The 72,089-nt window shown below is 37.6% G+C and overlaps 3 protein-coding genes across 3 annotated transcripts; 1 reads left to right on the top strand and 2 right to left on the bottom strand.

Moving 5' to 3' along the window:
- Positions 1-14,188: 14,188 nt before the first annotated feature.
- On the bottom strand, positions 14,189-16,035 carry LOC128102844 (zinc finger protein 239-like). The gene has a single exon (XM_052726730.1). The coding sequence runs from the start codon at positions 15,586-15,588 to the stop codon at positions 14,725-14,727; it is 864 nt and encodes a 287-aa protein (XP_052582690.1). The 5' UTR covers positions 15,589-16,035; the 3' UTR covers positions 14,189-14,724.
- A 4,583-nt stretch (positions 16,036-20,618) lies between these two features.
- On the bottom strand, positions 20,619-25,820 carry LOC128102843 (zinc finger protein 679-like). Its single transcript, XM_052726729.1, has 4 exons — positions 25,812-25,820; positions 22,886-23,012; positions 21,374-21,469; positions 20,619-20,638 (listed from the first exon to the last, which is right to left on the bottom strand). Exons 1-4 carry the CDS (start codon positions 25,818-25,820, stop codon positions 20,619-20,621), a joined length of 252 nt encoding a protein of 83 aa, XP_052582689.1.
- Positions 25,821-44,733: 18,913 nt separating this feature from the next.
- Positions 44,734-67,427, top strand: LOC128102846 (zinc finger protein 120-like). The gene is made up of 4 exons (XM_052726733.1): positions 44,734-44,760; positions 65,486-65,612; positions 65,810-65,870; positions 66,777-67,427. The coding sequence occupies exons 1-4, from the start codon at positions 44,734-44,736 to the stop codon at positions 66,976-66,978; spliced, it is 417 nt and encodes a 138-aa protein (XP_052582693.1). The 3' UTR covers positions 66,979-67,427.
- Positions 67,428-72,089: the final 4,662 nt, after the last annotated feature.

Here is a 72,089-nt window from a genome sequence, read left to right as displayed (position 1 = left end):
TATTTGTTCCTGAAGAGTAAGGATTGTCTGAGCTACTTGTTGGAAATTCTGGATGAATTGTGAGAAAATATGATTGTAAATAGCTAGAGAAGTAATCAGTTCTGATATTCCAGTGGCTATACCTGCACTTATGCCCAGGGCTGCTAGAAAGACTATTATTTGGATGGCTTGTGTGTCATGCCTTGCTGCTATGAACTTGGTTTGACAAGGGTTCTTCACCAGGTACCATCCATAATTTAGGAAACAGGAATATCATGGTACAAGTTCCAGACTACCTAGCAGGTAAACAGTGATAAACCTAAGTATCACAGAGAATAGAGTCACTGTGAATGTTTGGACAAAGGGGCTTTTTAGTACCAAGGGTAATGGTAGTATTGTAGTCTTCAGAACCCAGAGTAACCACAAATTGAATTACTGAGGAGTTAAAGCAGTTTGTAATGCCAAAGAGAATATGAGAGAAATAAGGGGTAATGATGACATTTGGCTTGAAGTAATTAATAAATGGTAAGGTGAGAGAATCTAATAAGACAATGAAATGGGTGAGGCCACAAATGATGGATGAGCATTTGACTCTGGAAGGACACATAACCAGCATTCTCCAAAATTGTCAGCCTAAGCATCACTCAATAGCTGAATTGTGGTACTTAGTGTCTGAAACAAGAGATGGTGTGACAAGAATGAGGGATCAAAAAAAGGGGGTGACATTGAGGATGTACGAGCCTTTGAGGATCTTGGACTACTTCTACTCTATCCATTACTAGGGACTGAAAGAGCAGAATGTGCCCTCTATTATTTGAGCACATCTGGTGGGCAAATTTAATAGGTGCTATAGTAAAGTTTTCCAATGACTCCCATTTTTCAATTGCAATGCCTTGGGTCCTTAATCAGAAAGTAAAAGATTCTCCATTTTTTATAACATGCAGAGTTATTTCCTGCATAGGCATTATGTTTCCAGCAGTCTCCAGAGCCTACCATATGAGTGGTCTATTTGAACAGCTGGGCACATGTCTCTTAAATCTTAAATATTCAAATGTAGAGTTTAATAGCAATATGAGTGAGTGGGAAGAAGTAGAAGGAGAAGAGGTAGGGCATGGCCTGATAGGGTAGGGCATGATCCTTGAGAGGTTGATGAGGTCTCATTATTCTGAGACCAGGAGCAGGCTAGTGGTCTGTGAATAGTTTTGGGAGTTGTCTCTTTGCTATTTAACAAGCATGGGTTAGAACTATCAGTTCAGCCTGCTGATTTGTGGTATGGGCTGGAAGAGCTTGTGTTTAGACCACTATGGTATCTGAGACAATTGCATATCCTACTCCATATACTCCTTGTATATGAAGGTGCTGCCATCTGTATACCATGTGTAAGTGGCCAGAGGTAGTGCTCTTTCTTGCATATGTATCAGATAGCTTAGAAACTCTTTTAGAGTCTCAATGTATGAGTGTGATGGCAAGTATTCTAGGACTGGTTGCAAGAGAAGGTTTGAGATATTAAAAGGTGTCACATGCTGCTGTGGACTTCCCATCTGGATAAGAGGTGAATGCCTGGACTCAGCCTTGATCCCATCCCTGGGCACCAGCCATTCTGGGGAAGACCTGCCTAACTTGGCCCCAGGTTCTGGCCATCAGGCAGGATCCCTTCCACCACCACCAGGAAGGCTCCCCTCCTCCAAGACCCCCGGCAGACCCGGCAATCTCCACGCCTTCCCCGCACGCCCATCATCGCCTGAGACCCCAGCCACTTCCTGAGATTTAGAGACCAGGCCCCAGCTCCCATCCTACCCCAGACTTTCCATCTGGACAAGAGCTCCCACCCAGTCCTGGATCTCCCATCTGGACAAGAGAGAGAGACTTCCTGAATCTGTCAGCTCTGTCTGGAATGAGTGTACTGACAAGACCAAGAATGAAACCACAAGGAGATGGGCAGACATCAAGGCAGAAATACATACAGCAAAATAAAGAGCAATACAGCATCACCAGAACCTAGCCCTCCTCCAAAATCTAGACCTGAACAACCAAAATTGGAAAAAGCCTAAGAAAACAGCTTTATGAATAACATAATGAAGAAGGTAGAGGCTTATATAGAATTAATCACAAATGAAATTGAGGAAAAGACAAACAAAAAATGGGAAGAATGCTATAAAAACTAGAGAAAGGGACAAATAAAGCAGAAGAAAACAAGAAAGCACTGGAAGAAAACAATAAAGCCCTGAAAGAAAATCATGAAAGCAATGAAACAGATGAAGGAAACAGTCCAAGACCTGAAAAGGAAATAGAAAAAATGAAGAAGACACAAACAGAGGGAATGCTGGAAATAAAAAATCTGAGAAAAAAAAAGGGAACTTCAGATGCAAGTATAACCAACAGAATGTAAGAGATGGAAGAGAGGATCTCTGGCATTGAAGATACAGTAGAAGAAATAGATTCATCAGTCAAAGAAAATACTAAAGCCAACAAAGTCATGAACCAAAATGTCCAAGAAATTTGGGACACCATGAAAAGACCAAACCTATGAATAGTAGGGATAGAGGAAGGAGAAGAATACTAACTCAAAGGCACAGAAAATATATTCAACAAGATCATAGAAGAAAACGTTCCCAACTTAAAGAAGGAAATGCCTATGAAGATACAAGAAGTTTATAGAACACCAAACAAACTAGACCCCCCAAAAAAGTCCCCTTGCCACATAATAATTAAACAACTAAATGTACAGAATAAAGAAAGAATATTAAGAGTAGCAAAGGAAAAAGGCCAAGTGACTTAAAAAGGCAAACCCATTAGAATAACACCAGATTTCTCAGTGGAGACTTTGAAAGCCAGAAGGACATGGACAGATGTAATGCAGACACTAAGAGACCATGGATTCCAGCCTAGCCTAATATACCCAGCAAAACTTTCAATCATCATAGATGAAGTGAACAAGACATTCCAAGACAAAGCCAGATTTAAACAATACTTACCCACAAATCCAGCCCTACAGAAAGCACTAGACGGAAAATTCCAACCTAAGGAAGTCAGATACACCCTTGAAAACACAGGCAATAGATAAAGCCACAGCAGTAAACCCCAATGAAGAGAAGTACACACACACTACCACCAAAAAATAGCAGGAATGAACAATCACTGGTCATTAATGTCCCTTAATATCAATGGACTTAACTCACCTATAAAAAGACATAGGCTTACAGAATGGATACAAAAGCAGGACCTATCTTTGTGCTGCATACAAGAAACACACCTCAAATTCTAAGATAGACACTACCTAAGAATAAGAGGCTGGGAAAAGACTTTCCAATCAAACAGTCTAAAGAAACAAGTGGGTGTAACCATCCTGATACCCAGCAAAATAGACTTCAAACTAAAATCAATCAAAAGAGATCAAGAAAAGCATTACATGCTCATCACAGAAAAGATCCAAGAAGATGACGTTTCAATTCTAAACATTTATGCCCCAAACACAAGGGCACCCATATATGTAAAAGAAACATTACCAATTCTTAATGAAACCCCACACATTAATAGTGGGAGACCTCAATACCCCACTTTCACCACTGGACAGATCTCCCAAATTGAAACTTAACAGAGAAATAAAGGACTTAACTGATGTTATAACTCAAATGGACTTAATCAATAACTACAGAATATTCAATCCTAACAAAGAAGAATATACCTTCTTCTCAGCATCCCACAGAACCTTCTCTAAAATCGACCACATACTTGGCCACAAAGCAAATCTTAACAGATACAAAACAATTGGAATAACCTCCTGTGTTCTATTAGACCACCATGGTTTAACGTTAGATTTAAACAACAACAAAAACTACAGCTAACCTACAATCTCATGGAAACTGAATAATGCTCAACTGAATCACCAATGGGTTAAGGAAGAAATAAAGAAAGAAATTAAAGACTTCCTAGAGAACAACAAAAATGAAAACACCACATATCCAAACCTATGGGATACTATGAAAGCAGTACTAAAAGGGAAATTCATAGCACTAAATGCCCACATAAAGAAGTCGGAGAAATCTCGTACTAGTGACTTAACAGCACACCCGAAAACTCCAGAACAAGAAGCAAAGTCTCCCAGGAAGAATAGACACCAGGAAATTATCAAAGTGAGAGCTGAAATCAATAAAATGGAAACAAAGAGAACAATACAAAAAAATTAATGAAACAAAGAGTTGGTTCTTTGAGAAAATCAACAAGATAGACAAGCCCTTATCCAAACTAACCAAAAGACAGAGAGAGAGCATCCAAATCAAGAAAATCAGAAATGAAAAGGGGAACATAACAACAGACATTGAGGAAATCCAGAGAATCATCAGGTCATACTTCAAAAACCTCTACTCCACAAAACTGGAAAATCTAAAAGAAATGGATAATTTTCTGGATAAGTACCACATACCTAAGTTAAATCAAGACCAGATAAACTATTTAAATAGTCCAATAACCCCTAAGAAAATAGAAACAGTCATTAAAAGTCTCCCAAGCAAAAAAAAAAAAAAAAAAAAAAAAAGCCCAGGACCAGATGGTTTCAGCACAGAAATCTACCAGATCTTCAAAGAAGAGTTAATACCAATATTCTTTACATTGTTCTACACAATAGAAATAGAAGGAACATTACCAAACTCCTTCTATGAGGCTACAATTACCCTGATTCCTAAACCAAACAAGGATACAACAAAGAAAGACAACCACAGAACGATCTCCCTCATGAATACAAAATATGCAAACATACTCAATAAAATACTGGCAAACAGACTCCAAGATCACATCAAAACAATTATCCACCATGATCAAGTAGGCTTCATCCCAGGAATGCAAGGGTGGTTCAACATATGAAAGTCCGACAATGTAATACACCATATAAACAAACTCAAAGAAAAAAAAACCACATGATCATCTTACTAGATGCAGAAAAGGCATTTGACAAAATCCAACACCCCTTCATGGACTTCAAGGTCTTGGAGCGATCAGGAATACAGGGAACATACCGAAACTTAATAAAGGCAATTTACAGCAAGCCAAAGCCAACATCAAATTAAAAGGAGAGAAACTCAAAGTGATTCCACTAAAATCAGGAACAAGACAAGGCTGTCTGCTCTCCCCATACTTATTCAATATAGTACTTGAAGTTCTAGCCAGAGCAATAAGACAACATAAGGAGATTAAGGGGATACAAATTGGAAAGGATGAAATCAAGCTTTCCCTATTTGCAGATGACATGATAGTATACTTGAGTGACCCCAAAGATTCAACCAAGGAACTGATACAGCTTATAAACACCTTCAGCAATATAGCAGGATACAAGATCAACTCAAAAAAATCAGTAGCCCTCCTATATACAATTGACAAATAGACTGAGAAGAAATCAGTGATATATCACCCTTTACAATAGCCACAAATGATATAAAATACCTTGGGGTAATACTAACCAAGCAAGTTAAGGACATATATGACAAGAACTTTAAGTCCCTGAAAAAAGAAATTGAAGAAGATGTCAGAAAATGGAAAGATCTCCCATGCTCATGGATAGGCAGGATTAACATAGTAAAAATGGCAATCTTACCAAAAGCAATCTACAGATTCAATGAAATCCCCATCAAAATACCAACATAATTCTTCACAGACCTGGAAAGTATAATACTCAACTTCATATGCAAAAACAAAAACCCAGGATAGCCAAAGGAATCCTGTACAATAAAACAACCTCTGGAGGCATCACGATTCCTGACTTCAAGCTCTACTACAGAGCTACAGTAATAAAAAACAGTTTGGTACTGGCATAAAAACTGACATGTAAACCAATGGAATCGAATTGAAGACCCTGACATTAATCCGCACACCTATGAACATAGGATTTTTGACAAAGAAGCCAAAAGTGTACAATGGAAAACAGAAGGCATCTTCAACAAATGGTGCTGGCCTAACTGGATATCAATGTGTAGAAGGCTGCAAATAGATCCATATCTGTCACCATGCACAAAACTTAAGTCCAAGTGGATCAAAGACCTCAACATAAATCCAGTTACTCTGAACTGGCTAGAAAAGAAAGTAAGAAGTAGTCTTGAATGCATTGGCATAGGAGATCACTTCCTAAATATAACACCAGTAGCTCAGACACTGAGAGAAACAATCAATCAATGGGACCCCTTGAAACTGAGAAGCTTTTGTAGAGCAAAGGATATGGTCAACAAGGCAAAGCGACAGCCTACAGAGTGAGATAAGTTCTTCACCAACCCCACATCTGACAGAGGACTGATATCCAGAATATATAAGGAACTCAAGAAATTAGATATCAAAATGCCCAACAGTCCAATTAAGAAATGAGCTATAGAACTAAACAGAGAATTCTCAACAGAGGAAACTCAAATGGCTGAAAGACATTTAAGGAATTTCTCAACATCCCTAATTATCAGGGAAATGAAAATCAAAATGACTCTGAAATACCACCTTACGTCTATCAGAATGGCTAAGATCAAAAACACTGAAGACACCTTATGCTGGAGAAGATGTGGAGCTAGGGGAACTCTCCTCCACTGCTGGTGGGAATGCAAGCTTGTACAACCACTTTGGAAATCAATATGGCGCTTTCTTAGAAAACTGGGAATCAGTCTCCCACAAGATCCAGCTATACCACTCTTGGGCCTATACCCAAGGAATTCTCAATCACACCACAAGAGCACTTGCTCAGCTATGTTCATATCAGCATTGTTTGTACTAGCCAGAACATGGAAACAGTCTAGATGCCCTTCAACTGAAGAATGGATAAATAAAATGTGGTACATATACACAATGGAATACTACTCAGAAGAAAAAAAACAATTACATCATGAGGTTTGCAGGCAAATAGATAGAACTAGAAAAAAATCATCCTGAGTGAGGTAACCCAGACTCAGAAAGACAAACATGGTATGTACTCACTCATAAAAGGATAATAGCTTTTGCTCTTATATTTAGCCCATTTCTATTAATCTATACTTTGCCACGTGGCTAGTGGCTTATCGGTACCTTACATCTTCCTTGTCCTGGCGGTGGCTCCAGGCAATCTCTCCCTTCCCTTCCTGTTTCCTCAAATCTCCTCTCTGTTAGTCCCGTCTATCCTTCCTGTCTGGCTATTGGACAATCAGTGTTTATTTGTACAGAGTGATATCCACAGCACTTCTGTGCCAGATATTGGTGAAATTATTAAAGCCACTCCACATAGTTAAAAGGGAGATTTATTTAGTGGCATAACTTACAAATGAAGGGGTAGATAGGTCGTGGGATCTGGGAAAGATGTAGCACAATCCGGCAGTGTTCTCTGGAGAACTCTCCGAGGTCCACCTCTATCATCCAGCGTCCAAACAAAAAGAAAGAACGGCACATTCTGATCTCGGGTCTTCAAGGCCCTCCCTTGGCCCCACCTTGTAGGCGTGATAGTTACTGAAGACTCAATGGGGGTTGGAACTTCCAGACCAAAGCTAAAATAGCTGCCCACTACAGCAGGTAACTTGTGGTTTCCTTCCAGGATTCTCCTATGCTTCTGTTGTAGGAAGTTGTAAGAATAGCACAAGCTATTCCATGGTGAATGTAGGCTGTTGAGAGAACATCTGCTGAGTGGTCCTTTCTGCTGGGTTTTGGATGAACCATGAGGCAGACTGTGGATCTGTTAGTCCATTTGGGAGCTGGGAAATGGCCCTTCTCCTCTGAGCCTCCCTAGAGAAGGGGAGACTCTGCAGCCCTAGCATGGGAGGATATGATGCGTGGAATATCACTGTCCAGTGTGCACACACAGACAAACTTTTGATGTGGAGTGGGAAGACAGATTGGCAAACAGAATGTCTCATTTCCTAAAGTTCTGAGCATAGCATTCCACTTTCAGGTTTGTCTCTAAAGTTTTCAAATAGTTTAGAACTTGGTAGAAAGATGGTGATGTGGATTGTGTCAGCAATACATGATTAGAATACTTCTAACTTTCTGCTGTCACTGACCACAGTGGTCTTTTCCAGTGAAATTTTATTTCAAAGGACAAAAGGAGTTACTGAGCCACAGAGGGTTCTCAGGTGTGCATGGTGTTGAGCAGGTAGAGAGGCCAGAATTGACATCTTGTGCCATAATCCATTTGACAGGAAGCAGATTTTTAAGTTATTCTTCTATGTTGCTTTAGGATTGGGAATCAGTGGGGCTGAGTTTACCTGAAAACACAATGATGCATAAGATGCTGCACAGTCATAAGCAGGAGACCACATCCTTTTGCAGAGAGAGCTCTAGAGCATGGGGCTTCTGCGTTGGAAGAAATATCTGTAGCTAGAGGACCAGAAACAGCAATTTAAAGGTCACATTGAGTTAATTTTGTCTAAGTAGTGAGCTCTGTTTAATTTCTATATACATAGAATCATAGTTAGCTGGGTAACATTGGTCAAGACCATTACTTTTCCTGTATAAGTTTCCCTTTGATTAACAGTTGACCATATTTTCTTGTGTTTGTTCTTGGCTTTTTCTCTCTTTATTCTTTCAAAACTATTGTACACATTCTTGATTGTTCTAGCTTTGTAGTGGGTATAGAAGTCATATTTTGTTAATCTGTGCACTATTTTTTCATAATACCATTGATCATTCTGAGTGTTTCCACTGCAAATGTAGCTTTGTAATCAGCTTTCCTGTTATAAATTGTTGGGCACTGTGTTTTGATTATATTCACTTTATGGTGCAGATTTGTCATACAGAAAATCTTAATTTTGATGCATCATGTCCCCAAGGTTCATTTCTTAACTTCTTTATTTATTTAGGTTTTGTTGTTCTTGTTGCTGTTAAAGTATGAAAGACTTTGGATTTATTGGATAAAATGTCTAGGCAGGTGGCTCAGTACTTAATCACTTTGGGGATGAACCCAGTTCAGATAACAACACTCAAGTTGAGAGACTTATAACTATCTATACTTCTAGATCCCATATACATATGGAAAACATACTCTCATGCATTAACATATACAAAAATGGCAATAAACTTGTTTTCAGAAGTGCTTGTGGCTTATAAATCAGATAGAGCAAACCTAGTTGCTTTAGGTGTACACTGATTCTTTGCATTTCTTAGATTCATTATTCTAGACTGTTTCATCATGGAGTGAGACCCATGCATGGCACATGGTAGGCAGTTGCTCTACCACTGAGCTTCTCCTTTCCTTAATAACTCTAGTTTGATATGACAAATTATACCAAGAAAGTATTTTTTCTTGCTATAATTTCAGTAAATGGATTAAGGCATTTTTGTTTCATGTATCCTATCTTTCAACAAAGACTCAAGCTTTTATTGTAGATAGTATTGAGACTGCATGTAAGGAAGTGTCTTACTTTTCTTCACAAAGCCTAAAAATTGTTTTAGATAAGTTATTTTACCCTGTTTTTAAATTTGTTTTAATGTATTAATCAATGTATATGAGTCAGTTTCACTGGGTATTTTTCCCGGAATTCCTCTATGTAGTTCAGGCTGGTCTCACAATGGGGTAATCCTACTACATTTCAAGAGGTGGGATTACATGTGTGTATCCAGTAAAACATCATTTGTCTTCCAGTTATTTTTATTCATAATATATTTCTAAATTAATGATTGTGTATTGCAGCTAAAGTGAAATCTTCTAACAAATGTAGCTCTTGCTTACAGGTAGACAGTCATCAGTCTGGACATTTGTAGATGAATTTTTAAATGGTCTTATTAAATAAAAAGCATGGAGCCAAATATAGGTGTGAAAGCCTTAAGGAGATTAGGGAAATAGGAAAAGCCACCAGTCAACATTACCTCACCAACTCTGCAGCTTCCAAATGTGAGTTATTTCTTCTCTTACCCATGCCTATATTATCTTGCTGTTCTGCCCTCTCATTGGCTATCTTAGCCCAGCTACTTCACTTCCTTGTGCCTCACATTCTTGCCATTATCTGTCTGTCTGTACAGACCTCCATGACTTATGGTTTGTACTGGGATTAAAGGCATGTATCACCACATGTGGCTCTGTTCCTTAGAATGGCTTTGAACACCCAAAAACCCTGCCTGCTAAGTGATCAGATTAAGGGCATGTGCTACCACTGCCTGACTTTTGTGTTTACTATAGTGGCTGGATTTCCTGTGATCTCCAGGAAAGCTTTATTAAAGCACAAATTAAATATCACAACATTATTTCAACACAAATTAAAGATCACCACAGATGTTCCCTGTTCTTTATTTGGAAGTTAGGATTTTTGAGTTCAGATTACTTAAACTCAGAATACATTTTCAGCCCAATGGAGGAATGGAGACATTATATATGTTAACAGGAAGCTATTATTTCTCTTCTATAACAGTAACAATGTACCAGGAAGATCCAGATAAATACAAATTAAAGAATAAATTTCTTTGCAGTGCTGGAGTATGTTCTTCTAGGCCACTGAGAACAGGCTGTGCTCCTTGTAGGGACACCCAGTACCCTGCTTTGTCACAGCACTAGACCTGCTTAGCTAGCTTGGCTTCTATGAGCAGTTTGGGATTTGCTGTGAATGTAGGGGCCACAGATAAAAAGGAGGTGAGCAGGAGATGAAGGATAGCCAGATTTCTTGAATGGCCTAGTCTCTAATCAAGCTAGGTAAAACTACATATGCAATCTTGTTGTTTGTTTTTATTCTATTGCTTCTTTGTGTTTATAGCTTAAACCATTGTGTAACCACTTCCACCCCATCTTTTTCCTAGGAAATTTCTTACTAGAAGATAATAGCTTTTATTGCTTTCCTATGGTTGTACTTTGCCTACACATATGTTTATGTACTGCTATACTTTCTGGTACCTATAGAGGTCAGAAATGCGTGTCAGATTCGCTGCAACTGAAATTAAAGATGGTTGTGAGTTTCTATATGGATGCTAGAAACTAAGCCCAGGTCTCCAAGAAAAGTAATGAGTGCTCTTAATTGCTGAGCCTTTGCTCAGTTCCCTTACCTATTACCCCTATCATAAATCTGATTTATCTTTTCTGAATTTGATATTATTGCTATTGTTTGGTTAGTTTAGCTTTTTTTGTTTTTTGTTTTTGTTTTTTTTCAAGACAGAGTTTCTTTGTATAGCTTTGGAGCCTTCCTGGTACTCGCTCTGTAGACCAGGCTGGACTCAAACTCATAGAGATCTGCCTTCCTCTGCCTCCCAATTGCTGGGATTAAAGGCAAGTGCCACCACTATGGTAATACTTTATTTGTGCTGAAATGTGATTTTATTTGTATGCTAACAAATAAAGTTGCCTGGGGGTCAGAGCTAATAGCAAGGCATGTAACAGAAGTCTGACAGTGGTAGCACATGCCCTTAATCTGATCACATGTCAGGCAGATCTCTGTGTGTTCAAGGATACAGCCAGCTTGGAGGTGCATGCCTTTAATCCAAGTATCAACCATAGAGACCTGGAAGTCTGTATAGACAGGCAGTGATGAGGAGGTCAAGTGGTTGAGTTTAGAACCAATGAGAAGGCAGAGCAGAAAGTCAATAAAAATACAGACACACAGGAAGTCGGTCTCTTTTCTCAGGGCAAGGATGGCAGCAGCTGGTAAGCTAAAGGCTATTCACTAGTGCTCTGACCTTTTGGGCTTTTAACTCTTTATTTGGCTCTGTGTTTCTTATTTAATAAGACTGTTTAGAATTGCATCTACACACCAACGCCTGGCTTAGTTTAGTTTTTTAAGACAGGATCTGCTATATCCCAGAATGACCTTGACCTCATTTGAATCCTTGAACCTCTGATCCTTCTATGTCTCATGAAGTACTGGGATTATAAGTGTGTCAGTTTTCACTAGCCAATAAGGGCCTCCAGTCTGACCTGCCAGTCAGAATTGGTGGAGGGCTCTTGCTGCGGCCAGGATGCAGGCTTGACTTTGTAGCAGAATGGGCTTCAGTGCTTTTGTGTGCCATTCTGTGAGTGCTGCTGCAAGGAGCTGAGAGGGGAGCATGAGCAATCTTGAATGACATGGTTACCAAGGGGCTGTTGTCTCCAGATGGGAAAAGTGGATGATGACCCTCTGGAGCTGGTGTGGCTCTGCTCTCTAGGGTTTAGTGGGAGTGAGCAGACAGATTTGGTGTCTTGTGAGGTCCCATGTGTTTCTTGTAACTCCCTGGACCCAGGTGCCTCTCTCTGAATAACTTTACTCCATGAACTTCCTCTGTGCACAGCATTGGGAGCAGGGAGCTATGTGAGGAAACATTTTTGTAGTCCAAATCAACAGGCTTTTGGTACATCCAGGGAAGCAGGTTGCCAAATTCATAGAGGCCTAGTTTTTCTAGTATCTTCTAGACATTCTGCACCTCACATTTACCATTCAGGTGAAAGATTCATTTGTATTTAATTTTGTGCAAGTTATAAATGATATTTCTTATTTTGGGTAGCACTCCACTTCCTGTTATGTAGAAGAAAGGAATTGTTGGTTTAAGGGGTTTTCTCAATGCTCAGGAGATGGTAAGTCACAGAAAAAAATTAGCTAAAGGATGACTACCTCTAAAATACCTCAAAGACAAGTATATACCTGTTACAGCTTAGGATGCTAGCATACACATTTCTTCACCAAGATTGTCCAGATATATGGCTCCAAAGAAAGGAGACACTCCTAATTTACAACCAGACACTAGACCCATCCCCATATCAAAGAACAGGACTCTAACCAGCTGCTCAAGGAGGCATTACAGGATCACAACCAACATTCAGGCCTGGTGTGCCATAAAGGTTCAGTTTTCTTCTTATGAAAAGCATAGTATTGAAAGACAGGCAATGAGACACAAGGTGACCTGCCAGTCAGAAGTGGTGCAGGTCCTTCCAGTCACCAGCTTCAGGCTTGGCTTTGAAGAGGAGCTGGTGCCAGTAGATTTGTGTGGTGTGCTGTCTGTGCTGCCTCGCCTCTCCTGTCTCTTCCTGTCTATCTTCCTTGTTTCAATAGAGATTATTGGCTATTGCTTTCCTGTCCAGTCTGACTCTAGTGACACATCTAAGTGGATTGGTGTGAGAATGAAGAAAAGGCAGGCAGATATAACAATGGGACCCAAAGAAAAGCTGGGAATAGATGCTCTCTGTTCTCTGGGATGAAACCACAACACCTGAGAAGCTTTGCCATCAGTAATACCTACGTTTGAATAGAGTTAAAGATTTACTGCATGGTGATAAAAGAAAGGCAGGGTTACTATCTAGACCTATGCACATACTCATGCTTGGCACATCTCAGTACTTTCAGTCACTTTAGCCTTGAATTGTTAAGGCCTGAACTTCTGAAAAGAGAAAATTATGCTGGAGAGATTTTGCCCAAACTATTAAAATTTTCATGAGATCAAAGGAGGATTTTTCATGTTCCAAGCCTCAAGCGATGAAGGGAAGTTTGTTTGCCTTTTTGTGTGTGCCTGTGTCTATGGTCCTTGATCTAGCTCTGCCCATGTAAACAGCTCTAGTTCACTTACAGACCTAATCAGACCTTATGTTGTTCACCATATATGCTTCCAATGATTGAATCTTTTATAATTTTCCTAAAACAATCTACTTTGTCTTTTTATGATATGCTTTTTGGACATTTTCTGTAATGCAGTAACTGGCATTAATTACACAATATCAGTATAAAATGAATTTCCAACATTCCAAAGCAGCAGAAATTGAACACAATTTTTATTATATTTATTGATAATTGAGAAAAATAAATGGCTGATTTGATGTTCAAACCATTGATATTATATTCCATAAAATCTCAAATATTAGCAACACAAAATATTTATATAAAAGCCATAGCAGTCTCAGATCAATATCCTGTACCATAAAATATACAGAAAATTGTGCGGAGACTTTGACTTGATATAGTTATCCATAAAATTATCCTGGCATAAGTCTTCACATTTCAAATTATTATTTCTTTCATATCTTGTCAAATTAATCCTATGTCATTTTAATATATGACTACTGTGTAATTCTGATTGACACATTGCTGTCTATGTAGATTGTTTTCCAAGGGACTTTTGTGAACATAAATTTTATTTCTTGGTAAAATGTTTCTAAAATCACAGCAAGCATAAGGCTTCTTGATGTTACTCTTCTGACACTGAGTAAGGTTTTAACATTTGCTGAAGTTTTCCTTCCACTACCCATATTATAGAGAATCCTTTCATTGCATGAGTTCTGGAGTAATAATTACCAATTGAGTTTGTTTCTTTCATAAAGTTTCTTACATGTTCTAAGTTTTGAGCTCCTTGTAAAGTTTTTTTTTAATTCTGAACATGTGTTAAGTTTCTTCCCATTAGTGATACTCCGTTAGGCTTGAATATTTGAGGACTCTGTAACACTTGCCAAATTCTTGATATTGTATGGGTTCTCTCTAATATGGATTATGTGAGGATCTTCAAGATTTAAAAACCTAAATAAGGGTTACCCACATGCTTTGTATTTGTAAGCTTTCTCCAATGTATGGTTTTAGTGAGTTTATCCATAGGAAAAGAATATAACACATAGCACATTCATTACAATTTTACGGGTTCTGCCTTCAATGGGTCTTTAGTAGCCTTGAATATGTGAATCATGGTCAAAGGATTTGTCACTATAGGTATATTTTTAATTTTCTTCTCCATTTTGGATTCTTTGAAGGACTTGAAGTGTTGAGGCCCATTAAAGTACTTGCCACATTCTTTACATCTGTAATGTTTTCCTCCTGTGTGGAGTTTGGGATGTCTTTGTAGATGTGAGATCTGCCCAATGAACTTGTCACATTCTTTACATCTCTAAGGTTTTACTCCTGTATGTATTCTTTGATGAATATAAAAACTTGACCTATGAGTGAAGTACTTTCCACAATCTAAACATTTGTAAGGTTTTTCTCCCGTGTGTATTCTTTGATGAACATGAAGTGTTGACCTCTGAGAAAAGGACTTGCCACAATCTGAACAGTTATAAGGTTTCTCTCCAGTGTGTATTCTTTGATGAACATGAAGTGTTGACCTCCTAGTAAAGGAGTTGCCACAATCTGAACATTTATAAGGTTTCTCTCCAGTGTGTATTCTTTGATGAACATGTAGTGTTGACCTCCGAGTAAAGGACTTGCCACAATCTGAACATTTATAAGGTTTCTCTCCAGTGTGTATTCTTCGATGAACATGAAATATTGACCTCTGAGTAAAGGACTTGCCACAATCTGAACATTTATAAGATTTCTCTCCCGTGTGTGTTCTTTGATGAACATGAAGATTTGAATACTGAGTAAAGGACTTTCCACAATCTGAACATTTGTAAGGTTTTTCTCCCGTGTGTATTCTTTGATGAACATGAAGTGTTGACCACCAAGTAAAGGACTTGCCACAATCTGAACATTTATAAGGTTTCTCTCCAGTGTGTATTCTTTGATGAAAATGAAGTGTTGACCTCCTAGTAAAGGACTTGCCACAATCTGAACATTTATAGGGTTTCTCTCCAGTGTGTATTCTTTGATGAACATGAAGATTTGAATACTGAGTAAAGGACTTTCCACAATCTGAACATTTGTAAGGTTTTTCTCCAGTGTGTATTCTTTGATGAACTTTAAGTTTTGACCCTAGAATAAAAGACATTCCACATTCTTTACATTGGTAAGGTTTCTCTCGAGTGTGCATTCTTTGATGAATTTGAAGTGGTGAACTATGAGTAAAGGACTTGCCACAATCTGAACATTTGTATGGTTTTTCTCCAGTGTGTATTCTTTGATGAACTTTAAGTTTTGGGACTACAATAAAGGACTTTCCACATACAGTGCATTTATGAGGTTTTTCTCCAGTGTGTAATCTTTGATGAACTTTAAGTGTTGAGCTATGAGTAAAGGACTTTCCACATACCTTACATTTGTAAGGCTTCAATCCAGTATGTATTCTTTTATGATTTTGAACTGTTGAGCTCTGTGTAAATGACTTGTCACATATATGACATTTGTAAAGTTTCTCTCCAATGTGGCTCCTCTGATGAATTTTAAAATTCGAGGCCTTGTTAAATGACTTGCCACATTCCTTACATCTATAAGATTTCTCTCCAGTGTGGCTCCTCTGATGAATATGAAGTGTTGAACTCTGAGTAAAAGACTTGCCACATGCTTCACATATGAAAGGTTTTTCTCCTGAATCACTTCTCTGAGGAAGATGAAGAGAAAACCCATGGGCAAACGACTTGGCATACTCTGTACAATTAAAAGCATTCTCTTCAGTGTGGATTTTACAATGAGTTCTATATTTTGATTCATGGGAATGGAACCTGTCATGCTCTGGACATTTGTATGATTCTTTTGTCATGTGGATTTTATGATGCTCCTCAAGTACTGAAAATGTAGAAAACAACTTTCCACATTTTTTACATTTGTAAATTTTTTCTCTAGTATGAACCATGTTAATTCTAAAGAGGTCTGGGCATCTCCTGTAACTCCTCCCAAATTTCTTATGATTTTGTCCAACACTGAATCTTGAATTCTCCTCAAATTTTAAAGGGTGGGTGAAATATTGTCTATATGCTTTGAATATTGGTTGTTTCCCTTCAGTGTGGCTTGAGGCATTTTGAATAGTTGAATGGAAATTGCAGCTTCTGAATGGAAATGATGCAGAGTGAGCTTTGTTAGGACAAGGTGGAACTTCATCTATACTGTCAGGAATGTCAGTTATGGGTACTACAAAAAGATCATTTCCATCAGCACATGATTCGTGCTTTTCATTGTCAGATCTACATGTCGAGAACTCCCTTATGTGTAATTCACCGAGGCTATTACTTTCAAGCTGACCTGATATTTCTCTTTGGTAAGAATCCTGGGTACACTCTTTTGTGAATGACTCCTGAATGGGATAACAAAAGAGAGTTGGAAGAAATGAAAGGCAATAATTATCTAACTGTGTAGAATTAGACAATAATAATATAGAAACTTTTTTATAAAATGACACCAATATGAGGTTAGTAGCAAAAAGATTACACAAAAATCTTCAGTACTTCTTCCATAAGGAATTAATGTCCAAACATGATGAACATGGAGAAGGCCATTTCATGAACTTGTATTTTATAATATGTAAAATTTGAAAAGGTCTTCTTTAATCATGTCATGTAACCAACAATTGTGAATACAATTGTTAGAATACAAAATGAAACTATTAGCCATTATTAAAAATATTCTGTTTATTTGGAAATTGCATTATCAATTTAAATCAAAATATCCTTTCTAAGCAGATAAATGATAAAGTAATAGTAATAAAAATTTCATATATAGATTTTATGTATTAATTATTTAATACATGTTAATATGTTACTCAGGGACAGTAATTATTGAAAAGAAAAGAATAAAATGATCATGAAAAAAATATGCCTGTCAGATCCACAGAGCTTTATGTATATGAGGAGAGAAAGTTTCAAAATCCCCACAATTACATTGATAATTCTATAGGTCTTTCAAATTTTCAGATGCCTAAGAATATCTTAAACTGATAAAAGACTGGCCTTTCATCTCAGCATTTGGAAGGCAGAGGCAGAGGCAGAGGCAGGTGATTATCTATGGTTATGAGGCTGTCCTGATCTACCTATTCATTTCCTGGCCAACCAGGGCTACATGGTTACAGATCCTGTCTCAAAAAAGGAAAGGTAAGAAAAGTAAATTATATGTTCAAGCAATAATAAAAGCCAATAGAGTCAATTAGGCAAAGTTGCCCTGGGCAACATTAAGATGGATGGGTTTCTCCCTTGTAAAAGTACTTGTCAGCAAAGCAAACCTTGATCTTGGCCTCAGTATTTCCTGTCCTAGTGTAACTAACTGATAGAACCACCCCATATGGCCCTTCAATGTGAATCACAGTCTGACTTTTTCTTAAAGTGTTCTTCACTGACTTGAATGCCGACTTTGAATGGTGGCCAGAGTACATTACAATCTGTTTTTCCAAAGTCTTAGATCTCTAATATGTTTGGATTCAAAAACACAAAAAAGCAAGCTGGACAGTGGTGGCACATGCCCCTAGTCCCAGCACTCAGGAGACAGAAGCTTTAATCTCAGAACTCTGGAGGCCGAGGCATGCAAATCTCTTTGAATACAAGGCCAGCCTGGACTAAAGAGCAAATTTCAGGACACCCAGGACAGTTACACAGAGAAATATTGTCCCAAAAGAACATAAAAAACAGCAAAAACAAGTTGATAAATGACCAAATGAATAAAATTTAGAGTTTCAAAGTTGACTGAAATGTAAAATCCTATTTCAAAGTAAAATATCATAACTCAGAGTTTACATGTGAAATTAACAATTTTTAAATGTAAATTTAATTTAAATATATCATTTCATTTCAGACTTATCCCTGCTTCTTTCCTTTCAACTCTTTCCATATCCCCAAATAAATAATATAAACTCCATTTGATAATTGTTACTCATATGTATTTATGTGTATATTTTAAAAAAGCAAACATATAGTATAATATATATATATCAATTACCTATAATTACAAAATATTATTCCAGATTTATTCTTAATGATTATATCATTTCAGGTCTATCCATTTTGCATTAGACAAGCAATAATGAGGATAATCCATAACAGAGGATAATTCTCCTTGTTACACCATTCATTAGATTTCCATAGTTCCTTGGTTAAGGATTTGAGATACAGGGACACTACAAATTGGTGAAAAAAAATTCTGGATGGTTCTTCAGTTATAATGGAAAACATGTCTGTGGAAATGGTGAAAGAGGATTGAGAGACAAATAACACAAAGGTTGTCTGATAATTCCTCAAGAAAATATATTATTCTGTATTTTCCTGCAATTCTGCATCACATAAATGTGAGACATAAGGGAAGTAATGACTTCCAGGCTGACAATACCACACAAAAGAACCAGAGAGTAGCATCAACCTTAGCACAAAAGCATAAGAATCAAAGTTTTTGGTATAAAATAAATGTTATGTGTAATGAGGATATTATGACTTTATTCTTTCCTATCTGTATCCCCTTGAACTTCACATAATCTTAGACTGACACTTAAGAATTTAATCAGAACATAAAACAGGTATGGACAGAGTGAGTATTCTTTATTTTCCCAATTTTAGAAGAATTGTTTTGAGTTTTCTCCATTTAGAATGATTATATTGGTAATTACCCTGTAATAAACATATTCTATTATATGGAGATATGTTCCTCCCACTACTGAATTTTTATAATGAAGGGATGATGTACTTTGTCAAAATCATTTTCTGCATTTAGTGAAGAGAATAATTGATCACTTTCATATAGTCAGTTTTCCAAATGTATTCTGTGTATTGGTTTACTCATGTTGATTCCCATTAGCATCTCTTGGATGAAGCCACCTTGATCCTAGTACATAATTATTTAGAGGTATTCTTGAAATGGAAATATTCCATTTTGTCATATAATTAGAAATGTATTGGTGTTAGTGCTTCTCTGATGGTCTGGTGGGATTCTGTTCTGAATCCATTTGGCTTTCTTTAGCTAAATCCATTTGACTTTCTTTAGTTGAGAGATTTTTATTATTCCTTCTATTTAACTTCATAACATGTGATATGATAAATTATTTAGGTCACTTGATTTATCTCTGTTAGGGTACATGCTAAGTAATTCATTCATTTGTTTTTGATATTATACATATTGTGGGTAAACAGATGGAACCAAGAAGAATTATCCTAAGTAACTTAACCCAGAAAGACAAATACTGCATATTTTCTCAAATTTGTGGATGCTAGCTTTCAAGGTTTTGGTCCCTATGTTTTCTACAGAGTTTAGGTTGTTGGTATGGGGCCAATGGGGATATAGGTTTTTTCCACAGAATGGATAATTAAAAACAGTACTGTTTAAAAAACAGAGAAATTAAAACAGTATTACATCATGAAAATTATGATAGAGTAGTGTAGAAAAGCAAACACAAAGTGGAATAACAAAGATTATAGTCCTTTCCATGATAATCTTAGAAATATATTTATATATTTATTGACTGTATATATGTGGGCATATATATGATTAGATGGTAGTTTTAATAAACCTCTTTTCACTGTCTGTGTCTTGGTTATTGAACTTTGATCATCAGATTTGAAGGAAAGCATCTTTATCTTTATGAACCACATTAGAAATCTTTTGAAGAAACATAGGGAATCATACTTCTGTAGAAGCTTGATAAAACATGTACATGACTAAAAACTATTTAAGTGTCATTACTGTACAATGGTGTAGTAAATACCCAAACTTTAGATCAAATCCAACAAATAAAGTCTCCTATATAAATAATGGGTTGCATTGTTTTTTTGTGTGACAACAAAACATAGCATGTATTGCCTTTGTGATTAGTTACCACCCAGAACCCAATGATAAGGCTCACATATTTAAAACATTGCCATAAAGCCCATTCCATTGTTGGAACATGTACCATAAGGTTAATGTAGCCAAAAACTGAGACCAAATTGGTCATGAATCCAACGTAAGAAAACTATGAATATTCTGCTTAGTGAACATGGCATTAAACTAATGCTATATTCTTATACCTATAGATTTGTACATCACTCATCCTTCACTAGAGAAGTGTAATATGCAGATTTTTTAGAAATGAGCCCTGTCTTCGATTCCTTTATCTTAACCCTTGCATCAGGGTTCAGACACTTATGAAGAAATGGATGCAGAGAGAATGTAAAGTCAAGAAATTGTAAATGACTCTAGGGAAGAAAAAGTTTACAAAAATCTTAGGACCAATGGCCATACAATCACCAAGTATATGACAGTAAGGTCAAAACCCATAAAAAGTCAAAACAGACAAAATCTCAACTTATACAATGGAAAGTAGGCCCAAAGACAAAACTTTTGGACAAGAATGTTTGTATTGTCCCTGGCTTCCAGAAGTAAGAAAATCTGGTTTTCAATTGAGTAAAACCAGGGTATATCAATCATACTCAAAGTCTTGTGTTCAGAACCAGTTGGCCAGCACAAATATTCCTTGATTTTTTTTAATGTATTTTCTCTTCTTTGATAGAGAGAATGAGATGGGGTGCAGGAATCATGACATTGGGTTGGTGTGGTAAAGGGATAGTATGCAAAGAGGTAAAAGAAATAAAATTAAATTGATCCAGATATAGTGTGATAATTTTCACAAAAATACAGAAAAAAACTAGGATCACTATCATACAGGAGAAAAATTCAGACATTTATTAAAACACAAAATAAATCCCCACATACATTGTCAAATTGCTATTGACATACTAAATTTCATCTAATCACCATTATCATGAAATGAGAGAAGATAATGTAAAATTCTCTGTGTGCTAGATCCTAGTACACAATTCTAAATGAAATTCTCAGTCATTGCTTGTAGTGAGGACCTAGGCTAATCCCACTACAGTTATGGTTTTTCTTTAGTTTGTACTCTACATATAAACTGTTTCCTTCCACCTTACCTGGTTCTGTGTCTTCTGCTAGCTCTATATTCACAATCCAAGGTTCTTTGTTCTGTTCAAGACAGGTGACTAGCTCCGGTTTTGATACAGAGAGGCCTGTGAATTAGAAGAGACACCATAATTTCTTTGCATGATGTGGAAAAGAGTTGGGTTCTAACACAGGCTTATACTCAGTAGATATGTAGTTACATAAGAAAAGACTCATAATTGAACTCTTATTAGTGCATAGGTGACAGGTGTTGTAGACTTTTAAGAAATCTATAATTTTAATTTTGTATACATTCAACTTTTGTGGTGAGCCACAAGAATATGAAATAGGGAGTCCAGCTCTACATAATAAGCTATACCTTGACTGACCAAGGTTGTCCTTCAAGAGAAAAGCCATTTATTATGGCTTTCTGCCTCTGAGATCCCTGCTCTCTTTTTAGTATTTGAATTGGGTATCTGCCTTCTGCAAATCTCCCCTTTAGCTATGATCACCCCAAACAAAGAACTGAAGGATTAGCAGGGAACAGGAATTAGCTCAGACTATTCCTTGTCTTCAGGCCTAGTAGCATTCCAGAGCAATTGACTGAGAATACAGGAGGTTTTTGTACATCCAGATGAAGTGATAGGTGGTACAGCATTCCTGTCTGACACACATCCATGTTGCTAGAGAGAAGAGAAGAAGACAGAGATTCTGTAGAGGGTAAGGCCGATTTCTTGAAGAATTTTCTGAGAGTCAGTAGTAAGGAGCTAGAAAGGAGAGATGAAGGACAAAGGAACAGAGGATGAAGATGAGGTCAAAAGCATAAGGGCTTAGTAATTCCTGGGGCTTCTCAGGACAGACAAAGTAGATACAAAGAGGAACCAAGACTCAGGATGGAACGGAAGCTATATATATAGAATTTTGTCCTAGAGGAAAAAAGTAAATCGACAAGGAGTAAGGTATATGTATATTTCTTTTTCCTCAGATACCCTACACTAGATGGAGCATCTTGCACACGATTCTGGGAGGAATTTTCTCAGGGCTGGCCTTGGGAACATTCCATTAAACTTTCCATACATTTCCCCATTTTAAAAATAAAACTGCCGGGCGGTGGTGGCGCACGCCTTTAATCCTAGCACTCGGGAGGCAGAGCCAGGCGGATCTCTGTGAGTTCGAGGCCAGCCTGGTCTCCAAAGTGAGTTCCAGGAAAGGCGAAAGCTACACAGAGAAACCCTGTCTCGAAAAACCAAATAAATAAATAAATAAATAAATAAATAAATAAATAAAACTGTTGGAATCAAACTGCATTCACACATTATTGCTACCAAGTGACTGCAAATAAACAACATATGGGATTAAAGGGAGTATTTGGCTTAATTAAAAGACCATTTAGAATAAGAAAAATTTCAGTGTATATTACACTTATCAATATATAGGAATATTTCGAAGCTGGAATTCATTGATAGAAAACAATTCAAAGTGCTAACACAAGCTGTTACATATTCCTAGGGCTAAGCAGCAGTCATGAAAGAATTTATTCTCACCTACAGAAACCAGGTTGCTGTAGTTCTCCAACATGACCTCTCTGTATAAATTTCTCTGAGCTGTGTCCAGACATTCCCATTCTTCCTTGGAGAAACTGATGGCCACATCCTTGAAAGTCAATGGATTCTGAAGTGAAAATTCAATTTTTCTTTGTTATGTTGGTTTGAGTCCTTATTTGCCCCAGGAAACAGTATTTAACTAAAGAACTCTCTGTGCTATCAGTAATCAATCTGCAATTTTCAAATGTTATACATTAAGTGGGAGGATGTTGTGACATTTTCATGAGATCAAAGTGCCCAACATCTAAACATTTCATGAAATAAATGACTTTTCTCAGTGATAAGTAATGTTGGAAGTTGCCCTCTGTATCAATTGAGTTTCAATATTCATCTCTAATATTAGAAAATCTGTCAATATTTCAGGTCATGAACTGATGTAGATAAGTCATACTGGGAAATAAAAAAGGCAGGAAAGAGGGGAAAGCAGGATATAGAACAGAAAACAGTGATAATACAGAATTTATTTCAAAAATATAACAAAATATAAAAATATTATTTTCTTACAATGAGGAACTATCATGAGGGTTGAGAGCTCTGCAAATGAAGCATTTATATGTGAAATGTCAACCTGTCCCATCCTTGTGCAAACATTTACCTGAGACCATGCCATCTGTTTGTCCCATCTTTTGGGTATTGTCAGGAAGTTTATCTTAAAGTTTCACCTGTCTGATACTATTCTGTGAGAAAATGTAGCAGCACCTGCATTCAATGCTACCACACTCAGAGACCAGAAAGCAGGTAAAAATATCCACAATCTGTGACTTAGGATACAGCAGGGATGCAGAAACCATGAACTTTTACAGATAGATCAAAACTTAGCTTCTCCTCTCTTGCATTGGGATGTCCACTATTCCAGCAGATTGTGGAAATCTCAACAACCTGGGTATGTGGCTTCAGTGCTCTGCTCTATACTGTGCACAGACATTTTAAATTTGCTCTGAATACAGCTGTAAGAAGTTGTAGTGACTCCTTCCTCATATTGCATTTCCCTGAGTTCTTTAATTAAAACCTGACTGACACCCGTATTTGAAATAGTGGATGAAGCCTGAGGAAGAGTCCCAGCTGAAAACATTTCTCACACTGGGTAAGTAATACACTTGCCTACAGCCAAGGCCCAGCAGGAAACTGATGCCTCATTAATGTCTCCCCATAGGCATTCTTTTTATTTCCATGTTCCATTCTGAAATTCCACTATTTTACAGTTTTGCAGTGAGACAAATGATTAGATTCTCCCTTAAGTTTATTTTAAACAGTGAATATGCTTCCTTTGGATTCTCATGCAAATGCTGTAACTAAATAATCCCATCCCTGCATGCAGATTAGTACTTTTGGTTATTACTGAAGACACTTCAACTCCAATCACTTTAATTTTCCATGTTGAAACTTTTTGATTGTTTGTGAAATCCACATAAATATAAATACATTTTGCCAACCAGTTCTCCATTAGTTCCTTTGATCAAAAAATGTACTATAACCATAGGATATAATATTGCATCAGCTCCCAGGGGAGTGATTGTTAGCAGATGTCAGCACAATGGAAGGGCATTGCAAGTTCACTGTAAGGTTAGTAACTAGCAAAGATAAACAATGGAATAGCCTCTTTGAATCTAGTCACAAAACAGAATAATAAACAGAAGAAAATTTTCCTAATAGGATAATTTTGTACCACCTTACGACTGGAAAATTTCATTTGGAAGTTTGTATTACATTTGAACACTTCAGCATAGTATATAACACATTATAATTTCATAGAAATACTACTCTAAACATTATCCATTGTCAGGAAGACATACCATCCTTTTTCACAGTGCCTCTTTCTTGGAATAGTCTATATTGAGCAGATACCTGGCAAAAGGATCATGGAACATGGTTTCTTTTTAATTTTTATGGGATGATTCGATTCCATCTTCAGCAGGACATGGCTATGCACGTAATTTTGTATATCAAATGGTTATACTATACATTAATGCAGAGAATTTATTTTGAAAAAATAAAGTGAGAAAGTAGTGGAAAGAAGCATACACTCATGTGACATTCATTCAAAAAACTTTACCTTGACTGAATCAGAAAAAGAAGAATAAAGCCTTGTAAAAACTGAGAGGTAATGTAAAGGTTTGGAATCACTGCAAAAGAAGCATTTGTAGGAGAACAGGCAACAAATCTCACCTCCATACATTCATTTACCTGAGAAAAAGCCATCTCTCTTTTCCCTTCCATCTGAATCCTCTCAGGAAACTTTATCTCAAAATTTTACCTTCCTGATAATATTTTGGTCTCAAAGCAAGAAAAGCCTCAAATTCTTCTACCATACTAGGAGACTGGAAGGGAAGATCAAAAAGCTCGCTCTCTGTACTTTATTGGAGCAGAGATGTAGAAAAACATGAGCTCCCAGAGGCAGACAAGCTGTAGGTTCTACTTTCATGCATTCAGGTAGTCTGTTTGGCCAGCATGAATGACTTTAGTACAGACCTGGCAACATGGTTAAATTGACTTGCTAGAGATAGCAGAATCAGGTGGGCATTTCAAATTGATGCTGAGTACAGCTGACAATGAGAAGCATTAAGGAGTTTCACATTCTGTTACTCTGAGGTGGTTGATTAAAGCAAAATGAGGCTTCCATGGAGGATAACAGACTGTATCTGTGGGGTATCTCAGATGAAAGTAATCCTTGAATTGAGTAAAAAAAAATCCAGTTGCTTTTGTCCAAAAAGCATGAGTGAAGTGTATTCCCCTCTAAAGTCTCCATTGACTTTTCCCATTAGATACCATAACACAATTTATAGTACTATGATTCTGCAATTATATGACTTTGCAGTGAGATGCATGGTTAAAACTTTTCATAAATTTATTTTCACAGTGACATTACCTCACCCATGGTCACTGTTAAGTAATTATGTGAAAAAAAATGAGGAGAAACAGGTAGTATTCTTTACTATATGTGAGATCCCATGAACTCTCTGATACATTAAGGTGTTAGTAAAGAAGACTGAATTCCATTCTCTAACACCATTGTTTTTGTTGGCAATTTAACTCATATTGATGGCGATAAAATGACCTCATATTTAAGGCTGCTTTGCAAAACTGGACTTCATTAATTTAAATATAAGAGGAATTAACTGAACAATCCCTGAAATGGCATTCACTGCATAGAAATCTGAACACATACTCAGTTTATCTTTGTTTTCTACATGAATTGTATAGTAATTACTCAAACACCTAGTTATTTCCAAAAATAATTGGAAGTAACTAGGCAAAATTTTATTTTTTTCTCTTACTAATGTTAGGTATCTACTAGAATCAGCACAGTATGACACACATGTCTCTGTGAATAAATGAAGAATGCACAGGAAATCCATGGTGTTATTTAAATTTCAATAACCAGTTTTTATTTACTATAACCTATGTGTATTTGTTCAATAGGATTCTAATGAACACCACTTCCTCTTGCTAGATAGAAAGTCAATTTTAAAAGGCCCCAAACAGGATTAAAAAGAACCTACTCCTAAACTGCTGAAGATGCAATGACCTTGTTTGGATATAGAATTCTGCAGCAAAACTTCCTCCTTCATAAATGAATAAACCTCTCACCACAATCCAGATATGTATGTCAAGACTCTACACAAAGAAAACAGACAGGAACCCAGAGTAGGGGGAAGGAAATAAAACTGGGGATAGATTTAAATGTAATAAATTTAGAGAAATAAAGAGAAGCATAATGATGACAAATAACATCAGCCATGTACTTCTCTTTACTCACAGTGGGCATAAGAAATTACAACTATGTAATTTGCCTGTATTTTCCCAGATATTTATTTGGTAACTGCATGTGAACTAATAGCTTCCTGCAGGAGTATCTGGTATCTGAATTGCATGGTTATTTTATGCATAGTATCATTTAGTCTCTGACTCTACTGTATCAATTCCACAACTGCAGAAGGAACATGAGACTCACTGAGATTAGGTGCAGAATCTGCCTGGCAGTGAAAAGATACCTTCTTTAACCATGCTTTTACCATGAGGTTCTATACCAAAGATTTTTTAATTTAAGATAAAGGAGAATATATGTCTGGCACAGTTTGAGTGGCTGTGTTGTCCTGAAACAGACACATTTCCATTTATGGACGTAAGTCAGGGAAACACTCTGAGAGCATGACAAACATATGCTCCATGAGGCTTGAGTTAAATGCTGCCTCTTTTCTCCTAATAAGCTGGGATCTACACCATGGTCAAACTGTAATTAGAAGTCATTTCGAAGACAGAAATATGCTATTCCTCATAAATCCTTCCTTCATTTTTCTTTAAGTTTCTCTTTATTGATGGTTTCAAATATTACAATTCTGAGGAAAGGAAAAAAGTCATTTGAACTAATTTGTGGTACATTGGAAATGGGAAGTACTATGGACTCTACCTGAAATTTTAATAAAAAGGAACAATATGCCTCCATACCTACACAAACAAATTTGCACATGATTAAAATCAGACACATGATCAAGCAGGTATGCAGTGAGGAGAATCTTACATTATTCAATCTTGTACTTCAGCAAAGAGACCTACCAATTACTTGCACCTTAGTATTCAACTATTCCAATTATTTGACACAATTAAGAGAAGACACTGTATGATTGATAAAACTTGTTCCATAATAGAACTTCTCCTTTACATGTGACAAAGTCATTTGTTATACAGAATCAATGTTTTCTGAGGACAGAGCTAATTCCCTTCACACTGTGGTAAGGAGCTATACACAGAAGCACACACACATATAGCACAAACATGTGCATACACAACATTAATAAAACAGAAGCCACATACACTAGTAGAATAACCTGAGAGAAGTGATGGTCCAGATCCCTTTTCTGTTTTTCCATGACAATTGAGTGTGATTGTGAAAAGGAGGGGCCTGACAATGAGATCATAACTTCATGGCCTAATCAAAGACTTTATCCATGCAGATGACACCGATCTCAGTGCTTCCATCAGGGGAGTTATCTTTTGTCCATGTGCTCCATAAATTATTAAATTCTGTACCAAGACATAACAACAGAAATTGAGTCAAGTAGCCTAGGAATAAAATACCACAGGCAAGGACTCAAATAAACTTTTCTTCATTTGAAATAATTTTCCTCATTGTTTATGAATTTATGTGATTTCATATGATAGTATAAGTATATGCACACTTATCTATGTGTGAACATGAACACACCACTTGCACTTAATTTTCTGAGGTTTTCTGTTGGAATCATCTTCCTGTGTAACACAAGTCAGTGATTCTTTTACCTGTTAACATTTTCATTTGTGGAAGTCTTATTTATAGTACAAGAATTCACTTACATATTGACAACAATCAAACCTATGCCTCAAAGTAAGGGGGAAAAGGCAAAGAAAAGAGCACACAAGATGTACGTCTTATTTAAGAAATAGAACTTTCCTTACAGAATAAATGAAGTCTCAGTTATGAATATACCTCCAAATTTTGGTGTTTTTGTGGTTTGATTTTTAGTAATGAATACAAAATTTCTTCTTTTGAGAATCCTTGAAGCTCCAATATGACATTGACTCATTGCTAAAATCAGCATGGTGTACTCTACAATATGAAATAGGGAATAAGAGTAAGGAAATATTCAGTGAAGTTTTATGATATTAAGGAAATATCAAGTTTAAGTATTCATTCAAATTATAGTCTACATCCTTCTGTTAAATGATTAAAGAGAGACAATAATCTTCAACAAAATCATTGTGCATGAGGATGTGTGATATAGTTCATACTTAAGTTCTGTATGAAAAGATCCTGTGTCTCACAGTTATATTGGATCACACTGGACATTTGCTTTACTTTCACTATGAAATGAAAAACTTGTCAAAGTTTAAATGTGTGGATGATTTTTCTATGACATATAGATATTTTTTCTTTATATTATGAAACTCAAAACAATTTAATTTATGAAATAAAATTCAGCTGCCACGGGGATTTAGCATTTACATTTACTTGAATAGAACACTCATTTTAGCTGTTGCAAAAGCATTTATGTAGATTATTTGAGGAGTCATTTTACCAATTTTGGAGATGTGTTCAAAGATACTAGGTTATCTGGTGTCTAGCTTGAAATTCACTTGAAGTACTTGAAGAATAAGTTCCATCTTTTTTTATTGTTGCTTTTATGTATATCTCTCTACATAATCAGTATATGGAAAACATACAGCAACATTTTTCAAGCTGTGGGTCATAAAACCTTGGGAGTTACAATGACCTTTTACCAGGGGTCACCACAGACCAACAAAAATGTCAGATATTTACATTACAATTCATAACAGAAACCAAATTATACTTATGAAATAGCAATGAAAATACTTTCATAGTTTAGGGTCACCCAAAAATGAAGAACTGTATTCAAATGTCACAGCATTAGGAACGTTGATAATTGGTATCCTCCACTGAGACTCATCAGTAGTCAATATACAAACAACATCTTATCTTTATTTTTGTCTGTGTGTTTGTATTCTTTATTCTTCTGGAAATTAAATAATTTATTATTTTATATCCTGAACACAGTTGCCCCTCCCTCCTTCCCTCCAATTCTCTCCTCAATTTGCCTCTACATCCCAGTCCTATCCTCATGTGTCTCTGTGAAAAAAGGGGCCAGCCTCCAATGTATATACAAACCATGACATATCAAGTTGCTGTAAGACTAACAACTTCTCCATGTAATTACACTAGGCAAGGCAATCCAATAAGAGGAAAAGACTCCAAAGAGCCAACCAACACATTAAGGACAGCCACTGCTCCCATTGTTAGCTGTTGCAAGAATAGACAAACTACAAAATATTACATACGTGTAGAGGGCCAAGTATGGGCCCATGAAGACTCACTGGTTGTAGGTTAAGACTCTGTGAGTTCATATGAGCAGGAATAAAGGGAGGAGAGATTGTAGAAAACAGGGAGATCAAGCAACATCTTATCTCACTGTGAAAATAGAAACATAATTTACTTAAAATAATCTTGTTATCTCCTTCCTTCAGAATTTATAATATTGTTCTTTGCATATATTTATTTCCACTGTTATACTTTTCTATAGAACTTGGTTTTAATTTTAATGATATGTGTTTATTAGCACTGTCATTTCTGGAACAGTTAATCTTCATAATGCCACCCTCATATTACATGAAGATTCAGCTTGTCAAGGCAAATAAAAATAAACAAAAAAATATAAATATATTTATTAGTACTCTTAAAAACAGGGAATCAATATGAGGTTAAAATATACACTCTTCAAAAGCTAAAATACTGGAAATACAACAGTGATTTAGAATATAATAATACCACACAAAAGACAATATTATCTTCAACAAATTGCATAAAATAATTATGTGGATATTTGGACTTTATATTGCAGTCAATAATTATCTATTAGCTAGAATTCTTTTGTTTCACATTGCCATTGCTTTAGTATTTTCAAACAAGAACTCCTTGTAATTAGTGAGTCAATGTTTTAATAAAATGATATGCATAGCAATATTTTCAATAAGCTTTAGTAATTATAAGGTCTACTTCTGAATAAACACTTCAAAATTCACATCAAGTGTAGGGCTTCCTAAAGTGATGTTTGTGATGTTCAGTAGGGAGTGAATATTGACCAAATATTTAACATATTCTACATATTTAGAAGGAAATTTCATTGCACACATTTATGATGCTGAAATAAAGTTGATAATTATTAGACAATTTCTTCAAGATTCTTTCTTATGACTTTTCTGATGTCTTCTAAGTTGAGAGCTCATGAGAAGCATTTTCCACATTCCTCATACTTGTAAATTGTCTCTCTAGTGTGGGGTCAGGGAACATAAAGAATTACTGATGATTTGATAAAGGAAATTCCACATTCTTTACATTTATAATGCTTGGCTCACATATGAATTCTGTGATGATCATTAATAGAAGAGCAATGGGTGAAGGACTGGATGCATTTTTAACAATTCTGTGGTTTTTCTCCAGTATGGATTTTGTGATGAACATGAAGAGATGAGCCATGCCTAAAGCACTTTCCATATTTATCATATTTATAAGGTTTCTCTCCAGTATAGATTCTGTGATCAACATGAAGAGATGAGCCCTTAGTAAAACACTTTCTATATTCATCATATTTATAAGATTTATTTCCAGTATGGATTCTGTGGTGAACATGAAGTGATGATATTTTCCTAAAAGACTTTCCACATTCTTCATATTTATAAGGGTTTTCGCCCATATGGATTCTATGATGAATATGGTGGTATGAAAGATTAGTATATGACTTTCCACTATCATGTCTTTTGTATGGTTTCTCTTCTTCAGTGTGACTTGAATCATTTTGAATGACATTTGAATTTAAATTATAGAATTTATCACAGTCTTTCACCTGGCAAAATTTTGTTCCTTTATGCTTTATATTATTCATCCCTAAATTTGAGGATTCAATTATGACCTTCTTGTGTTCATCACCTCTGTGTCTCTCATGGATTTCTTGAGTCCTAGTCCCATTATACTGAATACATTGTGTGAGTTCATTAAGAATTTGGTCATGTTGATTGCTTGCCAATGATTCTCTTGATTACAGACACGTTGGCACAAAGAAGTATTTGAGTACTTATCAAAAACCTTCTGATGTTTATGGTTTTCAGAATGATTAACTGTTGAACAAGTATTCAGGTGAGAATTACTAGGAATTACATCCTCAGTAGAGTAAGTCCATGAGTCCCTGTCATTAAAAAGTATTCCAAACTGACTATTCTGGCAATATTTAGTGAAGAAAACTTAGTAAGGTCATTATTATCATCACTAAAAATGTAGGAATTTTCATAAGTACTTTTCCCATGATACGTTTTTTTTTTTTTTTTTTTTTTTTTTCGAGACAGGGTTTCTCTGTGTAGCTTTGCGCCTTTCCTGGAACTCACTCTGTAGCCCAGGCTGGCCTCGAACTCACAGAGATCCGCCTGGCTCTGCCTCCCGAGTGCTGGGATTAAAGGCGTGCGCCACCACCGCCCGGCCCCATGATACGTTTTAAGCCACATTTCATTCTTAAAATATTTATGTTGGTCTAAAGTGTGGAAATTGTCATATAGTGGAAGTAATTGTTCAGGAAATTCTACTGAAGTTTGAGTAGAGGAAATAGCATACTGCTGACAATTTAAATATTTTTCTGTGCTTAAAGCACTCCTTTCTTCAGGGACTATTGGAATATCATTTAATCCCACAGCATTTGAAAAATGTTGCAAAGGATTTGAAGTATTACACTGTGGGTCGCTTTGTGAAGTTTCCACATATCCATTTAGATTATAACCAGGTCTCCTTGCTTGGTGTGAATATTTTTCCATATAATCATTTGGTTCTGAACTTGTAACTGACACAGAGTGTACTCTCTTCAGGGACACTAGAGGTTCCTGATCATAAGTAATGCCTCTGGTATCTTTTTCCTGAACATCACTCTCATCATAACATAATTCATATTCTTTGTTGTCATCATGATATTCCCAGAACTTCCATGTATGTAGCACATCAAGATCACTCGTCTCAAATATGCCTGTTCTTTCTCCATGTAAAGAATCTTGTTTGTACTTCTTTTGGAAAACCTCCTGGGTTTGGTGATATGACAGAGCTGGAATAAATGAACATAAACAAACTCTTGATTTTTATAGTAACTTATGATCACCCAACTCTGGGTCATTTCCTGCACACACAATGAAGATAGAAGCTGCAACCTGTCCTGCTAACTCATACAAATACAATGAATTGCCCAGGCTTTCTTCTATCCCTAGCAAGGGAGCACAGACTACTTTGCAGTTCTACTTTATGCAAATCACCAGCACTTTTGATCCCTGTCTAGTAACCTAAATTTTATTCTTGTCCTCAGACTGGAGAATCCACAGTATCTCCTGCTTCATATTTCCTCACCAATCCCAGTTTCTAGTCTATATTCCACCCTATGTGCCCATGTCTAGACTGAAAGTCTCTATCCAGAATATTCCTACATTCACCCTTACAATTGAATGCACATTTTGTAAACTGCCCAGCCCCTATGCCTGAAAAACCCTTCCACACATGCTATATATAGCTTTCACATATAAGCTTCCCTGCATTTATTGTTGTCTGTTTAATCTTCTTTTCTAAATCACATAGAAATGACAAAATAGTTAACAAGACCAATTTTGATTACAAGAATATGATCATTATGTATGCAACTTCGAAGTATATTCCTAAAGGTCAGATACAAGGCAACTTTGTTTTCAAGTAGCCACATTATTTTACTCAAAATAGGGACTTAAGTAATGAAAAGTAGAACTGTGTTAGGACCTTCAAGTGTAAGAACTACACACTATCTTTAGTTGCCTTTCTGGTGCCTGCTTGAAATTTGATATTTGAATGTTATCTGTTCTTTCTGTTAAGTCTGCTGCCTCCTGACTTCATTCTGTAGCATGGTGGAGTCTTATTCTCATGGAATTGTAAGATCAATGAAACTCTTTCTTTTACACATTTCCCTGTCAATGGTGTTTCAACACAACCATAGAAAATCACACATAGAATATAAAAAATAAAGTCAGCATTTTACCCCCTGAATTCTATCAGTATCTTCAACATATTCTTCAATCAATAATTACCATGATACAGAAGATGGAAGAACTATCATAAACATTAAAGTAGTCAAAGTGGTTAAATTAGACACAAAGAAACAGCCCAATGAAATTAATGAGGAGAACCTAAAAAACCTGAATGATGTAAGAGACCACAGAGACATAAATGAAGACATTTCAGTCTTAAAAAAAATCAAAAATGTATAGATTTATGCCCCAGCCAGTGGGATGTCAATGGGGGTGACCCACCTGTGGGAGAGAATGAAAGGGATGTGTGTTCTGATCAAGCTGCAAATTTTATTTTCCTCAGCAAGGCTTATATAGCATGAGAGGGGGCAGGAAGGAGGGAAGGGGTGCACAACGTGCCTTACGTGCAGGTGGAGGGGGGTGTGCAGGTGAAGGACTAGTGCAAGTTGTGAGGCTGCTAGGTGATAAGGTCACTGGTCAGGGCCCATTGTCCTGTTGCTATGCTACCTAACCTGCCTGACCTGTTCTTTATGTTTGGGGGGCAGGGGCTTGTTCTCTGGCCTAGCTAGTACTTTTCCATGGTCCATGTTTGGTCCCTGACACACAGCAGAAAAGGTTTCATCAACTTGTTTGCTCATCTTTTTATTTACTGTGTCTAAACCTGATTAAAGTTGGCCTGTGAACTCAATTATTGAACAGGTCTCTCTTCACTTGTAAGTTCCCAAAAAATGCCAGATACTTTTGAGGATACTCATTCACTGGTCTGTTTTTCTTTTTCACTGACCAGCCATGACCCAAAATAGAAGGAGTGGCAGGACTGTCTTCCCAGCCCTCAACAGCACAGTCAGGATTAAACAATCAAAGCAATTCTCCATTACATTGTGTGAGGAAAGCCTGAGTGAGAGAAGAAAGTGCTCTAAATAGAAAACTAAAAATAACCAATACCTGAGAAAAATTCATGGAAATCCTTATTGAGTGGGAAATACATAGAATAAAACAAACAGATTAGAGGAGTGATACAATTAAAGAAAATCAAGTTTAAAAAGTGAAAATAATAATTGACATTTAAAAATATAAATATAATTGAAAAACACGTAGCTAACCTGACTTTGATTAGGAGCAGGCCATTCCCTGGTACAGGACTGGCATTAAAACCAACTGTTTGACTTTGCACTTTGTTTTATGTTAGCTGCTGAGCTTAGTCACCTGACACACACATCTGCAATCAATGACCTGTGTCTCAACTCTTTGAGCTGACCTAAAAGTACAAAACAGAATTAAATATATCTGCAAAAGCAAGCCCAATAGTTAGAAATTCAGTACTCATTGGCTCAAAAGAACCTTTCCAAATTGTATGCCCACTCATCTGGCCTGCCTTCACTAACATGATATGAAATAACACATGATGAGAAATTACAAATCAGTAGCCATGCCACAATCTGGTCCTATTTCACAATGTTAACTCCAGCAGTTAATTGCCTATCTTCTTTCCCCCTGCAGTGAACACATAAATTATTCTTCCTATTCTGTTCTGAAGGCAGAAACCAAGCTTCACATGTAAATCTTTTACCAGTTACTGCAATAGACAGTGGACTACATGACTCAAATGGGTAATTCTAAAACTCACTGGTGGTAGAGCTTTTTAAGAACTTAGTTTATTTAATCAAGAGGACAGCAAGGTCATTTCCCTGAGAAGCAACAGACTGGGATCAAGATCACCATAATTAACATAAGGAGAGCTTGTCTCAGAAACATTTTCTTAATGACTGGGTGTACAGCTGTTTTACAATTAATGTCTTCCAAGAAACAAATCACTCCATGTACTTGAATTATTAACCAAAAAAACTCTATTTAGTAGCAGTGTGCATCCATCTCTGGCTAATGCTACAAGAGGAGCCAGAATAGAACAGATTTTGCATTATATGTAATATCATCTTTATATCTCTCTTAGGACCAGACCACATACCATACTTTGAACAATCTAAAGATGGCAAGTGTAGCTATTAGGCAGATGAAGATATACTGAGAAATATCTGTGTTTTAGATCAAATTATAATCTACAATTAAATATGTATCAATACATTAAAAAGATGTGTCGCCAGGCGGTGGTGGTGCACGCCTTTAGTCCCAGCACTTGGGAGGCAGATCTCTGTGAGTTCGAGGCCAGCCTGGGCTACCAAGTGAGTTCAAGGAAAGGCACAAAGCTACACAGAGAAACACTGTCTCAAAAAAACCAAAAAAAAAAAAAAGATGTGTCATTGTCTCTAATTCTCACACATAAAAAAAGGCAGAGAACACAAATACAAAAAACACCAAGGAAAGTCAAATATCAGTATGGTGAATGATGTTTTTAGATGAACTGTCCTACTGAGCTATGCAAAACACAGAATAAGGCTGCACTTTGCTCTAAGCATGCTGCCTCAGAGGAAGCACACAGTTGTTTCCATGTAAGATGGGAAGGAGTTCATTTTAACTAGCCTTGCCTGCTGTCTGTCTCAGGACTGTGACATCATTGTAGAGAATTACATATATATATATATATATATATATATATATATATATATATATATATATATATATATATATATATATAAATTGCTTTTTCAAGACAGGGTTTCTCTCTGTAGCTTTCTGCATTTCCTGGAGCCCATGAAGACCTCGAACTCACAGAGATCTGCCTGCCTCTGGCTCCCAAGTGCTGGGATTAAAGGTGTGCACCTCCAACACCCAGCCAGAATTCTTTGTTTTTAAGCTTTATTTTCATTTTATGAATATGGCTGTTTGCCTTCATATGTCTGTGTGCAGTACCTGCAATGGCCAAAAGAGGGCATCAGACCCTGTGAACCTGGTGTTAAAAAAGTTAGCTACCAGTTGGATTCTGGGAATGGAACCTCTGTCCTCTGTAAAAGTACCCAATGCTCTTAATTTCTAAGCCATCTCTCTTGCTGCTTTTTTATTTAAAATTTATTTTCATACATTTTAACTAAAATGTATTGTATTTCTTTCCCCTTTTTTGTCCTCTCTCCATTCTTTTTCTCAAATTCTTCCCCAGTTTCTTCCTTGTTAAGCATTCAGAAATTAAGTATGGACAAATATATGAATAAAACCTAATGAGTCCATTTCTGTTCATTGTGTGTATATGGTTACAGTACTGAACACACAGCATTAGATAAGCAGTTAGGGAGTTTATCCTTACCCAAGGCTAATTCTGTCACCTACAGGAGTATTCTACTTTTAATGAGCATCAGGAATCTATCCCCAAAGTGATCTAGGCTGCAGTGGTCAGGAAACATTACCAAGAATAGAAAACCTGGGTTATCAATACTTCAGCAGACACTTGCTGTAGCTATGGTTTTGTAGCTCTAGAACTGCAGAGAAGACTAAGGACACAGCCTTGAACCAGTCACAGTTCCCTTGGTTCCATGGGCTTCACATCATACTCAAGTGACCATGTTCACCTTGGATGATTTGAAATCCTGAAATTTCTGCCTCAAATTCTAAATACCATGATTACTGGTCTGAGCCATTATATCTGACCTTGGAGGCTTCAACTTTATTTAGTGAGGCATTAGAATAACAGGATACATGAGACGAGCAGAAACACATAACCATATACAAAATCAAATATTTATTTGAACCTGGGTTTTATCATCTGGAGAATATAGACAGAACCCACTCCTACTCCCTTGATGAGTTATAACAGAATCAATGATAAAGTAAGACAATAGTGGTCATAGTTGGAAGATAGTAGACTTGAAAACAGGAGGGATCAATCTTATGGGAGACATCTTCTGTTACTGTAGTAAGGGCCAGAGCTTGTACCCTTGACACCAGGCTCAGACATTCATCTGAGTAAAATGATGTAAACCAAGTTATCCACTTGTGATGTGCCCACTTATAATACATTCACTCTGGAAGCAAGTTGGGCAGATCTCTCTGGTGTCCTAGGACAGTTTAGTCTATACAGTGAGACACACAAGGATATTTACTAATATACTTTAAAACAAAAAGGAGAAAGAAAGAAAGAAGAAAAGAATCAAAAAGAAAAAAAGCACATTACAATGAAAACATGATATTTATTCAGTTATACTAATTTGGTTATAGATATATAAGGTACCCAATCCATTCTTGAGTTCTTAAAAGGTTTAGATGGCAAAAGATAAACAAAACTGAGTAATCTAATGAAGTCATATAATGAATTTTCCCATCTCTAAAACCTTCCCCCATCTTCAGGTCCTGTCTCTCTAGCCATGTGGTCAGATAAGTAGTAAATGTTTCGAGAAACATTTTCATCCTGAAGACTCAGTCTTTTCCCACAATGGGATTCCCAAAGAAATTCAAAGTTCATGGGGTCCACTGTCTCACTAGTTGTTAGTCAAAAAAAAGTGATATAACTGACTATAGAACATGCTTATTTCTGCCATGCAGGCAGTTTACAGAGATATCAGGGAGGATAATGAAGCACTTTAAGGTCTGAGGAGAGATTCAAAGTGGGGAGAGCAGGTTATTGTCTTTGATAGGTACAGGTAGTTGCCAAAAAAAGGGAAAAAAGTAGAAGAACTGGATATGGCTAACCCATCACAGGTGATTGGATAAACAGGGCACAGTTTAAATCAGCTTGTCCTCAGGTACACACCAAGCATTGTTCTCTGAGCATTTGATATTTTGGTTTTTACACCCAAAATTCCCTGCCTAACAATACCTCCATACTTTATAGCTCTTTGTAAATGTCTGAGTGTCCAACTCTTGGAGTGACTTCTGTTTAAGTCTCAGGATCTCCTGACAACCTGGATGTCATCTGAAGTCACAACAAAAAAAAAGTTTCCTAGCTGAAGGGTCTTTTTGGCAATCAGGGAAGCAGCGTATGATCTCCTTCAGACAGATCAGTTTTTATACCTGCAAGTTCTTTTTGTCTCTGTATAGGAGGTATAAATTCCAGCAAGAGTACACATGACATATATTCTTGTCTGCTTGCATTGCTGCTCATTTAAGACCCTGGTGATAAACTCAGTCTTGTGGCTTTGATCAAGCTGTCAGTTACTTTCAAGACTTGGATTGTAAATTCCACTCCTGATCATTTTGTACTCTTCTCTCATTTTATGGATATTTAGGCATGGAAACTTATTGAAGTATGCAATCTAAATGAGTTAATGATGCTATCAGCTTGTATCTCTTCTGGATCATCAGGGCTGAAGTAAAGATGAATTCAGGATTATCCATTAACGTTTTACTGCTTTAATGAAATGTTCATGTGGCTAAATAGTGTGCTCAACACTTATGAGTACTGACTGCTCATCCACAGGGGCCTGACTTTGATTCACAAACACTAAGAGACAGCTCACAACTTTCTGTAACTACAGGCACTGAGAAACAGACACTCTTGTGACCTCTACTGGTACCTGGCACACAACTGATATATACACTGGCTAAACTTATATGCCTAAATTAAATGTAATCCTTTTTGAAAATAATATACACATAAAGAAAACATTTTTTAAAATATGGACACACATAAATATCTGTCTTTTCACCTTTTGCATATCTGGTGCTCTAGGAGGCCAGAAGAATGCATCACATCTCTTTGATCTGCATATACGGGTAGTTCTGAGCCATTTGAGGTAGATGCTATGATCCAAACTGGGGTACATAAGAACAGTAATATTGAGCTAACTCTCCAGATTCCAAATATATCATTAAAATACCAAAGATGAAAATGCCCCATTGCTCCTTTTGTCTTTTCTCATTTAAATGAGATGAAAGTCCCCAGATGGTTTTCAAAGGATTCAATGGCTTTCTATACTTCTGTAAAAGGACTCTCCACGTAGTGTCATATTTTCCTTGTTAACAAAGTTCCCTTAACATGAGTAAAGATATCAAAACTTTTGGTTGAAACAAGTCAGAGTCCAGTCCAATTATTTTAGGATAACTTCCATAATTTGATATCTCTATTCATTTTTGGAAGTTTTTGGAGATAGGGTATCTCTACATATCCCTGGGTGTCCTGGAACTCACTATATGGACCAAGCTGACCTCAAACTAAGAGAAAGTGGCATGCTACCATCTCCCAAAAGCTAGGATTACAGGCGTGCAAACCTAATCCCAACAGAGATTATGAATTCATAAGTATCAATGAATAATTACTGACATTCAAGCTATTCTCTCATATTCACTTGTGGGTCTCAGTAAGTGCTATTAACATATGTTTGGTCCTCATGATAAACTAAATAATCCCACATGCAATAAAAAGCAAAACAAAAGACATTCTAATATATCATTTTAATTTTCAAATAGGACTTATCATTCAATTTTTCCTACTTTGTTTTATCTTTCAATGGAAATATGTTTACAATCTGAAAAGATGCTATTTTATTGATTTAATATTACAACTAATCTTATCTGAGAATCAATGAGACAACTGTGGTGGAAATATCTTTCCTGTGCAAGTCTGTAATGTTATGTTGATCACCATATGAAGTTGGATGAAAGTAGACCCCACAAAATAAATCTCACTGCTATTACATTATCTGACATCTCTGGATAATCCCCATAGAAGACAATACTTTGGGATGAAGTGCCAAATGCATAACAGACAAGGACATGAAGATTCATGGAACTTTAAATAATGTATACATATTCATAGCACATTAATTTTATTGTGAAATATACAGTTGATTACTGACTCCATTAAATTATTACATCTCTTCCAGATACGTGAAAATGTTTCTTTGGATACATACATGAAGTATTTAATGATTTTCATATTCTCTATTGAGTATTTTAAAATTAGCATCATTAAAATGTATTTGTAAGTAAATTGGTTGCAACGACTCTGGGTTTGGTCCCAGATTTTTTAACCAAAACATGAGTGAGGAAAGGTGTGCTGACTACTTAAGAGTCAGAAAACACCTTGAGCTGCTTAGGATAACTCTGACAGCTGGAACTAAAAGGAGACATTTCAGCCCTGAAGGGCAAGGTATCCTGGACACTTCAAGCTGCTCAGAACAATATGTCTGCCCTGAAGGTGTCCTAGACACCTGGAGCTGTTTAGCACAGCTCTGATGGTTGGAACTCCAAGGAGATAGTTCAGCCCTGGATATATGTACAATCAACAACAATGGATGCAGCAGGTTGTATTAATATATTTCAGCAAACTGATTCACCCACACTTAACAAGGAAGAGTTTAGAAGGTATTTGGAAAATTAGTGAATAAAGAAATAAAATAGGCCAGGCAGTGGTAGCACACGCCTTTAATTCCAGCACTTGGGAAGCAGAGGCAGGTGCATCTTTGTGAGTTTGAGGCCAGCCTGGGCTACAAAGCAAGTTCCAGGACAGCCAGGACTGTTAACACAGAGAAACTCTGTCTTGAAAAAAAAAAGAATGAAATAAATAAAAAAGAAAAGAGAAGTAATCTTTCTATTATCAGCTTGATATAGTATGTATTCTTATCCAAATAGTGAAATGTTTCATTGAGGCTTGGCCAGAAATGAGCAAAACCAAAACTTATTATAAGCCACAGTCATCCTAGGGTCCCCCCGCTAGGTAGCCTCCCTGGTTCTGTGGGTTGCAGTATAATTGTTCTTGGCTTTCTATCTAGAATCCACTTATGAGTGAGTACATATCATATTTGTCCTTCTGGGTTTGGCTTATCTCACTCAGGATGATATTTTCTAGTTCCATTCATTTGCCTGCAACTTCATGCTGTCATTGTTTTTCTCTGCTGAGTAGTACTCCATTGTGTATATGTACCACGTTTTCTAAACCCTTCAGTTGAGGGGCATCTAGGTTGTTTCCAGGTTCTGTCTATTACAAGTAGTGCTGCTATGAACATAGTTGAGCATGTATCTTTATGGTTTGATTGAGCATTCCGTGCGTATATGCCCGAGTGGTATGGCTGTGTCTTGAGGTAGATGGATTCCTGATTTTCTAAGAAACCACCATACTGATTTCCACAGTGGTTGTACAAGTTTGCATTCCCACCAACAGTGGAGGAGTGTTCTCTTTGCTCCACATCCTCTCCTTGCATTTCCCTGTTGATTAAAGATGTTGAGCATTTCTTTAAATGTCTTTCAGCCATTTGTGATCCTTCTTTTGAGAATTTTCTGTTTAGTTCTTTAGCTCATTTTTTTAGTTGGATTGTTCAGTATTTTAATGTCTAGTTTCTTGAGATCTTTATAAACTTTGTAGATCAGTCCTCTGTCTGATGTGGGGTTGGTGAAGGTCTTTTCCCATTATGTAGGCTTTCTTTTTGTCTTATTGACCATGTCTTTTGCCCAAAAAAAGCTTCTCAGTTTCAAGAAGTCCCATTTATTAATTGTTGAGCTCAGTGTCTATGCTGCAGGTGTTTTTTTTTTTTTTTTAGGAAGTGATCTCCTGTGCCAATGCGTTCAAGTGAAGATAAGTAATATCTTTTAATTAACAATTTATGTGAAACATTTTAAGTAAAAAGGGGCTAGATAGATGGCTCAGCAATAAATGCACTGACTTTTGTGACAGAAGACCCAGGCTCCACTTATAGAACTCACAAGGTAGGAAATCATTTGTTGTAACTCCGGTTCCAGGCACCTCCTACCTTCTTCTGGCCTCTGTAGGCCAGAACAGAGTGAACAGACAAAACATCATAGAAATATTTCTTTAAAGTTAGAAAAAGTGAGCCGGGCGGTGGTGGCGCACGCCTTTAATCCCAGCACTCGGGAGGCAGAGCCAGGCGGATCTCTGTGAGTTCGAGGCCAGCCTGGGCTACCAAGTGAGTTCCAGGAGAGGCGCAAAGCTACACATAGAAACCCTGTCTCAAAAAACCAAAAAAAAAAAAAGTTTGAAAAAGTGAAGAATGGAGTTCTTTATAATGAGGTCACAGCCCTCAGGCAGACAGTAGCCAGGGATAATTGAAATGAACTCCTTATTGTCTTGCATGGAAGCAGCTGTGACCTCCTGCCAAGCCAGCCTGCTCAGAGGCAAAAGCGGCTTTATTCTGAGGTTAATAAAGCTCATCATAACCATTCATCTGACAGCAGAGTAAACAATGCTATTAAGTGATTTTTTAATAATGATTTCTGTTCTCTCTCTTTGTGAAAATTATGGTATTGGTATACTTATCTTTTAGACTGAACATTAAGATTGACAGGTCTCATATCCCCAAGAGCAATCTTCATTCACTGTATCATTTACTAGAATTTCAGCTAAGACTTTGGGATACAATATGAATATCCCAGAGGCAGTTGTTTCTATCATTTTATAACTTATATATGGCTCCGCATGATTTTTATGTAAGAATTCCCCTAACTGTCTCTACTTCTTTATTGTGATTGTGTTCAAAAGTGGATTTGTTCAACTAGCCTGCTTAAGAATATGGAGAACTCTACACAACCATGTCCAGATTCCCTATGTAAAATCTACATGCTTCCTTTGTTTACATAAACTATTGTAAAAGTATTCCATACTCTACCATCCTCCTGCAGGTAAGAAATTTTTCTCCTTTCTTCCATTTTGGATATTGTGATGGCTATTCTTGGTAGTCAAACAGAATACCTCTGTAATTAACTAAAACCAGAAGAGTTGGGTACACCTGTGAGGGAGTTTTGAAAGGTTTTGAAATTAAAGTCCCATCTTTATTCTAGATCATTTGAGGTGATATCCATCTTCAGCTGCTTGGTGTCTGTGCACACATTTAAGCACAGCACTGAGGAGGCAGAATCTTCTGAGGATTTCTGAGGTTGAGGCCAGCGTGGTCTACAGAATGAATTCCAAGGCTAAACAGATAAATCCAGTCTGAGAAACACCAAAAAAAAAATCAAACAAAGTATAAGCTCCAACTTTAATCTTGATCATACCTTCTGGTGGTAGCCTACATACATAAAGAACACAGAAGGAGTAAGCTCCTGCTTGCCCTAGCTCTGGCTACCAAGTTCATTCTTTTTCTTCCTTCCTTCCTGTCTTTTTTTCTTCCTTCCTTCCTTCCTTTCTTCTTCTTCTTCTTCTTCTTCTTCTTCTTCTTCTTCTTCTTCTTCTTCTTCTTCTTCTTCTTTTCTTTGGTTTTTTGAGACAGGGTTTCTCTGTGTAACTTTGAGCTTTTCTTAGAACTTTCTCTGTAGCCCAGGCTGGCCTTGAACTCACAGATTTGCCTGCCTCTGCCTCCCAAGTACTGGGATTAAAGGCGTGAGACACCACTGCCCAGCTCCAAGTTCATTCTTTTACCAGCATTAGAGCCTAATTCCTTAGAATTGTGGTGTATACTAAAGAACAGCTGAGATATACAGCCTCATGAACTGAACAACTACTGAATTCTTCAAAGTTCCAAAGGTAGGAGCCATTGATTGACTATCTAAACCACAGTTTGTGAGACATTCTAATAAATCCATTTTCTTCCTATGTAGAGAGATTCATTCTACCAGTCCTTTTCAGGTAGAGAACCTTGAATAATGCAGTTGTTTTTTTCCTTCACTTGCCCACTGAGGAAGATGTGCTGACTAACAATAGTGTTCTTAAACACATTTTTTCATAGCTTAGTTATTATCTTAATATTAAACTATCCATGAAGTCTTTTCTGTATTATTATTCATTTGCTAACAGTTTGCTCTGAATTTCTGTAATAGAATTCCTAAAGCGATAGACCTATTTTCTTGGTTGTGATGAAGTTCCTGCTTTTCTGTGCTGGTTGTCTGAAGTCCCTATGACAACCAGGTAAAAAGTACCTTCGGTTCACCTGATGTCAGTATTAACTCACACAATAAACACTCTCCTTGTGTGTCTTTAAATCTCTCTTTAGTTGTTAATATTCCGGGATCCCTTTTACCTGTGTGACAAGGAATCACTCCACCCATATAGTTTAGTGGTCTGTACAAGGTAGCTAGCCACATTGTGTCCTGGAGGAAGAAGAGGAAGTGCCTATGGAGTAGAGGGAGAAAGCATAGTCAGCTACTGGAGCCATGGGCAAGTGCTATCAATATGCACATCTCTGCTGTTTAGAAAAAGTCTTTGTCTAGGGTGGATGGCAGGGTCAGGAACCATTGTACTGTGTCTTTAAGCACACTCTAACCCTGTGGGAGGTACACTTGTCACTCAGGTCTCACTAGCCAATCAGGCACTCCATGTGACCTGCCAGTCAGAAGCCGTGCAGGGTCCTTCCGGACACTGGCTTCAGACTTGGCTTTGAAGAAGAGCTGGTTCCAGCAGTTTTGTGTGGTGTGCTGTGAGTTCTGCTGCAGTGAGCTGAGCCGAGAGCATGGACAAGCTGGGAAACCATGACTTGGTGAGTGAAGGGCTGCTGTCCACAGATGAGGTGGAGCAGATAATGAGGTGTGGGGTCCAGTGTGGTGAGACTTCCTTTGATCTGGGTGGGAACCTGCCTGCACAATCCCAGTGCTGTGGAGTCCCACGTGGTACTTGAAACTCCCTGGACCCAGGGGCAGGCCTCTGAATAACTTTGTTCTATGGGCTGAATCGGCTCACAGAATTTGGTACAGGGAGCTGTGTGTAGAAATATTTTTGTGCTGAGTGAGGGTGGCCCTCACCTTTAATCCCAGCACAGGGGAGGGAGAGTTAGGCTGATTGCTTTGAGTTCAAGGCCAGCCTGGTCTATAGAGTGAGATCCAGGACAGGCATTTAAAATGACACAGAGAAGCCCTGTCTCAAAACACAAAAACAACCAAACAAAAGAAACGTTTTTGTAGTAAACTTAGACATACTTTTGGTGCACCCATGGAAAGCAGGTTGTCAAAAATGGAGAGTACCTTCCAGTACGTTTTAGAGGTTCAGCACTTTGCATTTCACTTTCATGTGTATGATTCTTTAATAGTTAATTTTGTGGAAGTTGTAAAAGGCATCTTATGTGTTAGGTAACACTCCACTATTAATGTGTGATGTAGAAGAGTATAATTGGTGATATAAAGGATTCACTAATCTTTTTGGAGATAGTAAGTCTCACAAAATAGAATTTAGTTGAGGGAGGACTACCTCAAAAAAAAAAAAAACCTCAAAGGTAAGTGCATTGTAATCAGGCCTGTTAGAGATTAGGACTGTAGGATACACATTTGTTTGGCTCCAAACCATCACAAATGAGCCACTGATTATTTAAAACAAGCCACTGAATCAAAGAATGGGACTCTAACAAGCTCCTTATTGAGGCATTACAGGGTAAAAACCAACTTTATATCCTGGTATGCCATAAAGTTTCAGTTTTCTTCTTGGTAAAAGCATAGTTCTGCCAGATGGACAATATGACAAATATGTCAAATTATTTGAAAAGTAAAACACTAGCCGGGTGGCGGTGGTGGTGCACACCTATTTTCCCTGCACTCACTCAGGAGATAGAGGCAGGTTGATCTCTGTGAGTTTGAGGCCAGCCTGTTCTGCATAGCAAGTTCCAGGAGAGGCTCCAAAGCTACACAGTAAAAATCTGTCTTGAAAATCCAAAAAAAAGAAAGAAAAAAGAAAAGAAAAAAAAGGAAATAAGAATAAAAGAAAAGTAAAACACTAATGTGTTAAGGAAGTGCCTGATCAAGCAAGGCTTTCATTTAGGCCCTCAGGCATAGATTAGGAAAATTCTTGTGCAAGCTAGTAAAACCCTTGGACCTAGGGCTAGGAAGCTTTCCCTAAGGGCCTGGTGTACTGATAAGAAAACAGAGCTCTTTCCTGAAAAGCAGGCATATGCTTTGGAGAAGCAGCAATGGTCTGGAACCAGGGTGTTTGTGGTGCGGTTACTTCAGATCCTGAGAAACCAACTCTTTCCATCACATGAGGCTATAGGTATCAGTCCACAGAACACTGTGGGCTCAGTCAGTAATGTTCCTGAGATGCCCTGTTTCCCCTTGTGAAGCATTGTTTGAATAGCCTCCTCTTTGAGTCTGCCCCATTGTATGATAGTTTCTGCTGACATCCTAGAAGTTCCCCATTTCCTTTCATTTCACCCCTGGAAGTAGTATGCAAGGTGCTGTTCTTCTTAAGAAGCTTAGGTGACATGAGACATAGCTTGTGTAATGCCTCCCCACCCCAGCATTTATCTTTTCTACCTTATACTTTTCCTCTCTTTCTCATCTTTTGTGACCTTCACCTCAGATCCCTGTCACTGAAGAAGATCCTGATGTTTCACATTAGTGGGGTACTTAAATAATTTTGGAGCCGGGCAGAGGTTGTGCAGGCCTTTAATCCCAGCACTCGGGAGGTAGATGCAGGCAAATATGGGTGAGTTTGAGTCCATCCTGGGCTACAGAGTGAGTTCCAGGACAGACTCCAAAGCTACACAGAGAAACCCTGTCTCAAAAAAAAACAAAAAAAAAAGAAAATTTTGGAAATGTATTTGCTGTGTAAGTCTTTCCTCTGTCTAAGTGAATGACTTGCACTCTTCTTTTCCTATTTAAATTGCTGAAAGTGTAACCTAAATCCTGAACCTAAATGTCACAAGGATGATTAGCATATGTGCAATGCAAAGTCTCTCCTAAGCTGGCTCCTCTTTTAGCATTAGCAGGAGATGGATGTATGTTAACATTAAAGAGAATTTTCTTCATTAATCTCTGAAGTGTGTTGAGTGACTTCTCCCTTGGAATGCATTTTAATTCTAGAAGAGCTGTATTTCAATCCTGTTAGAGAAATGTTTCTGAAACAAACTCTCTTATGTTGACACAAGTGGCCTTGGTCCCAGTCTGTTGCACTCTATGGCAATGACTTTGCTGTTCTCTATATTATACATTAAAAATCTTATATTAAATGTTATTATCACCTCATGGTTTCAAAAGTATCCATTTGAGTGATGCAGTTGCATATTCATTGCAGTAAAAGGAAAGAGATTTGCATGTGGAGCATGGTTTCTACCTTTAGACCAGAATAGAAGGAATAGTTTATTGTGTACACTGCTGGGGTAAACAGGGTAGTCAATCAGCTACTGGAGCCACCATTATGAAAACAAACCTGATTGTAGCAGGAAGAGTAATTTTATAATTTCCCAGCATGTACTGATTGATGACTTGTGAATGAAGACAGACCAGACTGGTTGGTGTTCAATTTAGGAAGGTAAACTTGCACCGAATGATATTGAATTTTCAATTAGGTAACTCTCCTATGCAGATAGTTCAGTCACTCTGTTCTCTAATGTGTCTATGTCATTAATTGTTTCATTCTTTTCTATCAAGAGCTGTTGATTATTGATTTTCCTTGGAGAGCAGTGTTTCTTGCTTGACACAGTTATGACAGTTCAGAAGTTTGAGAAATAGGCCATTGACTGTAACTGTGTGTCAGGTTACAGGTCACAGCAGCCAACAAGTGCATATGATAAGATCAACCTATATTTTATTAATGATATTCCCTCTACTAGAGAAAATTCCACTCTTTTTTAAAGTCAATATAGCTAAGGTTCATTTTTTGTTTTCTTTTTATTTTTTTTGAGACATGGTTTCTTTGTGTAGCTTTAGAGCCTTTTCTGGAATTCACTCTGTAGCCCAGGCTGGACTCAAACATACAGAGATCTGCCTGCCTCTATCTCCGGAGTGCTGGGATTAAAGTTGTGTGCCACCACCACCTGGCATAGTTAAGTTTTTTATCTTAAAAACTGCATTATTTTTATCACTTTAAAATATCACTTATTGGTATTATATTTAACATTTTAAAGAGCATTACTGATCTTATCTATTTGTTTCTGTTCTCTAATGTGTCTAAGTCATTAGTTGTTTCATTCCTCATCTATCAAGAGCTGTTGATTATTGATTTCTGTGTAGAGCAGTTTTTTCCTGTAGCCCAGGCTTGCCTCATGCTATGTAATGGAGAATTGCATAGAACACTTAAACCTGCCTCTGCTGCCAAGTGCTGGAAAGACAGACCTGTATCTTCTTCTAGGCTGGGCACAGTGAGAAGGAAAAATAGAGCAGTTAATAAGTGTTCTACAGTCTCCTTGTCTTTTTCTGGGGCACAAACTTGAAGAGGGACCTGTGTAATAATTGAGTTCACGGAGCACCTTTGAAGTTGATGCATTGAAAGGCCAGAAATGGAGGGACAGGACAAAGGGTGAGAGTTTTCCTGTTTCAACAGTATTTGAGATGAGCGATGTGGAGTGATGTAACCAATTTTAGATGATCCACAAATGTCCTGACTGGCTGTTTCTTGGGGTCTACAGAGCAGCACATTCAGTAATCTGGATAAAACACTGACCCTATATTGAAACAGAATTACTGTAGTTACACTTGGTCAATCACTCTAGACAATCTGTGTAAAGTGGTGTGGCCCTGCTGAACAGGACTGCTATTTTCCTTGTTAAAGATGTGTAGCCTCAGGAAAAAAAAATGCATGTGAGTAATCCTTGGTTTGCTCTCAAACAAATCCCTAGTATCTGGAACACATGGCCATGAACTCAGTTCCAACTCTTCCAAATAATTCTTTGAGATTATGACTATGTCATGTCTATGCTCTCTTTCCTACCTACAAGCCCTACCATTGACCACTAATTGTTTTCTAATTCTTGGCCTGTTTTTCTTTAACATTTACATAGTTACAACAGTTACTGTTTGAATGTGACCTGTGTTTGGATGCAGGTCTTCCCAGATATGAAGCAAAGGTTTGGTTGCACTGGACAATCAGTGTGTATTTGTACACAAAGGACTCTGTGCTTGGAAAGGGGAACAAGAAGTACTCTGGGAGACTGGAAGAATTTTGAAAATACAGACTTCTCAGAATAGCATCCTGTCTGCTCCTAAGGTGGGACGGGAGAGCTGAGAAGGCCTGTGCTGTGTGTGTCATTTGATGTCTGATCACCCAGTGGGGGAGCCGCCTCTGTCCTGAGTCTGAGCTGGGTAGTCTTAGCTAATGCGTGACCTCAAGAAAGCTTAGCAATTAGTACCAATGGGAAGGAGCTTGCAGGTTCTTTTCAGGATTCTCATCTTGCTCTGCTGTAGGAGCTGTGAGGAAGACCAAAATACATGCCATGGTGAGTGTGGAGCCCACTGACCTGAGACCAAGAGGAGAAGTTCTGCTGAGCTGTCAGAGCTTCTGTGACTGTGAAGGACCATGAGCCAGACTATGGTTCTTTTGGTCCCTGTGGTGATCTGAGAAATGGCGCTTCTTTGAGAATCCCTGAGTGTGGATTCAGTGGTGACGGGGAGGCTCTGCTTCCCTGGCTATGGGGCTGTGATATCTGTAATATATTTGCATGTTGTTAGGCAAGTGGATAGAGCAGATTCTAGATCATGTGTTATAACCCATGTGGAAATAGACATTAAATTATTCTTCTAAACTGTTTTGTGATTGAGCATCAGTGGGTCTTGAAGCCACATGGGGACATGAGAGTTCAATGAGTCACAGCATGTGATTTCCTCCATTTGTGAAGAAAGCTGTAGAACTTGAGGCCTCTCTGTTTGGAAGATATATCCATAGCTATAGAGTCAGAGACAGCATTTAAAGTTTACTTTGAGATAATTTTGAGGGGTTTGTGAAATTTGTGTTTATTTAAATTCTATACACAGAATTACAGGCAGTTGGATAATATTTGTCATGATCCCATATTTCTTCTGTGTTCTTCATTTTGTCTCTTCATTAAAAGTTGATTTTATTTTTCTGCTTTTGCTCTTCGCCTTTTCTCTCCATCTACTTCATTCATTCTCATGTATTGTACATATTCTTGATTGAAAAAAATAAAACAAACAAAAAATATTTTTGATATGTTTATGTTACTGTAATTATGGTTTTTTTGGTCGTGTCAGATATGGAGGAATAGGAAAAAAAACTTGGTTGCACCTATTTTTGGCCCTCTTCATAGGGTGATTAAAGTCAGGCCCCAGCCTTGCACAGATATTTCTTACTTAGCTGTCTCACTGCTCCTCAAATAAACATAGCTGAGATATTTAATCAGTATAATATTGTCTTCTTTTCAAATTATAAATGTATTATCATCTAATGGTAGAGGAAAACAGAACAATTTGAGTAATAGATCCTTGCAAATGGTAGTGATATACTCCTTTCCTTTTTTTTCCTTTTGAATGTGTTAGTTTATTCTGAGAATTAAGCTCTTGTTCATTACATTTTTCATAACCACAAGTGAATGCCATAGAATTGTCTCAGTGGTAAAGTTGATTGTTGTTAAGCCTCATGACTTGAGTTCAATCTCTGGAAGACTCAAATAACTACAAAATTTTCCCTTAGTGCCACATTAGGGCTTTGGCACATGCAAACCCCTACAATGGCAAATACCTAAATAATTTTTAAACCCCAATAAATGTCATTGATGTCACTTGCTGCCAGAAGACTCCTTGGTTTCATCTCTGGAACTCACATAGGAGAAGTAGTTAATAGACACTTTGAAGTTGTCCTCTCACTGCCACATACACATGATGGCACAGGCATACATGCACAGAGTTCAGACATTTTTAAATGGATAAAATTAATAAAGCAAGTAACCCAGTTATTGGGAATATATGAAATGATTAGCCAGTTTACATTATAATTACAGAAATTCAAGAGGTATTACTGTTCAATGCTGTGGGATGGTCTGTATGTCAAATGTGTTGCTGATTGGTCAATAAATAAATCACTGATTGGCCCGTGGCCAGGCAGCAAGTATAGGCGGGACAAGGAGGAGAATAGAGCTGGGAAGTGGAAGGCTGAGTGAGGAAACACTGCCAGCCGCCATCAGGACAAGGAAGATGTAAAGTACCGGTAAGCCACAAGCCACATGGCAAGGTATAGATTAATAGAAATGGATTAATTTAAGCTGTAAGAACAGTTAGCAAGAAGCCTGCCACGGCCATACAGTTTGAAACCAATATAAGTCTCTGTGTTTACTTGATCGGGTTTGAGTGGCTTGGGACTGGCGGGTGAGAGAGATTTGTCCTGACTGTGGGCCAGTCAGGAAAACTCCAGCAACAGTTCAATGCAACATTGATGATTTCTTTTAAAATCTTATGTTATCATTTAATTCTCTGATTTAAAGATAGAACATTTAAAAACGTATTTCATTTGGCCTTAGAGGAGCATGCCTGCAATCCCAGCATTTGGGGAACAGTGACAAGCTAATATCTCTGAGTTTGAGGTTTCAGGTAAGGTTGGTTCAAATAGTGAGTTGCACTACAACCATGGCTTTGTAGAGGTATCCTATCTCAAAACATTCTTAAAATAGCCAGGCAGTGATGGTGCATACCTTTAATCCCAGCACTTGGGAGGGAGATCTCTGTGAGTTCGAGGCCAGCCTGGACTACAGAGGGAGTTACAGGAAAGACACAAAGCTACACAGAGAAACCCTGTCTTGAAAATCCAAATAAATAAATAAATAAATAAATAAATAAATAAATAAATAAATAAATAAATAAAATTGTTAAAATATATGGCATATCTCAAATTATAGATCTTTTTCTATAAAATCTGACTGAACACTGACTGGTTTCAACAAATCAGGTTTGTTATCTTGGCTCACATCAAGGGAATTGTGTTAATAATGAAAATAAGAAGCAAAGTAGAGAGTCCATTCAAAGAGGGTAAAAAGCCATTGAACTCTTTGATAGCCATCTAGAGGGGACTTTCATCACCTTCAAGTGACAGGAGACAGAAGAAGTAACCTGGCATCTTAATCTACATTTTAATGTCAGATTTGGGAGCTGGAAAGTTTACTGAATATTCATGTTCCTCTTGGACACACAAGTTTGGTTCCTAGACCCAGATGACCCAGAATTACCTATATTTCTAGGTCCTGGAGATGTGTTGCATTCTTTAGTCCTGCTAGGGTACCAGAAATACAAACGGTGAAAAGACAGATATGTGTATGATTTGATACTTTTGGAAAAGTTTTTCTTCATGCATATGTTATTTTCAAAAGGAATGAAGTTTGATTTATATGTATAAGTTTTCCTAGTGTGTATATCAAGAACATGCCAAGTACTGGAGTATATCATAAGAGACTGTCTGATCCCAGGTGCCTGTAGTTACAGAGAGTAGTGAGCTGTCTTCTGGGTGCTGGGAATCAAAGTCAGGCCCTGTGAATGAACAGCCAGTGCTCTCAGGTGTTGAACCTTCTATTCAGTCCCATGAAAATGTCATTATAGCAGTGAGGTGTGATGGATGATCCTGATTTCATCTTCAATTCAGCCCTTATTTTCCAAAAGTAATACAAGATTGAAAGGACCCAAAATTAACTTAGACATAGTACTTAAAGAAGTTTCCAAGCCCAAATCTCTACAAAATAAGGAAAGAGTGCAAGAAATGATCAGAAGTGTAATTGGAAAAGCAAGTCTTTTTTTAAAGATTTATTTATTTTTATTATATATGCAGTGTTCTGTCTGCATGCCAAAAGAGGTCACCAGATGGTTTCCAGCCCCCAACAATACACGTCTTAAAAACTGTCTTACTGCTGGACCAAAACCATTAGACATGAGTTTATTTCCAATACCAAAAAATGAGCAGCAATGTGAGTCCACAAGGACAATTGGCAGGTGTACCCTTGCTGGAGTTTATGCCTCCTGTAAGGAGAGGAGAGGAAATAGCAAGAATGAAGACTGACTTGTCTGAATGGAATCCTATTTTATTTCCTTGATACCTGTAAAACTCTCTGTTGGAGCTCCTAATTGCGGTGACTCCAGATGACATCCAGCTTGTCAGGAGATCTTGCGACTTAAGCAGAAGTCACTGTAAACCAGTGGCAATCAGAAATTCAAAAAGAGCTATAGAGTATGGAGGAAGTGTTAGAAGACAGTTTTCGGTGTGAGAGCCCAGGATCAAATGACCAGACAGGAATGCTTAGGATATACCTGAGAAAAGCTGTGTTGTACTGTGCTCTCTGTATTGACTCAGGTGTGGTGAATTAGTGCATTCCAGGTCTCTCACTCTTTCCTGTTTTGACAACTACATGTAGCTGTCCCTGACAATTTTCTGCAGGTCCCCTTTTTCTGGTCCACATTTGGGCCTTAAAACTCCTCAGTCTGCACCTGTCAATCCCTGTAACCTACATTCCTGGTAGGAATAAGGATGTTCTAAAGAGATATTTCTACCTCTTTTTTGGCTAACAATTAGTGGAAGAGTGGACCACATGAAATTGTATTTTCATCAAGTAGTGGTGGCACACACCTTTAATCCCAGCACTCAGGAGGCAGAGGCAGGTGGATCTCTGTGAGTTCGAGGCCAGCCTGGTCTACAAAGCAATTTCCAGGAAAGGCACAAAACTGCCCAGAGAAACCCTGTCTCAAAACCGCCCCCCCCCCCAAAAAAAGAAAGAAATTTTAATTTCATTGGGCATCTCATTGTTGGAAAAGACTTGAATCCTCCAGATGATAATTCAGCATGGTTTTAAGATGGGAAAAAAATAATTACATGGCTTCATTAGATTACTTGGTTTTGCATATCTTTTGCCTTCTATATAAACCTCTTAGGACCTCAAGGTGGATTAGTTATCTTATTTTTTCTTTATTGTTCCAAATTTGTCAATTTGAATAAATATCATGTTTTAAATTTTCATTAATAATTTGCTTTTTTTCCTTTTCTCTTTTCATTTTGTAAAGAATAGTATTACTATGACTCCCTGGCTGGCGTGGAACTCAACTACAGACTAGTCTGTACTAGGATATCAGAGAGATCTGTTCACCTTGTCTCCAGAGTTCCTGCATTATAGGTGGGCATGTTGCTCACTGGATAACTTGGTTCATTCAATTGGCTTACTGAAGATGAGTGGCTGTGCCTGCCTAGTTAGAGTAGCCATGGGAGAGGTTCTGATCCTATCTTCAGTAACAGAAGAAGGTTCCCATCAAATGTATCCTGCCTGCCTTAGTGTTACCTTTCTTCCAACTCTAAGAAATTTTATTTTTCTTTATTACTGAGTCTGTTACAACTCATCAATGACCTGGGAAGAGTTCTGTCCTTATTTTGCAGAAAGTGAAACCCAGGCTCACAGAGATAAGTATTTTTGAATATAGTTAAGTATTATTGTTCATGTAAGTCATCCCATCATTCTAATGCCTCATGAGATGCATTTGAAGCAACTTAGGCTAGACATGGTGGCTCAGGCCTGCAATCATGGTACTTAGAATTTGGAGATAGGAATTTCAGGTTTTCAATGTCATCCAAAATGAGAATGCTCAATGGGTTATGGTTGGAGTATGAGACCAAAATGAGCCATCTTAGAAATAAGACCAAAATGCTTTCACCCTAAAATTAAGTCCTAAGAGTTCTCCTTTTGGGAATAGGCCATTAGTTACTGAAACCAGTCAGTTCAGATTCCAGAAACCAGGAAGTGTAAAAGTACAGAGTCACAAGATAGTCACGAGGTAATGCCTATCAGACTATGGAATGTTCTCTCCCTGGTTTCCAGGGTAACTGACCACAGAAATGCCCCCACCTGAGGGTAGTCAATGAGAAATGGTGGCAGGCAACCACTCCCTTAGAAGTAATTTGTAGCAGTCCCTATAAGTGAGCCAATCAGAATTGTACCCGTACTAGCACCCCTGAATGATGTAACCTTGTGATTTTTCCCTTTAAAAACTGGGCTTGTAGATAGGTGGGCACTTCCTCCAGCCTCCACTGCGTTGGACCTATTGGATGAAGTCCCTGCCTAGGCTTGTATTGGATATCCAGAATTAAACCTTGCTTTTGCATTCTATCATGCTCATCTTTGGTGGTCTCTCTGGGGGTCATGATCTGGGTACAACAAATTAAAATGTATGAAAATAGATTTTAAATAAAGAAGTGGCCTAGGGAGATACCTTAACAATTAAAAGCAGCACCAGTTGTTGTTATATAAGACACAGGTTCCATTTTAACTAGCCATCTCCTGTAACTCCTCTGGCCTTTGCAAGTACTCTGTACAAATGCCTGGAGGCAAACATCTGTACATATAAAATAAAATAAAGCTTAAAAATGAAATCCTTTAAAGTATACATTTTGACATAACTCAACAGCTTTTACAATCAAATGTTTTTCTGCAGTTAAAAGTCCCAAAGACAACACATTCCAGATTCTCTGTGTAATATCTATTTTTACGTGGCTTATTTTTTATACTACCTTTACTGTCTCTTTAAAGACTTTATTTTTTAAAACTATGTATTTGTTTCTATAACTCTCTATATCATCTTTTTTGTCTCTTTCAAGCCTACGTATCTTTTACACAGATTGTAAACTACTACATCTGAATCTGTCTTATTGTGAATCTATTGCCTAAAACTGCAGCAGCTGTGGCTGCTGGCTGCACCCACCTTAGTTTCCCAACATGGCGGTGGTTTACCATGAGCTCTGGGAGCTATCGTGGGTCTATGCTTTTATCCAAGCAGCGTGTAGCCCAGAAACCTCTTTTTTTTGTTTTGTACTAGAAAAGGCTAAATCCACCATGCAGCTTAATGTGCCACTTGCAGAGGCCTCATTCCCACCATACGGCAGGTCGAGCGCACACACCAGAAACCCACAAGTAGCTCAAACTGGCAGCTGCCGCTCATTTGAGAGAGACAATTAGGAACTGTTGTTAGCTCCATTTTAAAATCTGTTTCTCAATTTTTAGGTGGAAACTCTTGCCACCACGTTGGACGCCATTTGTAGGTAGAGTTTTCCTGCCTGGCCCACAGTCAGGACAAATCTCTCTCACCCGCCAGTCCCACAGCCACTCAGACCCGACCAAGTAAACACAGAGACCTATATTGGTTACAAACTGTATGGCCATGGCAGGCTTCTTGCTAACTGTTCTTACAGCTTAAACTAATCCATTTCCATTAATCTATACCTTGCCACATGGCTCGTGGCTTACCGGTATCTTCACATGCTGTTTCTAATCATGGCAGCTGGCAGTGTCTCTCTGACTCAGGCTTCCACTTCCCAGCTTTATTCTCCTCCTTGTCCCGCCTACACTTCCTGCCTAACCAATGGCCAATCAGTGTTTTATTTATTGACTAATCAGCAACACATTTGCCATACAGAACATCCCACAGCAGTGGGGCCTCGCCAAATATGGGTGGGAACCTGCAGCCAGAATCCCTGTCCTGTGAGGTCCCATGTGGTCCTTGAAATTTCCTAGTCCCAGGGAAGGCCTCTGAATAACTTTGGTCTGTGGGCTGATTCTGCTCACAGAAGGGGGAGCAGGGAGCTGTGTGTAGAAAGATATTTGTAATTAAATTAAACATTCTTTTTGTTTGAATGTGTTATGTCCAGTTTGCAGGGATCACCAAAAACCCACTATGGAGGCTGTATCCCATAAGTGAAATCAAAGAGCATTTATTTTCAAGCTCCAGGGCATCGTTTGTCTGTCCCACACAGCAGGGAGAGCAGAGAACCCTGAGCTCAGGTGGGATTGGGTTTTTATAATAGCAATGGTTAGGGTGAGGAAATTTCCAGAATTCAGGACCCTGATTGGCTGACAATTATCTAGGGGTATCTGAAAAAAAAAAAGGTGTGTGCAAGATTCAAGGATATTTGGCTACCTTATCTAATTCTTGGAATGTTTGGGATGTTAGGTGCTTCCACATCCCTGGGTGGATCCCTGGGTGGTGTAAGCTTATTTCTTTTCCTGACTCTGGGTGTTGCTTGCTAGTAAGCCTGTCACAGAAGGTATGTCTGGGCCTCTAAGCCTGTCATGCATCTATGTGGTCAGGTTGTTTGGGGACACTTCCACAAAAGCACGTTTCTAAACTAGAAGAGGCCCAGTTTCTCCAGTACCTTCTAGAGATTCAGCACTTTGAATTTACCTTTCATGTTTAAGATCCTTTTTCATTAGTTTTGTGGAGATTGTAAAAGGCATCTAATGTGTTAGGTAGAACTCCACTGCTAAGGTTTAATATAGAAGAGTAGAATTAGTGATATAAAAGATTCACTAATTCTTTGGCGATAGTAAGTCTCACAAAATAGAATTTAGGTGAAAGAGGACTGCCTAAAAAAACACAAAATAGGTATATTCTCCAGGGCTGTTAGAGATTAGGACAGTAGGATACACATTTGTTCACCAGGATTGTCCAGACACTTGGCTCCAAAGCATTTCAAAGGAGACACTGCCCATTTACCACAAGCCACTATGTCTAATCCTATATCAAAGAATATCTAACAAGCTGCTCATTGAGGCATTGCAGGTTCACATCCAACCTTAAGTCCTGTCATGTCATAAAATTCCAATTTCTTCTTTAGAAAAGCATAGTTCTGGGTGGTGGTGGCACACGCCTTTAATCCCAGCACTCGGGAGACAGAGGCAGGTGGATCTCTGTGAGTTTGAGGTCAGCCTGGTCTATAGAGTGAGTTCCAGGAAAGACGCAAAGCTACACTGAGAAACCATGCCTTGAAAAAAAAATTTCCTCTAGAAAGGCACAGTTCTGCCAGATGGGCAATATGGCCAAGTGGCAAATGTTTGAAAAGTAAAACACAAGGTTTGTGGTGGTAGACACCTTTAATCCCAGCACTCACTTGAGAGGCAGAGGCAAGTAGATCTCTGTGTGTTTGAGGACAGCGTGATCTACAAAGTGAGTTTCACGAGAGGCTCCAAAGCAATACAGTGGAACCCTCCCTTGGAAAACCAAAAAAAAAAAAAAAAAAAAAAAAAAGAAAAAAAAAAGAAAAAGAAAGAAAGTAAAAGAAAGAGAAAAAAGAAATGTAGACCTGGGTGGTTGTGATGCACACCTTTAATCACAGCACCGGAGAGGCAGAGCCTGTGGATCTCTGTGATTTCAAGGCCACCCTGGACTACAGATCGAGATCCAGGACAGGCACAAAAAACTACACGGAGATACTCTGTCTCACAAAACCAAAAAAACCATAAATAAATAAATTAATAAATAAATAAATAAAAAATAAAGAAAGAAATGGAAAACACTATTGTGTTACAGAGTTGCCTAATGATGCAAGGCTTTCCTTTATGCCCTCAGGCAGGAAGGAGGAAAATTCTTGAAAAGGTAGTTAAAACCTAGGACCTAGGACATGAGAGCATTCCCTAAGGGTCTGATGTGTTGACAATAGAACAGCTCCTTCCCTAAAGCCAGAAATAATGTTTTGGAGATCTGGTAATGGTCTAGGGCTAGGGCCTTTGTGGTGGGGTTTTTTTCAGATCATGAATTTATCCCATTGTGTGATAGTTTCTGCTAACTTCATAAAAGTCATCCATTTTCTTCAGTTTCCCCCCTGGAAGTAGTATATAAGTTGCTATTCTTCTTAAGAAGCTAAGTTGAGGCTGGAGAAATGGCTTAGAGGTTAAGGGCACTGGCTACTCCTCTTCCAAGGTCCTGATTTAAATTCCCAGCAACTACATAGTGGCTCACAACTATCTATAATGAGACCTGGTGCTCTCTTCTGGCCTGCATGCATACATGCAGGCAGGTTACTGTATGATGCATAATAAATAAATAAATAAATAAATAAATAAATAAATAAATAAATAAATCCTTTTTTAAAAGGTGCTTAGTTGACATGAGACATAGATTGTACAAGACCTCATTCTTTTTTCTCTCTTTCTTATCTCCTTCACCTCAGAACCCTGTTACTGAAGAAGATCCTACTGTTTCATATCACTGGGTTATTTAAGAAATAATTTTGGAAATGTCTTTGCTGTGTAAGTCTCCCATCTGTCTAAGTGGGTGGAGTTGCAGTATTTGGTCTCAATTTGAATTACTCAAAGTGTAATCTAAAGCTTGAATCCAAATGTCACAAGGATGATGGAATATGGGGAATGCAAGATCTCTTCTAGGCTGGTTCCTCTTTGAGCATTAGCCAGAGATGGATGCATGCTTTCATTAAAGAGATTTTTTTTTCCATATTAATCTCTTAATTGTGTGGAGTGATTTCTCCCTTGGGAGCCATATTGATTCTAGGACACTTGCATTTTAATCATTTTAGAAAGATGTTTCTGACACAAGCTCTCTTATGTTGACACAAATGGCCATGGTCCCAGTGTGTTGCTCTCCAGGCCAGTGATCTTGCTGTCCTCCATATTACAGCTGCAAAATCTTAAATTGAATGATTGTATCACCTCTAGGTTTAAAAACTCCCCATTTGATTCATCCAATTTAATATCCATTGTTGTAAAAGGAAAGGACTTGCATTTGGAGCATGGTTTCTACCTTCAGACCAGAATAGAAGGAATAGCTTATTGTGCACACTACTGCGTTAAAGAGGGTAGATAATAAGCTGCTGAAGTCACCATTATTAAAAAAAAAAAAACAGAACCTGATTATAGTAGGAGGAGTGATTTTGTAATTTCTAAGCATTTACTAATTGAAGTGTTGGGAATTAAGACAGACGAGACTAATTGGAATGAAGGGACTGTGAAAATTTCATGTGCTGGAGGCCTGGCACCCTTGACCCAGCATACATTATAGGCATGTCAAGTTTCAGTTGAATGTTCTGTGGCTGGCTTGGTGTCCCAGGTCCATCACTGTAGCCTTATGTAGTTACAGAAAATTGCTAGTTCAGCCTCCATATTCTTAATTGTTTGGAATCCTAACTAGGGTCACCCATATGGGTTCCAAGATGTTTTTTTTAGATTTATTTATTATCTATACAGTATTCTGCCTACATGTGTCCCTGCAGGCCAGAGGAGGTCACCAGATCTCATTACAAGTGGTTGTGAGCCACCATGTAGTTGCCAGAAATTGAACTCAGGACCTCTGGAAGAGCAGTCGGACTCTTAAACAATGAACCATCTCCCAGCCCAGGTTCCAGGTTGTTTACATTGCACTATTTTCATAACCCCTGCTAAAAGCTCCCCTATTCCAGTTATCTCTCCCTACCTTCTCCTCATTTGTTTCTTCCTTACTCACACGATCCTTCCTGTTCCCATCCCAACTTGCCATCAGTGCACCCAAAAAATCTATTCTATTCCCTCTTCCAAGGGAGAGCCACAAATCTCTCCTAGGGCCATTGTTTATTATTTAGCCTCTCTGCATCTGTGGATTGTACTGTGATTACTGTGATTACAGTGATTGTACTTTACTGAACTACTTCTATCTACTTATAAGTGTGTACATACCATGTTTGTCATACCATGTTTGACTCACTCAGGATAATACAGAACTAAAGAATCTTGACAACATCAAACCAAATAATTCATTTATAATGGGACATACCTCTAAACATAACTCTCAGTAGATGAATCTAAAGTTGCTGAAAAAGACTTGAAGAAATGTTCAACATTCTTAGCCATCAGGGAAATGCATATTAAAACTCCTTTGAGATTTCATTTTATATCTCCCAGAATGAGAAGATCAATAATACAAATGATAGCTAATGCTGGCAAGGACGTGGAGCCAGGGGAGTCACTGCTTTGACAAGTGCAAACTTGTACAGTCACTGTGGAAAATAAATATGCAATACTCTGAAAATGGGTAGTCAATCTACATGAAGACGCAGCTTGGGCATATACCCAAATGATGGTCCTGCACCCTACCATAAGGACAATTGCTCAACTAGATTCATAGTGGCTTTATTTATAATAGCCAGAAACTGTTATGTCTGTGAGAGATTTTGCTGATTGATGATTGAAATGAGAAGGCTCCTCCACCTAGGGTAGCAGGAATGGCTATTCTACCTAGGGTGACTGTAGCAAGAACATACCCCAGTTATGGGGAAGGAATAATCACTCTTGATTCAGACATGGTATAACACTCATTTATTCACACAGTAAGATTACAAGTAATATTTATCCTGTCTTCCAAATGGAAATGGAGTACCTCTCCAGGTGTACAGGTCCGGACTTGCCACATCTTTTCCTATGGATCTTGGGTCAGCCCTCCTCCGGTTAGCCACGTCTGCACTGGGGACAGGATCTCATGTCTCATGCAAGGGTCTGACGAGATCTGTTGATCTTCTGATCTGATGATCTGAGGCTTCATTTTATATCCTTCCTGGTAAGGTTTCTAGTCTTATCCCAACTTCCACACATAGATTATATCTCATCTCTACTCCATTTGTGGTTTACTTAAGTCATTCTATTGCTTATCACTCCTGTTCACCCTAGGTCTTACATGTTCCTTACAGTGACAATAACCCTAAGAAAGTGGGCCTGGGCTAGAAAAGGGAGCCAACTGAGCATGAGACAGTTACTGCCAAGAGACAACACCAGAAAGCAATCTTTGCCTGTGGGTTTTGCCTTCAATTGTTAGCATGGGTTTTTATCCTGATCTCCCAAGGTGATGGAGTGTGATCTGACACAATCAGCCAAATAAACCCATTCATTGCCTGATATGTCTTTGGTTAGAGGCTTTAATCACAGCAAGATAAAAGAAAGTTAAAACAAAAAAATGTAACACCAACAGTGATTTTATTGCCAGGTAGAACCTGAGAATGTTGTCTTTTGGAAGAATGTGGAAGATATCAGGACCTTAGTTGGCAAAAACCATAGAAAGTTACACACAGAACATTATTGGTCCATTGTGTATGACTAGGAAGATGGGAATGTTAAGAGTAATGGCAGAAAGTGGAGATTGAGACTATAGAATTTCAGTCAAAATGACTCAGTAAAAATTAAGCTAACAGTCATTTGTGTCATATTTTGGCTCCAAATGATTTCTTATTCTGTCAATGCCCAGGATATTTATTAATGCAGAATTAAAAAATAATGTGCTAGTTTCTTAAATGGAATATTGATTCTGTTGGAGTGTTTTTATAGACTCATTCAGGTGAACAATGGAAGAAAACAAGAGAGGAAGAAACAATTGAAAATGAGAAGGTAGTTTCAGAGGGCAGTGAAGTGCTGAAAAAGGCAAGGGTTTTCAAAGACTTGATCACCGTTATTCAGAAAATGGATGCATGAAGGGTAATGGAAGGTCTCCTAAGGTTAATGCTCTATTTACGTAGTGCTTGAAATTATGAAGGAGAAAGCACAGTGATTTCTAGTCCCAGGAAGCAACTTCATACAAAATCTGTTTCACCTGTGGTCCAAGCATGTTTTTGTCCATCCCAATCAAGAAGTGAAACTTTGCAGGATCCCCCATCATCTGCTGGTCCTGGAAACAAGAGAGAATCAAAATTTAAGGTTATCAATTCTTAGCCTCTGGTTACAGTTCAGCATTTTTGCAGGCATCTATGATTGGCAGAGACAGAAATCAAGTGAGGAGATTGGGAGGGTTCACTGCATGAAGTAGTGAGGATTAGGCTTGGTGCTTTTTTATTCTTTTTTAACTCTTCACTCCTTTGGTGTCTGGCTACCCAGTTCTAAAATTAATTGCACACATAGAGGCTTAGTCTTTCTTATAATTGCATGGCCTTAACTTGGCTTGTTTCTAGCCAGCTTTTCTCACCTTAAATTATCACATCCACCTTTTGGCTTTTAACCTCCTCTATTCTGCATACCTTTCTTTTCTTGTTACTCCATTGCTTGCTGTGTAGGTGAGGGGATGGCCCCTGGTGTCTTCTCTCTCTTTTTTTTCTTTCTTCCTGCTTCTTCCTTTTTTCTATGTAGATTTTTTTCTCCCATTTATTATCTCTGACTGCCAGCCTTGCCGATCCTTTCCTGCTGAGCTATTGTCCATTCAGCTTTTTATTAGATCAATCAAGTATTTTAGACAGGTAATGTATCACAGCTTCACAGAGTTAAATGCAACATAAAAGATTGCAACACATCTTTGCATCATTAAAAAATGTTCCACGGCATACACAAATATAACACATCTTAAAATAATATTCCACACACCTGCGTTGCATTTTGTGACCACAAGATGTTGAGATACCTAACCTATGAGACATCTTCCATTTAGACTTAGCTGCATATAGACAGTAGAAGTAACCATAGAGATAAATGTTTGGGAAATTGCAGGGATAGGGCAATCTAAGCCCTTTTGAACTGAAGCCCCTTGCATCTGAGACAGAGATACAGGATTTGTTGTTTTTCTTCCTGTGCTTCAATCTTTTCTTGGTTCAACCTTCCCTCACTGTGTCTCCATTTCGCTGTTTTGGAATGTGAATGGTACTGTGTGCCATTGTATGTTCAAAATATGTAACTCTACTAATTTTACAAGATATCACTGTCAAGAGATCATCTTGAGGATCAGAAGAGACTTTGGACATTTGAACAGTGTAAGGGCTGTTACAGACTATGAGGATCATTGAAGTAACTAAATGCATTTTCTTCATGAATGACCATGAGCCTTAATGACTTGGGTCAAAATGTGATTGATTTAAAAACCTCCCAGTTAAGACACTGTATTTGGACACATGTTTCTCCTTGGATATTTCTTTGTATTGTTTTGAAACCTTTACTAGGAGGAGTCTTTCTGGATAAAATTCCTCACTAGGAGTGTAATATGCATCTCAACAGTCTCAACACATTTCCTGTTTGTTCTGTATACTGTGTTGTGTTGAAATTAATCAGCCAACTTCCTTCCTGTTCTGTCATGCCTTCACCAACATTATAGACTCTATCTCAAAATCACATAAGATAGAGTAGAAGCAATTGTAATTCAGTGATAAGGCAGTTTGGTAGCCTGCTCTTTTAATTTTTTGTTGTTGTTGTTTTGGAAGACAAGGTTTATCTGTGTAGCCCTGGCTGTCCTGAAAGGAGCTCTGTACACCAGGCTAGCCTCAAACTCAGAGATCCCGCTGATTCTTGCCCCCACATCCTGGGACAAAAGGAAGGCCAACATTCCTAGCTTTTTTGTTTTTATATTATTGGGTGATGGGCTTGAGATGTAGGTTTATACATGTCAAACATATGCTGTTTTACAGATTTTCACCTGTATCTTGTACTTTAAAATTTGGCAGAGAGCATCCTTCTGTTTCTCAGGATGGCATGCACTCATGACACTAATACTGCCTGCACCTTTTGAGTCATTGTATAGCTGGTATATGAACTTCTTCCTGCCTGTTGTGTTTTGTTTGAATTTTTAAGTGACTATGAATATTTTACCTGTATCCATGGATATACCCCAAATGGGAACCTGGTCATCACAGTAATCAAATGATGATCTTAGAAACCCTGAGTTGTGATCTCTCATGTAAGCAAGAGCAATTGAGCCCACCTCCATGCAAAACAAACAAGAGTTCTTTGCTGCTATACCATCTGTCCTGCTTTGTGTTGATTATATTTGATCAACATTTATATTTCTAAAGTTTTCTTCTGTCCATTTATAACTGTTACAATGTGCAGTGCCTTTTATCAAAATCTTATTGATGTTACAGTTTGAATTGGGCACTTCATGTTTTTGAAGATGAAAACAGAACTGTAATGAATTCAACACTCTTTCAAGGAACTTCAGTAAAAACCTCTGAGTTTCCTCTGTAGCTAGAGTTTTCCTGCCTTGCCCACAGTCAGGAAAAATCCTTGTCACCTGCCAGTCCCACAGCCACTCAGACCCAACCAAATAAAAAAAAAAGACTTATATTGCTTACAAACTGTATGGACATGACAGCCTTCTAGCTATCTAATTCTTGCATCTTAAATTAATCCATTTTCATAAATCTATACCTTGCCACGTGGCTCGTGGCTTACTGGCATCTTTACATGCTGCTTGTCCTGACTCCTTCCGCCTTCCTGTTCTTTCTTTTCTCCTCTCTGTTAGTCCCACCTATACTTCCTGCCTAGCCATTGGCCAATCAGTGTTTTATTTATTGACCAATCAGATCAATTTGACATACAGACCATCCCACAGCATTCCTCTATTTTTTTGTTGATTTTTGCATGGAAGACAAGGTCTTAATGTATAGTTCTGGCTTTTCTGGACCTGATTTCATAGACTAGACTTCTATTCAAATCAAAGGCAGATATACCTGCCTCTGCTTTCTGCGTGCTTGGGTTAAAGGTATGAACATAACACATAGTTTCCCTAACCTACTTTTCTTTTCTGTAGTTCGTATTATTCATACAATTTCACTCATATGTACTCTGTACTGTTGATCTGTTTACTTGTCTCTCTATGTTAATAGGTATTTCTCTTGCAAAGTAATATCTCATTCAAGGGGTACATAATTGACAGAGGTAAACCTTCTATTTAGTTTTCATCTAAAGTGACTTATATTGCAATATCTGTTATGAAATATTGTGGGAGGATCAGAATTATATGACTATACTGTCAAAGAAGTATACATTTACAATACTTTCTGCTGTACACATGTATGGGATGTTTTAGAATGTAGTGACCTATGATGATGTGCATGTTGCTTTCACTTGGGAAGAGTGGAATTTGCTGGATCCTTTCCAGAAGAATCTCTACAAAGATGTGATGCTGGACACCTACTGGAACCTCACTTCTATAGGTAAGACTGAATATTCCTTCATGTTTTAAAATAAGGGGACAATATTTTCTTGGTTATTGATTCTCTTCAGTAATTTGATTGAGAAAGGAGAATGAGGTGAATAATTCAGTCATGCTTCAAAGAGTCACTGAAGATAGTAACTTAATTTCACACAGTTTCCAATAAAATATCATCCATTTTCTGATACTATATTTTAGGGTACATTTGGAGAGACAATACTACCGATGAACATTTTCAAAGATCCAGAAGACATGGAAGGTAATTGTCTTGTGCAAGTTGATAAAAATACACCTGTGAAGAAATTGTAATGTGTTCTGGAAGTATTAAACAAATGCAACAGTGTAAATAAGCACTGTTTGAAGTGTGTTGGTGATTATTAAATTCTTACAAAGCACATACCTCAATTTTAAGTAGGTGAATTGCATTTGCAGGCCATTATTTTAAGAAGACAAGGGGAAAATGCCTCAACAGCTATCAACTTTTGAATCATTGCACCATGAGAACTATGCTGTAGGACTGTAAACCCATTTATTTTATCCTACTCATATTACAAAATTAATAATCAGTGAACAGGTGAGATGTATATCTCCAAAAAATTCTAGTAAGCAGAGTCTATAGTAAAGATAGTATTGCTCATACATTTATTGTGACTGTACTGTTTAGTGAGAAGGGCAATTAGAGTCAATAGTCAATGTGCACTGTAACGGAGAAATATTAATCCCTATTATAAGTCTATGAGGACAGGAAGTCAAACTGAATTCATTGTGGAAACCTTTTATTTGTCATTCTTCCTTTACTAGGTATATCATTTGTCACTCTGGGTACAAGACATATGAGCATAGAGATACGGAAAGACATATCATACCTCTCTCTCAGACCAATTAGAAGATATGTAGCAGTCCCCACATTGAATATATTTGTTGAATTTGATGCAATTAATTGTTTTTCTAGCTTCATCCAAACACCAACAAACTCACATTACAGAAAAGCCCGATGAGTACTAGGACTATGTAACTACAACATGAGTGTAAACATAGTGATAAACCTAAAGATCTGTTTCCTTTTATAATATGACCAAATTGTAAAAATAATTTATACATATATAAGGAGTCAACAGTGTATTGAATGTGGTAAAGCTTTTACATGTGCCAATTATTCTTGCAGGTATGAAAGAAACCAAACTGGAGAGAAACCTGTATATTTTCAACGTGGTAAAGCCTTTGCATATGAGAGTCGTCTTCACAGGCATGAAAGAACACATAGTGGAGAGAAAATCTTTGAATGTAATCAGTGTGGTAAAGCCTATAGTCATCAGAGTAGTCTTCAGATGCATAAAAAAAACTCATACTGGAGAAAAACCCTATGAATGTAAGCAATGTGGTAAAGCCTTTGTTCATCACAGTAGTCTTCAAAGGCATGAAAGAATACATACTGGAGAGAAACCCTATGAATGCAATCAATGTGGTAAAGCCTTTGTTCATAACAATGGTCTTCAAGTACACAAAAGAAGACATACTGGAGAGAAACCCTATGAATGCAATCAATGTGGTAAAGCCTTTGTTCATAACAATGGTCTTCAAGTACACAAAAGAAGACATACTGGAGAGAAACCCTATGAATGTATTCAGTGTGGTAAAGCATTTGTGTAAAAGTCATCTTGAAATGCATAAAAGAACACATACTGGAGAGAAACCCTATGAATGCATTCAATGTGGTAAAGCCTTTGCACAACAGAGTAATTTTCAAGTTCATGAAAGAACACATACTAGAGAGAAGCCCTATGAATGTATTCAATGTGGTAAAGGCTTTGCAAAGCATGGCAGTCTTCAAATGCATGAAAGAACACACAGTGGAGAGAACACATACTAGAGAGAAGCCCTATGAATGTATTCAATGTGGTAAAGCCTTTGCACAACGTGGTAATCTTCAAATGCATGAAAGAACACATACTGGAGAAAGAATCTAATTAATTTGGCAAAGCATTTGTATCACAGTCATCTGCAAATTCGTGAAACAACACATACTGGAGAGAAACCCTATGAATGTATTCATTATGATAAACCCTTTGCCTATCACAGTCATCTTCAAGTGTATATAAAAAACATACTAGAGAGAAACCTTATGAATGTAATTAGTGCTATAAATCCTTCGTATGTATCAGTAATTTTTGGAATCATGAGAAAAAGTCATATTGCAGAGAAACCCTGAAAATATAGTCTGTGTGGTAAGGTTTTGCACTTTATACAGGAGTAAAACTTTTGTGTGCATCTGATCTCTTAAAGCCTTAGCTTATCACAATAGACATTGAGTACCTGAAAATGATACTGAGGGCTATTTATTATAATGTATTAGTAAGATCTTTAACCAATACACTTATAGCCAATTACACAACATTATTTATTTTGTAGAAAAAAATGTTGAGAGTTTCAACAAACTGTTCAAGCATTATGATTTCCATTTTTATATAGTTTGGCCCAGCTATATCATGGGAAAAAATGGAATTTATCAAGCACTATGTGTAGAGTAAAAGGGCCAGCTAAAGAAGCACACTGTGTCCCTGATTCCAGAGCCAGTGAGAGATACACTGTGGTCCTGAAACCAGAGACATAATTTTAAGAGGGACCAAGTGAAAGAAACACTTTTCCCCTGAAAGCACAGCCAATGAAACACACTCTAGCTTTGACAAACTGAGCACAAAACCAACCAATCAATGAGCACAAAACGTAGCCTAACTCTGAGATTGTTCAAGCACAGGGATTGAAATCCAACCAATTCCCACCCCAGAAATCTCCCTGGAAAACTCAGCCCTAAGAAGCCCCATATAAACCATGTGCATGTTCAGTTGACTGCTGACCTTTTCCATACTGGAAAAGGAATCCAGACTCTCTCCTTGATTCCTTTCTCCACAATACATGCCTTGAATTACTTCTGAGTGAAGACATCCTTTTGCCCAAGTGGATCAGAATATCTGTAGTGACTTGGAGCAAAGACACAATGGACACTTCTTCTGGGAAACTCCCTTAGGGGAGTGGAACAGAGCAACAACTGACATCTCTGGTGGGAAAACTCTCCTGGCAGAGTAGAGCAGAGCCTGTCTCTAAGAACTCTCTCTCAGAGAGAAGCAGAATTTCTCCATCTTGTGGGGAGATCATCTCTCATGGGAACACAGCTCCAGGTATAGCCTTACTTCCTGTCATGATACCTTTCTCCTCACAGCTGTAATTATAAAGGATACCTTCCAATCACACCTGTAGGTGTAGTCTAACTTCCTAAAGACAAGGTACATTCTTTCATTAAACAATAACATAACCCTTTTAGATTTTATACTTGTCTTAAATTGCATGAAATAACTAATTCAGGTGTAAAACTTCATGGATTTGCATTAGTTCCTTTTCTGTTTTGATATTATGTCTAGGTCAACTTATAAAAGTGTTTAATTTGACCCTTAATCCCAGAGGGATACATGATTGCCATGAAAGTGGCATGGAAACAACTGTCAGATGTGGCAGCAGAAGCAGAAGGCTAAGAACTCACATCCTTAACTGTAAGCATTAAGCAGAGTGTGGCACCTATAAATGATGTGTGGATGTAAATTCTCTAAGCTGGTAGTTCCAGTAACACATTTTCTGCAGCATGGCAGTATTTCCTAAATCTTTTCAAATGGAACCACCAATTACAAGTATACATTTCTGGAACTCATGCCTACATACTTGCTTTTGGTTACATGAAACAATTCATGGTGAAGAAAAACTGTAATAAGCCATTACACCAGATAAACACTGGCTATAGGAATGAATACTTATAAGAGAAAAACTTTCATGAATGAAAAATTGTTTTACTAAAATTTGCTTTAATTATAATTATGTGATGTCAGTGTTTGTCTTTTGGAGTGTGTGAATGGACATGTTGTTCCTGAGAACATTAAACACTTGGATCTTCTTATAGCAGGAATTACAGGAAATTGTCAAAAATCAGACCTTGGTCATGGGGAATGAACATTTCTTAACTGCTCAGCTATGCCTGTAGTGTTATAAATATTTTAAAAACTATTTCTATCATTTTGACGTCAGAAAATGGGGACAACCTTATACAAGAGAAGAACCCTATTTGTGTAAATAATTTGGTAAAGACTTTTGAAAACACAGTTGTCTTCAGCTTCAAAAAAATACATTTCATTTATTTTTCATTGTAGCCTTGGAGGAATTACTTACCATGTTTACTCAAGACATATGGTTGAGACCACTGCATTGTGGTTTCTATTTTGAAACATTTGAGGTAGATACTCAAGTGTGCTCTATGTATGGCAAATCTATTTAGTGAAGTTTATTTTTTGATCTTTATATCCCTTCTGTGGCATTTGATCATCTATCGTGCTTTTACTTAGTGACAGGTATTTTTTCTGCTGTAATGTATAGAATGAGATACTATTCATCTCAGTGGTCTATTGTTTATTTAAATAGCAGTCAGTGTGTGATCATACTTTTCAAGTAAGGTTGTCTATGAATGGTGGTGGGTTGTTGTTGCTGGTTTTGTTTTTCATATTTTCACATATACCCTTGAGATTTTGTTGTTTGTTATTCATCCTGACTTGGATGTCAGGAATGATTCAGGGATACATTTGAACTCAAAATACTCATGTGTCTCTACACTCTTCCATCAACAAAAATGTTACCTGATATTTCTTTTTTTTTCATAGATTCACTTTTTATTCAATGTTAATGTTACAGAGTTCTTACACTGCCAAACCATGCCTGAGAACCCAAAGAAAGAAATGGTGCAATGGACAACCTCATCCACCTAGACAGTGTATTAAAACTTGATTTATGTGCATTTTGATAATTTCACAATCTTAAAAATTTATAACAAGACTTGGAATTTACATCTGCTGCAGGTCTTCAGTGTTCCAGTACAGTATGCCATTAAACAAACCTCTTCACATGTCTCTGTTCCCTTCTCAAACCCTAACCCCAAACAGATTGGGGTGGGGGATGGGGGGTGTAAAGCATACTTTAAGAGAAGTATGTGGCTCAAGGTGAGAGATTACTTGTTAAGGTTTCTGGTGCCCAAATAAGTTTTCAGTTTGACCAAGAATCTCAAACTTCTAATTACCCAACATGCTCCTGGCTAGCTCAGATCACGCCAACGTTACTGCCCAGAATGGCATGCAGTCTGGTCAGGAAACACTGACCTATACCACCTCCTGCTTCCTGCACTGCTGCACTCATTCAGTGAACTCAAGACCTATTCTCAAGCTAGGAGGGCTTCCCTCATTATGTTTCACTCCTGTCTCAACTGCACTTGGCAAAGTGACTCATTACAGACAAACCCAGGCACGGCCATCATGCAGTCTCAGTTGCCAATAAAGAGTACTTGTACTGAACCATTTCTAGTGACACAGAAGTAGGTAAACTGCCAGGACTATTTTACTAGGTGGAAAGGAACATAGCAGTGACCTCGTTAAGGTCAAGTACTACTGCAAATCTCAATCATAATTACTAAGAACAGAAGTGAAGTAGGATGTACACAAGGTCAACAGTTCAAGCTCACATTGGTTGAGAGAAGTCCATGTACCAGAAATACCTGAATTTCACTAGTGTCATGTCATGATTCAGGATTTTAAATTCTGGAAATTGTTGATGTTTTTTGAATTCTACTATTGAGAAGCATGAGCTTAGTAACTCTTCAAAAAATAACTGTTTCAGCTGCTGTTCCATTGTACATCAGAAGCCATCGGCCCACTGCCTGTTCAGCTCCCTTTGAAGAAAAGGGCACTGTACCTTTTCTGAATTGCAAAGGCCACTTCAGGGATGGTGCCATATTGTCCTGGCCTCAGAAGATGCCTTTTGATAAAGCCATAACCACACTTGATTTGGCAAGAATCAATAGTCCTTTGTTTTGTGTCCTGTCTGTCCTGTTTGTTAGCAGTTGATTCAAGGATACCTTGTTGTCCAGTGGCTAACTTTTGCCACAATGAAAGTTAACTCCATATGCAGTTTCTTCAATGCCCATATTTTCTCTGAAGTAGATTGGTACGATGCCAGCAGCCGACATGTCTCATAGTCATAACAAAGAAGAAAAATTTTCTAAGTTATTAAAACATTTTAAATGCCATATTCTGTAGATCTCTGAAGGGTTTGAAGATGACCTGTCTATCTAAAATATATTTGCTCAATTTTTAAAACATACCTAATATGACTAACAAGGTCTATTATAATGTTTAACTACTAGCTTTCATTTCTTTATATCCTAATAGTTGGTAATAATAAAATTCAAGGATCAGAAATTTGCACTACATTGTTAAATTGAACGGTATAAGTACAATTAGAAATATACAGATAGCATTTTCTAACAATATCAATTTCAATATATATAATTTGTATACAATATAAAACAATCCAACCATTGTAAAGTATTTAAAAACTAGTAATTGTCTTTTTCTTTTTCTTTTCTTTTTTTTTAAACAAGAACCTTAAATCT

This window comes from Peromyscus californicus, unplaced genomic scaffold (genome assembly GCF_007827085.1).
Source record: "Peromyscus californicus insignis strain IS unplaced genomic scaffold, ASM782708v3 Scaffold_80__1_contigs__length_186622, whole genome shotgun sequence".
Classification (NCBI taxonomy): Eukaryota; Metazoa; Chordata; class Mammalia; order Rodentia; family Cricetidae; genus Peromyscus; species Peromyscus californicus.
Note: the sequence above shows the minus strand (reverse complement) of the source record. Positions and strands in the feature narration are given on the sequence as shown.

Bases quoted from the DNA above. Each gene is read 5' to 3' on its own strand.
- LOC128102843 (XM_052726729.1), bottom strand. The intron at 21,470-22,885 runs GTGAGAATAAAT...TCTAATTCACAG, and splicing joins CAGCAACCTGGTTTCTGTAG to GCCTCTCTGTATCAAAACCG. The intron at 20,639-21,373 runs GTAAGGTGGAAG...TTTCTTCCCTAG, and splicing joins AGCAGAAGACACAGAACCAG to AGTCATTTACAATTTCTTGA.
- LOC128102844 (XM_052726730.1), bottom strand. From the start codon at position 15,588: ATGCACACTCGAGAGAAACCTTACCAATGTAAAGAATGTGGAATGTCT.
- LOC128102846 (XM_052726733.1), top strand. From the start codon at position 44,734: ATGGACAAGCTGGGAAACCATGACTTG. The intron at 44,761-65,485 runs GTGAGTGAAGGG...GGGATGTTTTAG, and splicing joins AGCTGGGAAACCATGACTTG to AATGTAGTGACCTATGATGA. The intron at 65,613-65,809 runs GTAAGACTGAAT...ACTATATTTTAG, and splicing joins CTGGAACCTCACTTCTATAG to GGTACATTTGGAGAGACAAT.